At 47.4% G+C, this 72,089-nt stretch overlaps 1 protein-coding gene across 1 annotated transcript; it reads left to right on the forward strand.

Moving 5' to 3' along the window:
- Positions 1 to 15,486: 15,486 nt before the first annotated feature.
- Positions 15,487 to 43,832, forward strand: LOC142908053 (chitin synthase chs-2-like). Its single transcript, XM_076058223.1, has 16 exons — positions 15,487 to 16,831; positions 18,015 to 18,110; positions 19,479 to 19,925; positions 21,168 to 21,330; positions 22,460 to 22,546; positions 25,007 to 25,148; positions 28,808 to 29,008; positions 30,650 to 30,934; positions 31,775 to 31,890; positions 35,209 to 35,637; positions 36,470 to 36,606; positions 37,432 to 37,892; positions 38,456 to 38,559; positions 39,968 to 40,078; positions 40,471 to 40,673; positions 41,636 to 43,832. Exons 1-16 carry the CDS (start codon positions 15,717 to 15,719, stop codon positions 41,787 to 41,789), a joined length of 4,251 nt encoding a protein of 1,416 aa, XP_075914338.1. The 5' UTR covers positions 15,487 to 15,716; the 3' UTR covers positions 41,790 to 43,832.
- Positions 43,833 to 72,089: the final 28,257 nt, after the last annotated feature.

Raw genomic sequence — 72,089 nt, forward strand, 5'->3', positions numbered from 1 at the left:
ACAAATCTTTGAAGGTTGCCCGAAGGTTTGCAGAGTACCTTGGTCTCGGAAAAAACAATATTGTGCGAGCCCACTGCATTATACAATGATCAACCAGTGCAGAGGTATTGGTTTTTGCCGTGTTTCAAATCTGCCTTGTGTTCACGAACACGGTCCGAGGAATGTCGTTTCGTTTCCCTAATGTAACTGCTGCCGACTGCCGACATGTGACTTTACTGAAAGAACCAAAAAAATATGGATTCCTGCAGTCACGAAAACTTCAAATCAAGATTGAACCGCCTCTACAGGGAGGGTTTCCACAAATCTGTTAAAGCTTTTAACAGACTGCCAGACAAGAAAGCTCACCTGATTGAGTCGCTAACCTTTCTCAAGAGATGCCGCCATAACAAGGTAATGCCGATCACATTTTCACTCACATCTTTTGCTGTCGCTTCTTCTCACGCTAAACGGATCTTGTTCAAAGCTAGCCTATTGCTAATCTCAGAGAGGATAAAACTGCTCCGTTTTGAACTTGATAATTTAGACAAATGTCTCTTACAATCACACTTAGCATTAACAGATAAAATGTCCACATCTGATTGGGACCTTGTAGACAACATGACTGTTTCTACTGCCGCAACAATTGCAACCAAATGTAAATTTAACCTGATTGCTAAATTCAACATCCTGTCAAAAAATAAGCCAGATCCACACAATAAAAGTTAGATGTTAACAAGATTGTCATCAGAGTAACAGCCCAATTTCTGATAGCCAAACATCGGTACTAGCTAGAGGGCTGAACTTTGCAGTCACCCCCAAACACATCCCAGTGGATGATATAATTGCCCAGGTTGACGTAGCCCTCAAAGGTTTAGGTCACATCCCAGCAGACGTGGCAAGATCTGAAATCGCCGCCATCCTCAAAAACGCTAAGAAACCCATTAGTAACATCAGCAGGGACGAGCGCTCTGAACTCGCTCAATTGAAAAAGAGAGATGACATTGTCAACCTTTCAGCCGATAAGGGCAATGCCACGGTCATCATGGATAAAACCACATACAACTACAAAATCCAGGACCTTCTTAATGATGGCAGTTATACTAAAATCAACATAGATCCTACCAACCGCCTGGCTACAAAAAATAAAAATATCATCACTAATTCGACTTCTCTGATCGAAACGAACAAGCAGCTCTCTCTAAAACTTTCGGCTGCTAGACCACCCAGATTTGATGCTCTTCCAAAAATCCATAAGGAGATCCACTCCGTCCTATCGTTTATACCATTAACTCACTTACCTACAAACTGTCCCGATTTTTGCCTGAAACCCTGCTTCCATTCAAGGGAAAGACCACCTCAGCAGTACTTAATTCAGCTCACTTGGTTTCTCTAATCAAGGATATTTCATAGGCCTCCAAATGATTTGCTTGTCAGCTTCTATGTAGTCCCTCTGTTCACCAAGGTACCTGTACCTGACACCATAGCAATCATTGAAGACTTGGTCCAAAAGGGACTGAATCCTGATGTACCAACTTTGGTGAGGCACTGCCTTACATATATTATCATAGTATGTTTTTGTTTAATGCAGACATGAATCCTTGTAATAACGTTTCAGTTTTGTTGCCAGAAAAAAGGGGAAAAACCCTATTATTATATTTTGGTACTGGCAAATGAGGTCTAATGATGTAGATGCTCACCCGAGCCCTCATTACTTTGATAGTGCATTGTCTTTGAGCTGTACGCCTTCTGGCGTCCTCTGGTCGAGCACCAATTGGGTCGAGGCTCAAAAGAAAGCCGTTCCTTGGTGTGGACCAATCAGTTTCAAGGACAATGCATATATTATCATAATATGATTTTTGTTTGAATTTTGAATGCAAGTATTGTGGTTAATGCAGACATGAATCCTCAGTTTTATTGCCAGAAAAAAAGGGGAAAACCCCTATTATTATACCCTATTATTATATTTTGGTACTGGCAAAGGAGGCCAGCACTGAACCAGTTTTTCAACCACATCAATTCCATACACCCATACATCAAATTCACCATGGAAGTGAAAAATGAAGTCAAGCTACCATTCCTGGATGTTGTGATCGAGAAGAGGCCTGATGGGTCAGTTGGGACATTCCATCTACAGGAAAGCCACCCACACGGATTCCTATCTAAAGCCTGACTCCCACCACCATCCAGCACAGAAGAACTTCCTCATCAAAACACGACACCATAGGGCCCGCTGCATCTCCGACCAGCACCACCTAGCTAGTGAACTGGAGCACGTACACCAAGCCCTCAAGATGAATGGATACTCAGACCGTACAATCCGCAAAGCTGTATCCCCAACCATGGGGAGACAACCATCTGAGGACCCAATCAAAACCATCACGTTACCATACATAGCAGGTGTTACCAAAAAGATTTCCAAAATCTTAAACAAACACAAGATCCAGGTCCGATTCAATACAGTACACAAAATCCGTGATTTGATCCCCTCTGTGAAGGATGTCATTCCTGACATGCAATACCCTGGTGTCTACAAATTAAGTTGTGCCTGCGGCAGCAGTTACAATAGGGGAAACGAAACGACATGTCTCGGATCGTGTTCGCGAACACAAGGAATATTTGAAACATGGCAGAACCATAACCTCTGCAATGGCTGATCATTGTTATAACGCAGTGGGCTCACACGATTTTGTTTATTTTCCGAGACCAAGGTACTCTCCAAACCTTCGGGCTACCATCAAAGATTTCTCCATGAAGCCATCCAGATATATAAACACAGAGACAATATCAACCGAGAACATGGGTATAAGCTGATCAATCATTGGAAGGACGTTATTAACCAAGCAAAGTAGTAACTTGCTGTGGTGCTCCCATTCAACCCTGCCATTTGGCTGTTATCTACGACTCTCTGAGTTGCATTGCCCTGTTGGGTGCCTCTGCAGTAACGGGCTGGGATTTCACTAACATGGCCACCTCTGCTCCCTTAGCCTCAATGTATCGATGGTTCTGGCTAAGTGATGGGCTTTGTGTCTCACTGACGCGACCATCGTTGCGGTGGTTCTCTTGCGTGGATGCGCTTGCCTCACATTGCAGTTGGCAGCGCCGCAGCTTCTGTTACACATATACATGACATTAACTTGCTAATCCCCCTAATCTCCCTGCCTAATCTCTCCCATCAACATAGTGCTAATCTCCAATTAACTCTGCTGTGGTGCACATATGCGACGATACGCGGCGACGAAAGTTCATTTCATGCTAATCTCTCTCTCATCTATCTCTCCCTAATCTCCCCCATGAACATATCTGACGTGCTTGCGTCCTGGGATGAAATTCCTTTCCGACTCAGACCCCGCTTGCTTACCCATCGCCACATAAATAACCTCTTGTTGTAACAGCTCTCTCGCTGGTTCAGCAGTTCCACTGCTGGATTACATTTTTTCCACCTGAGGACGACCGCTTGTGTTGCGATCGAAACGTTGTGATATATTATTTTTGTATTATTTTATTTTTCTACCTACGTGACTTTACTGAAAGAACCAAAGAGTATAGGCTAAATACAATCTAGATGAGGATTTAAAAGTGCAAAGCTCCAGTGGCTTCCTAACATCAAAAGGAAGAGGGTTCCAGACGGCCGCAGAAGCGCACCTGAAAGTGCACGATGCAGTGACCAACTTTATTTGATGGTCAGCCAAAAAACCAATAGCTTCCTCTAAAGAGAGAAAGACTCACAGGTGCAAGGAACTACAGACATCTCGACACAGTGGCGATTTGTTATCTCCCTCGCATGGTCTTAGGTTGAAATCCCAACCATGATTCCTGTACATTTGGAGTTTGCATGTTCTCCCTGTTTGCACGTGGATTTTTCTCCAGGTCCTCCGGTTTACCCTCTGGGCCTTACCTGGCAAAACAGAAATATTTTATAGTTTAGAATTAAAAAAAATAGTTTGATAGTTTATAGAATGTAAGCCGGGACCAACAATCTGTGGGTTCTCAATTTACTGAGAAAATTTCAGCTACTTAATGAGTGCGAGGAACAAAGGATAATCTGTAGAAAACTCACGCTTGATGTACTTCTATGTCCTTGTATATATGTTGAATTTCCATCGCACCATCCGTAGCCAACCGTGCTAAACGGAGGTGCGGGTTAAGGACAACATCAAGCACCTAATGTGACAATCTCGTTTTTGAGGACAGACTTTGAGGACAGAAGTCGTCGATATCCTTGCGCTGCAGGATACTCCACTTGAGAAGTCAAGGTTCCTGCTGGACCATTAGTGGATAATGCCTCATGATAGCAAAGCCACCAAACCATTAACGCTTGCCATCCATGGTATGACGAATTCAACGCTCAAAGGCCACTGGAAGGGAGTTTCACGACAATTGTGTGATCCACCAACCCATGCCTCCATAGCATTGGATGACAGGCCATGTGCATAGCCACCACCGGTTCTGTTGCGTCCCTCTATGTTGAGCTACACTCTCTGTTGCTACTCAGAGCGATGCGCAAGCAAGACTGAAAGGTGCAGCCTCGATTCTGTCACTGAAGCCAATGTTAACAGAACGGGCTTCTTCTTCAGGAGGTTATGGAAATGTCTTCCCGAGAGAATAATTTACAAAGTTGGTAGACGTTGCGTCGTCTTTGCTAGGTACGCATCACATTACACCCTGGGCACTCTTGCAACGAGATCTTCTATCTCCAGGGATAATCCAGGTGAAATATTTAAACGAATAACATATAAATAGAGAGGTTTCATTCGGAGCCTACTCTTCCATACTGGCCAGACGTCTTGCATCATGGAAGATGCAAGACGTCTGGCCCACCACACGAACTTTGTCCCACCACACGTGACCTGCCGATCGACATAACTCTGCAGCACACAGTTGTATCGCTTAATGCATAGAGGCCAAGGGCGGGTTCATCAACTGCCGCAAAGGGAGATCGAATGAACCCGGTGATCTGTGGATTACGAGTCCAGTCTGAGAACCATTCCACTCCAGCAGCATCGCTCGAGTATACAGTGAGGGAAAACATTATTTGATCCCCTGCTGATATTGCACGTTTGCCCACTGACAAAGAAATGATCAGTCTATAATTTTAATGGTAGGTTTATTTAAACAGTGAGAGACAGAATAACAACAAAAAAATCCAGAAAAACACATGTCAAAATGTTATAAATTGATTTGCATTTTAATGAGGGAAATAAGTATTTGACCCCCTCTCAATCAGAAAGATTTCTGGCTCCCAGGTGTCTTTAATACAGGTAACGAGCTGAGATTAGGAGCACACTCTTAAAGCGAGTGCTCCTAATCTCAGCTTGTTACCTGTATAAAAGACACCTGTCCACAGAAGCAATCAATCAATCAATCAGATTCCAAACTCTCTACCATGGCCAAGACCAAAGAGCTCTCCAAGGATGTCAGGGACAAGAGTCTAGACCTACACAAGGCTGGAGTGGGCTACAAGACCATTGCCAAGCAGCTTGGTGAGAAGGTGACAACAGTTGGTGCGATTATTCGCAAATGGAAGAAACACAAAAGAACTGTCAATCTCCCTCGGCCTGGGGCTCCATGCAAGATCTCATCTCGTGGAGTTGCAATTATTATGAGAACGGTGAGGAATCAGCCCAGGACTACATGGGAGGATCTTGTCAATGATCTCAAGGCAGCTGGAACCATAGTCACCAAGAAAACAATTGGTAACACACTACGCCGTGAAGGACTGCAATCCTGCAGTGCCCGCAAGGTCCCCCTGCTCAAGAAAGCACATATACATGCCCGTCTAAAGTTTGCCAATGAACATCTGAATGATTCAGAGGACAACTGGCTGAAAGTGTTGTGGTCAGATGAGACCAAAATGGAGCTCTTTGGCATCAACTCAACTCGCCGTGTTTGGAGGAGGAATGCTGCCTATGACCCTAAGAACACCATCCCCCACCGCCAAACATGGAGGTGGACACATTATGCTTTGGGGGTGTTTTTTCTGCTAAGGGGACAGGACAACTTCACCGCATCAAAGGGACGATGGACGGGGCCATGTACCATCAAATCTTGGGTGAGAACCTCCTTCCCTCAGCCAGGGCATTGAAAATGGGTCGTGGATGGGTATTCCAGGATGACAATGACCCAAAACACACGGCCAAGGCAACAAAGGAGTGGCTCAAGAAGAAGCACATTAAGGTCCTGGAGTGGCCTCGCCAGTCTCCAGACCTTAATCCCATAGAAAATCTGTGGAGGGAGCTGAACGTTCGAGTTGCCATACGTCAGCCTCGAAACCTTAATTATTTGGAGATCTGCAAAGAGGAGTGGGACAAAATCTCTCCTGAGATGTGTGCAAACCTGGTGGCTAACTACAAGAAACGTCTGACCTCTGTGATTGCCAACAAGGGTTTTGCCACCAAGTACTAAGTCATGTTTTGCAGAGGGGTCAAATACTTATTTCCCTCATTAAAATGCCAATCAATTTATAATATTTTTGACATGCGTTTTTCTCGATTTTGTTGTTGTTATTCTGTCTCTCCCTGTTCAAATAAACCTACCATTAAAATTATAGACTGATCATTTCTTTGTCAGTCGGCAAACGTACAAAATCAGCAGGGGATCAAATACTTTTTCCCTCACTGTACCTTGTGGGGCCCATCGTAACAATCACTCAAACTTTTCCTATATCCATTGGCTGCATGCTTTTCCTTTCGATATTCGGAAGCCTCTGGAGAGATGCACTTTTAAATCACAGAGTTTGAAAACTGACTTTTAGAACTGCTTTTTGTGTATATTTCGTTTGCCCTTCGCCCGCACATCTGATTAGCATGGTTGGCTACGTACGATGCGAAAGAAGTCCAACATACATGCTGGACCAGTAGTAAAAATTACACATTTATATGGCAGGGACCAGTTTTTTCATCCAGTGGGCACTGCCTCCTCTGCAGGTGCCACTTATCCGTAGACGGGTCGAAAGGAGGGGAGCAGTGCTCAAGTGGATTGCGCACTGAGCAACGATACAGGAGTGAATACACATCATTGTTTGTAATATAATATTGTCATCGTTACCTTATGTTTACTTATTGATTTGTGACATTTGCTGCGTGTTTGTCTGCTGGCCGAGTCACCGTTGGCAACGAGCTGTAGAGCTCAATGTGTTATTGACTCGGCTAATCAACTTCTCATTCTATTTCTGAACCCCGGCCCCCCACATACGATTCCCGACCACGGCGAACATGACACGGCAAGAGGATTCAGAACTAATGCCCCCATCTTCCCTCCATCCCTCCTCCCACCCTTCCAAAGATAGAGATCCCCCGTGTAGCCTAAATAGACCTATAGGGGTAATCGCTGTTAGAGAATAGCACCTGAGAAGCCTTGCACGGCACATGAGAGGGTGGGTAGCTAGCACAATACCCGGCCGCATTTGTCTCTCTCGTGGCGATGTTTGCTACACATGGCACCAGATACTCATTTGAGGCCCAGAACCGGTTCTGGTGATCGTCACTGGTGTTGGCCGTGAGCAGGAATCAAGCTCGGGTGGCCGGGTTCGTAGCACAACGGGCTAACCGCTGCGCCAACGTTCCCCACCTTTTCAAACAAACAAACAAAGATACCCCGTATAGCCTGAACAGACTGTTGGGGCAATTGCTGTTAACAAGTACCTATGAAGGCCAGAACAGCACACGACAGGGTGAGTGGACAGCACAACGCCCAGCCTCCTTTGTCTCCCTAGTGGCAATGTTTTTATGCACCGCACCAGATACTCATTTGAGGCTTTGTCGACCTAGGGGAAGCCCATGACCGGTTCAGATAGGCGACGCTGATGTTGACCGTGAGCGGGAATCGAACTGGAGTATTTGGGTTCATAGCGCAACGCGCTAACCGCTGTGCCACCGCTTCCCACCCATCCACCCTACTCGTCACGAACACTGACCCAGCATGGTGGTCAAGTATGATTGAAACAGCTCCCACAACCTACGTGGTGTCGAGATTCCATCATCTATTGGTAGATTGAGAATGGTTTGGATATATATTTGTATTTGCGGATGCAATCAATGATGAATGTGGTGGTAATGATGCTGGTGGGTGATGTTGATGAATTATGCTAATGTACATTTATGATGATGATGGCAATGATGGTAATGCAATTAATGATGGCGATGGCGCTGCTGTTGATGTTTGATGACTCAATGTTAATGATGATGACGTGTTTGATGTGGTTGATGACAAACAATGATGACAATGATGACGACGGCCTCACGCTGCTTTGCATATGAACTCACGACATCGCAGCTTTGAACGTTAAGCCGCAGAGAATATCAGCTTCCTCGTTGTAAATTTATGCCACGTGTCTCAGCAGGTCTTTCCCTCCCTCAGCTTTGTCTTTGATCGCTTGCAAATTAGGGTGTCAAACTGAACCCGGAGTCATCCCTCCCTCTCGATATATATAATCAGTGGTGCTACCACTCTGTCTGAGACTAGTACCCCGCTCCCTAGAGGGCTCAGTGCTGATGCTTCTTTAGAAGTCTGTAGACAGTTCAAGTATCTGCATTCAGAGTCAGATGTTTTCTTTCCTCACCGTTGGAGTCTAATCTTGCCAATTTTATAATACTTATTATCTCTAGTTCGTGTGACAATTATAATACATTTTGAATTATAATACGCGTTGTAAGAGTGTAACATATCAACACAATCGCATCTCAAAGATAAAACTATCGGGCTGATTGCCATAACGACTCTCAGTTTAGCTCTACAGATGAGTTCTGTCCATTAACTACGCCACAGCTCATCGCGGACAGGTAGGGGTTTAATGCTTATTGAAGGGAGATCCTAGAGGCAGACTCTCTACCACCGCCGATATCTGAGCTCCCAAACGCGTAGACGGGCGATGACGAAGCCTCAAGCATCATCGAAGTCCTCAAAGCCGCCAGAGAAAGGAGAGGCGGGAGCTGTTGAATGGAAATGCGAGTGCCCGTGCGGGGACGAACGCAGGGACGTGCAGAGGAAAGCACAATCAGAAGAAGTGGAGCCCCAAAACGAATGCGAGAAGTAAGTTAATGTTTCACCACCACCACAATCACCATAACCAACAACAGCACCATAACCACCACCACAACACCACTACCAACAACACAGTACCAACAACACTACCACCATAACCACACAAAATAAAAAAAATATCCCCCTCATAGCTTAAACAGACTGTTGGCCCAAGTGCTGTTAACGAGCACCTATGAAGGTTGGAGCGGCACATCAGGGAGTGGGTGGCCAGATCCATGCTCGGCCGCTTTCGTCTCCCTAGTTGCGATGTTTACAAACATGGACTCATTTAAGGTTGAGTTGACCTAGGGGAGCCCTAGGACTGATATAGATAGTCGTCTGTACGAGTGGTAGTTAGCGTGGTAACTACCAGTCGTACAGACGACTATCTGTATATATATAGTCGTCTGTACGACTAACTACCATTCTATCACTCCCTACACCACAACCACCACCGCCATCAATTATCGTGAGCATCAGCCATGATCCATCCACTGCTGGATGTTCTCGCCCATCGGCGAGAACATTGCATTGCTCCGTATCCCAGACGGACATCCTCCCGGACGCGTTCCTTCCTTTGCTTCGTCAGTCCGTGACGATTTTTTTGACCGTCGGCCACCATCAACGATTCGCGACGGTGCACTCCCCAAACCCACGCACCACTCACGCACGTTTCGACGTGTAAGAGAGCGACGCTGGTTAATTTGCGCTGTGAAATGTGTGATTTGAATTCGTGCGTGCATTCTCTGATCTGCGTGCTCGTTTTTTTTGCTTTGGTCTCTCGATGAAATTCCAATTCAGAAAAACGAATGTCAAAAATGTTATAAATTGATTTGCATTTAATGAGGGAAATAAGTATTTAACCCCCTCTCAATCAGAAAGATTTCTGGCTCCCAGGTGTCTTTTATACAGGTAACGAGCTGAGATTAGGAGCACACTCTTAAAGGGTGTGCTCCAAATCTCAGGTTCTTACCGAAAGAACCAAAGAAGATAAAAGACACATGTCCACAGAAGCAATCAATCAATCAGATTCCAAACTCTCCACCATGGCCAAGACCAAAGAGCTCTCCAAGGATGTCAGGGAAAAGATTGTAGACCTACACAAGGCTGGAATGGGCTACAAGACCATTGCCAAGCAGCTTGGTGAAAAGGTGACAACAGTTGGTGCGATTATTCGCAAATGGAAGAAACACAAAAGAACTGTCAATCTCTCTCAGCCTGGGCCTCCATGCAAGATCTCGCCTCGTGGAGTTGCAATGATCATGAGAACGGTGAGGAATCAGCCCAGAACTACACGAGAGGATCTTGTCAATGACCATAGAAAACAATTGGTAACACACTACGCCGTGAAGGACTGAAATCCTGCAGCACCCGTAAGGTCCCCCTGCTCAAGAAAGCACATACACATGCCCGTCTGAAGATTGCCAATGAACATCTGAATGATTCAGAGGACAACTGGGTGAAAGTGTTGTGGTCAGATGAGACCAAAATGGAGCTCTTTGGCATCAACTCAACTCGCCGTGTTTGGAGGAGGATGAATGCTGCCTATGACCCCAAGAACACCATCCTCACGTCAAACATGGAGGTGGAAACATTATGCTTTGGGGGTGTTTTTCTGCTAAGGGGACAGGACAACTTCACCGCATCAAAGCGACGATGGACGGGGCTATGCACCGTCAAATCTTGGGTGAGAACCTCCTTCCCTCAGCCAGGGAATTGAACATGGGTCGTGGATGGGTATTCCAACACACGGCCAAGACAACAAAGGAGTGGCTCAAGTAGAAGCACATTTAGGTCCTGGAGTGGCCTAGCCAGTCTCCAGACCTTAATCCTCTAGAAAATCTGTGGAGGGAGCTGAAGGTTCGAGTTGCCAAACGTCAGCCTCGAAACCTTAATGACTTGGAGAAGATCTGCAAAGAGGAGTGGGACAAAATCCCTCCTGAGATGTGTGCAAACCTGGTGGCCAACTACAAGAAACGTCTAACCTCTGTGATTGCCAAAAAGGGTTTTGCCACCCAGTACTAAGTCATGTTTTGCAGAGGGGTCAAATACTTATTTCCCTCATTAAAATGCAAATCAATTTAAAACATTTTTGACATTTTTATGTTGTCATTCTGTCTCTCCCTGTTCAAATAAACCTACCATTAAAATTATGGACTGATCATTTCTTTGTCAGTGGGCAAACGTACAAAATCAGCAGGGGATCAAATACTTTTTTCCCTCACTGTATTTAGGTCCCGAAATCACGGGCTTACAATTTAACATTATCTTGGTCGGCGTTTTTGACAAGGACGCGAATATATTTCCACGACCGATTATTGGCCTACACGTGAACCATGCTGCCAGGTATGTTAAGTGAAGAATACTAAATCAGCTGATTAAAACCAATAACTCACCTATAAACTATTTATTTTACCAAGTAAGGCCCACTGTGCTGTATAGATATTTTCACAAGCGACCTGGCCACAATTTATAGCTCAAACAAATGGCTGATCATGTGGGTATTTATAGCGGCCAAATACTCTAAATGCGTGATATTGATTCTAAATGTGGAAGGAAAACTCGGAGGATCCATAGAAAAATCCATGCGACCACGGGGAAACAGCGAGAAAGGACATGCAAACTCCAAATATACAATAGGCGTCAGGATCGCGATCGAATCCACGACCTCCTACATACTTAGCGAGGGAGATTATATCTCGCCACCGTAGTGTTGCTGGAGGCAGAGCCTCCCTTTACCACGGAGAGTCCTATGGGCCCCCGCTATGGTTGTATGCGGCGCACTCTTCGACACGGGCCTACCTGATGTCCTGTCCTAACACATCAAATGCGACCAGTAGATCGACTTAAACTCCTGGTTGGACAGAGGCCAGGAGATAGATTACATACCTTGTAAAAAAAGATGTTGGTGTTCAGCTGCCGCAACGGAAGAATCACAATGACTGCAGCATGCCTCGATTATTTTAGATAATCTGGTAGTCTTCGTCAAAACATAAAACGGAGTTCCCGCGTGGGTGAGACGAATCACTGCCCCAGTGGTCAGCCAACTGCCCTGTGAACCTGGTGACCTCAGCAGCACCAGCATACAGGTTGAACCATGCTTAGCTTTCAGGATCAGGGTGATTCGATCGTAGGCGACGAACTAAAATTCATCTTTAAAAATAATTTCGTAATAAAAACCGAACCTCTTATATTGAGCATTGATAGCCAACCAGTTTCTGGCAAAGTGACGCAATGCCCAAGAATGCGTCGCTCAAGCTGCTTGAGCCACCGTCGTCTGTGATCAATGTCGCAGAGTTTGCCATAGCTCCGGACTCGGCGATAGGAGATGTCAAATTCTCTCTCGGCATGGGTGAGCATCGGTCACAAAATAGCATCTTCCCCAGCCCACGCTGACCAGAATGGTCACGCATGGTCTTCCTCTCCTTGCCTCTTTGTGCAATGCCCAGCGTCCACCGATCCAGTCTTCTTTGCGCAGTTATCAGAGGGGTTTTTTATCCCTCCTCTTCATTTGCTTCGTCAACGTCATTCGTTGCCAATAGGAATAACTATTGGCAACGAATGTCGTCGATAAAAGCTCAGAAGTTATTTGACTGAATCTCGCACGTGTAGACTTTTGCGACCACTTATCGTGCTTCGTAATAGATTTTCAGTAAAATGTCGTGTCGCAAAGCTTCCTCCACCTAATGCAACGGATTAATAAAGCTGTTACGTGAACAAAAGTTCCAATGCATTACTGCAGCTTCAGCAACAGCAGCAGCTGATGTCAAAGAGTAATCTCGCAACACAACATTTACTGTGACTCGACCGAACGTCTGTTTCCACCGTAGATCCTGGGACAGGTTCAACATTCGCCCAGACATCGATGAGGAGGAGTCCTCGACTCGGGGTCTTCGGGTCCTCAGGTTTATCCTCCTGACGCTGCTCTTCCTTGCCGTATTCGGAACGGCGGTGCTCAGCAAGGTGAGGAGAAAGGAGGAGGAACTCCCTCACCTCTCTCCCCAGCCTCACTTCACAGCTGCACCATCACCAGATTCCTTTCCCACACCTCCGATTAGCACGGTTGGCTACTAACAGTGGGAAAAAAGCTCAACATACATACACACATGCCCTCGATATAAAACAAACTATATCTTTTTTTTATTTTACCAGGTAAATCCCACTGAGTTACATAGAAAAATAAATGTCATGAGCGACCTGGCCACAAATTATAGCTCAACATAGTGATGTATCATCATCACTTGAAAATGTGTAGCAGTCAAATACTCTGAACGCATGATGTTGATTCTAAATGTGGAGATAAAAATCGGGGGACCAAGAGAAAAATCCACACGACCACGGGGAAAGAGAGACCACGCAGACTCTACATATTAAATAGGCATCGTCAGGGACAGGATCGAACCCACGAGCTCCTGTGTACCAGACGAGGGAGATAACATCTCGCCACCTCAACCCTCACATCGTGTTCATGTAGTTGGCATCTCAGTTGCTATTAATCTTAGTCTCATTGACGACAACCTGTGGGACGTCTCGGTCTGTGAGTTTTATTGTATGTTGTAAGCATATTTTTTTTTGTCATGCCATGAAATACTTTACACTGCCCTCACCATAACCGCTGACACAGCAATGCCTTTCAGATGTTGCGGATGCACACAGACACACCCGTGGACACAGACGAGATATATCTCACTTATGAGGTTGTCACTGAACAAACGTGCAGCCAATCAATGTGTGTTACTGTTTCAGCAGCAGTAGGAGCATTGATTTATTGATTAACATTGAGCACCATCAGTGTGGTTGTTGTTTAAGAGCGATCCACACACATTCAACAACTGGGTATGGACGTCTCGCTGGGAGCCACAGCCATTATCATCAGGCAGTTGCCAGAAATCTGAGGAGGGTTAACTGCACATTTATAGCGAGCAGTGTGCCGCACGCTAGATTCGCGTTATAGCTAGAAGTCTGTCACGTGCTAGACTCGCTTTGTAGCAAGCGCAGTGCGCGCTAGGTTCGCGTCATAGCAGGTGCGCGGTGCACGCATAACGAAAAACCTTCCATAAAATATAAATTGCGTGAAAGCGGAAGACGCGGGGAGTGAACGCCACTCATTCAAGGAGGATTCCCTACATGTATAGGATGCACAGAGTGTCTTGACGCTTTTTTCTGTCTCGCGTGTGCAATGTGGTGGAATGCAGCTGAGCCTGGTGTACTTGGCCGAGATGAAAAGGGTCGCCAGGCAGGCCGGCGAGCTCGACCAGAACCAGTTCTATTCCTGGGTCCTCGCCTTCGTTCTCGTCATCCCCAACATCTTTAGCTCCATCCGCTGCGGCCTCCGGCTCGCCTTTAAGAACTCCGATGTCTCCAATCGGAAGATGATCGCTCTGGTAAGATTCAGAGAGAGACAAAGACGGACAGAGGTCAAGGCAAAGGTGCAGTCTTGAAGTTGCTCTGTCAACGCCTCCAGCATTGGTGGCGTGACTCTTCTCATGGGTGTGTTGCCCTACTTGTCCACGCTGCAAGCCAATGTCTAATCTAAATTACATTTCCATAGAGCGCCTTCACCCAATGCGCTCTATGACGTAGCTTACATAACGATTACAAAATGGAATGATCTAGTGTACACGAGCGTGTTACAAGGATTGAGGAATGAGTGAGAGTGATAGAGGCGTACTTAGGGGTAATGGAAGAGCTATAAAAAAGAAAAGGATGGAGTAGAGGGACGAGTGAGAGGAAAGAGGAAGCGAATGGGCCACCACAATGGCGAGATGTTATATTCCTCGCTGAGTATATAGGAGGTCGTGAGTTCGATCTGGACTCTGACGCCTGTATATTTGGAGTGTGCATATTCTCCCTGTGCTCGAGTGGATTTTTTCTCCGGGTCCTTCGGTTTTTCCCTTCACATTTATAATGAACATGCGTTTAGATTATTTAGAGTATTTGGCTGCTATAAATGTCCAAGTGATACGCCACTACGTTGAGCTATCGTTTATGGATGTCGCTTCTGAAAAAATAAGCTAATAGCTCAGTGGACTTTACCTGCTAAAATAAAATAGTTCATTTTTATTTGTATAGATTTGTTTATCTTTACCATACTTTACACTTGTAACGTGTTTTTTGTATTGTTTTTTTGTTGTAACTATCTGACCCCCTCGACTGGACATCTTTGAAAAGGAGATGTATAGCTCATAGGATTCCTCAAGTATAAATGCAAATCATGATTCTGCCCCTGGACTCATCACGCTAGACCCCCCCCCCCGCACCCCCTTGGCTCTGAGGTCACAAACTCGCCCGTTTGTTTCAGCTGCCGCATTGGGAGATAGACCCGGCGGCCTGAGGAATTGCACGTCGACTGTGCTGACCATTACCTCGCAGCAGCATCGCGTCTATATCGTTAACAAAAATGAAACAATGAATATCATTCACGGAGTCATTTGACAATGCATTGCGGGCATATAAAATGTGGAAAGAGTATGTTGGGGATGCTGCAGCTGCGTTGGCAGTCGTGCCAAAGGCCAGTAAACAACAACTTCAAAACATTCGTCAAACTCTGCGTGGCCTTGATGTATGCATTCCTTTTTTTCCCATGCCTCGCCAACGTTGAACAGCACATGTCACCTGTTTGTATAAAGACGACAACGAGGCCTTTAAAAACCAAACCACGCTAACCCCTGTGTTTGTTTGGCGTGTGTTTCACGATTCCAACAATCCTCAATCTCTCTATGTCTCAATGTCCTTGCGTTTGTTTGGGCGTCACCCAGAACTGCCTGCTAGAAGGCTTCATCGGACTCGGCGCGGCGCTCATGGCCATCGTCGTCCTCCCGGCGGAGTCGGCGAACCTTCTCAGCAGCATCCTCCTCCTCAATGGTGTCACCCTGGTGCCGAGCGCGCTGCAGTTCGCCGGCAGGTGGACGGGACGCAGGAAGCCGCCCCGGACGTCCAAGCTCCTGAGTCTGGCCTCCCTCTGCTGCTGTCTCGTCGCCTTCGCCCTGTCGGTCGCCAAGGCGGTGTTGGTGGCGCCCGACGACGGCTCCACGGAGGAAAGGTTCGCTCATCTGGCGCTGCTGCTGCTGAGCCTGCTCCTCGTGTCCCTGTCGTGGTGGGAGAACTTCCTGCCGGCCGGCTGGCTCCAGGGATTCCGCGACGCCGTCGGCGAATCGCGGAACCTCGCCGAGTTCTATGGCTCGCTTGTGCGCACGCTCATCATCGTGGCGGTCGTGCTGCTGGGCGCGGGCGTCGAGGGCGAGTGGAGGAGCTTCAGCGCCATCGCCGGCATTGCGGAACACCGCGAGAGCATGACGCTCGCCCTGGCTCTGCTGGGCGTGCAGACGGGCGCCTCCATCCTCTGCAAGTGGCTCGCGAACGCCGCCTGCAAGATCCGCCAGCAGGGGAGCTGCTTTGCCGCGCCGCTCTGCCTCGCCACGCCCGCCGCCCTGGCGGTCGTCTTCGCCCTCCACCTCGCGCTCGACGCCTCGGGCGACTCTCGCTACGACTGCGAGTCGGTCCGACGGTGGAACGGCTCCGAGCGGACGACGCCCGCAACCGCCTCACTCTTCTACGACCGCACGGCCGCCGCCGTCTGCTCGTTCGTAGGCGCCGGCGAGGACTCCGCAGTGGACGCCGTGGCCACGTTCGGCGCCGGGGCTCTGTGGTTCGCGGCGCTGCTGCTGGCGGCGGCGCCCGCGTTGCGCCCAGATGACGCGACGCGCATGGAGCGCACACGCGAGCTCTTTGTGCGCCGCACCCCGCAGCCTGCGTGTCTCGTCGCGGGGCTGCTGCTCAACCGGCGGCAGCAGCAGCAGGAGGAGGAGGAGGTGGTGGTGCTGGAGGAGAGGAGGTCCGTCTGTTGGTGTTGGTGCGGTGTATTGTACTTGCGTGTGTGACTATGAGTAATTTGTGACTAGGTGCTAGGTGTGTGTGTGTGACTAGGTGTCTCTGTGAGTAGGTGGGTGTGTGTGACTAGGTGTATCTGTGAGTAGGTGTGTGTGTGTGACTAGGTGTCTCTGTGAGTAGGTGGGTGTGTGTGTGTGACTAGGTGTCTCTGTGAGTAGGTGTGTGTGTGTGTGTGACTAGGTGTCTCTGTGAGTAGGTGGGTGTGTGTGACTAGGTGTCTCTGTGAGTAGGTGTGTGTGTGTATGACTAGGTGTCTCTGTGAGTAGGTGTGTGTTTGTGACTAGGTGTCTCTGTGAGTAAGTGGGTGTGTGTGACTAGGTATCTCTGTGAGTAGGTGGGTGTGTCTGACTAGGTGTCTCTGTGAGTAGGTGTGTGTGTGACTAGGTGTCTCTGTGAGTAGGTGTGTGTGTGTGTGACTAGGTGTTTCTGTGAGTAGGTGTGTGTGTGACTGTGTTTCTGTGAGTAGGTGTGTGTGAATAGGTCATGGCCTCCCCTTGCTCAAATTAGTAACTGGTGTGGTGTGTAAACATTACCACTGGGGAGACAAAGGCGGCCGGGCGTGGTGTTGGCCACCCACCCGCTTGTGTGCAGTGTCGGCCTTCATAGGTGCTCGCTATCAGCACGTGCCCCAACAGTTTGTTCAGGCTACACAGGGGAACTTTTTTTGTTTGCTGTATTTATGTGACGAGGTGTAAGTGTGATTAGGTTTCTGTTTGACAAGGTGTGTGTCTGTGTGACTAGGTGTGTGTCTGTGTGACTGGCCATAAACTCCCTCAAGTCCTTTTTCTGGCTTCATCGGTGCTAGTCGCTAACAGCCCTTGCCCCAACAGTCTCTCAAGGCTCTATGGGCGATCTTTGTTTTTAGTTTGTGTTAGTCTGGTCGATGCTTTTGTCTATGTTTCGTGTTTTGGGTATCGGAGGTTAAGTATGGTCATATAATCAAAGCAGGATTTTTTTCTTTCTGTTTTATTTCATAATGATGACGATTTGTGACGTTTGCCCTTCTGTTCTACAGACTGAAATATGTCCATCCCACAATATGCCCAATGCATAAAACAGAGAACCCGCGCTCTGCGATTCCCTCTCTCAATCTGAACATGATTTAATGTTCTCGTTGTATCCTCTAGCAACCACAAGCAAGAGAGGGTGAAGATCTACTTGTGCGCAACCATGTGGCACGAGACCAAGGAGGAGATGACGAAGATCATCTCGTCCATCCTGAGGTGGTATATTCCCTATCGCCCAATTCCATCAAGCGGCCGGATCCCAAAGGCCAGTGGGGGTCCTTCGCGATTATGCAGATGGGGTGTGGTCACGGCACTGCGCACTTTCAAATGCCCTTCTGCGGCCGTCTGGAACACTCTTCCTTCCGATATTAGGAAGCAACTGGAGCTATGCACTTTTAAATAATATTGACAACTAATTTCTTCAGAATTGATTTTTGTGTTTAGATTGTTGTCCTTCCCCTGCACATTCGATTATCTTGATTGGGTACGTATGGTGTGAAATAAGTCCACCACACATACGTACATTCATTTCTGCAGGGCACCACACCAGTCAGGCTACCACGCTACCGCGTTCCTCCCTTCAGCTCAACGAGATTTGAGGATATGAATCTAAACTGCACGTTTAAAGTGTCCTGAAAAAAATATATCGTGATATATGCAGCAATGCATATGCCGGTGAAAAAATGTTAAACAAAATAGAACCATATTACTGTGGCTCTTATTTGGACAATCTACAGCAATGCCATATTACCATGTCGCAAATACGACCGTCATATTTCGACCTTGGACATTTAACCACCCACACGCAGTGTAGTATTTGTGGGCGGTGTATTTTCAATTTTCTTTGGATGCTGATGAATATGACATCTTCACATGGAGCAGCGCCTTCCTAACCTCGAGAACATTTGCCCTCCTTCGAACGTCGCAGCTAATCAGCCGATCGTGTTTAACGCAGACCGTTGTTTGTATGTGACCATTGAGCGATGTTTGTGAATAGTGCAAGCTGTAGACTTCTCTTGAGTTAACACGTCTAGGCTCCCGCATCCAATATTATTATGATAAATACTAATATTAAGAGTGTGGACAGGTAAAAGCCTGGATAGGTGAGAGCTTCAACCAGGTGAGAGCCTAGACAGATGAGAGCCTGGACTGGTGAAAGCCTGGATAGGTGAAAGCCTGAACCAGGTGAGAGCCTGGACAGGTGAGACCCAGGACAGATGAGAGCCTGGATTGGTGAGAGCCAGGATGGGTTAGAGTCTGCTTCTTGGTTGCTGCTGCGTGTGCACTAGTGGGAGGTACAGAGAGAGTTCCAGATGGCTGCTGACTGGTACAGCTACAGAGAAACGCACTCATCCAGAAGCCGGTGCCAGCGATGGGTAAAGTTTCGTTGTGAGTTGAACTCAGTAGGATGCGGTGGAAGTTTGCTGTGATCAGTGGGATGAGAAAGGTGGAGAGAATGTTTTGGCGGCAGAGCTTGGGAGAGCGCTCGATTGCAGAGGAGAGCGATGCTGTACCATGACCTTGACTCGATGGGGAGCGTGTTGCGAAATAACAATAACCACCCTTCCCCCTTGCCACTGCCAGGCTGGACAGGAGTCAGCCGAAGGATCTCAATGTCGGTTCCCACGGCGGAGGGAAGAAGAAGAATGAGAAAAAGGATGAAATGAAGGAGGAAAAGAAGATGGAGAAGAAGGAGAATAAGAGGGAGAAAGAACAGGGGAAGGAGGAGCAAGATGGGAAGAAGGAGGAGGAGAAGAAGAAAATGAAAGAAGAGAAGAAGAAAGAGAACGAGGGAAAGAAGCAGAAGAAGGAGGAAATGGAGGAGGAAGAGAAGGGGGAGAAGGAGACTAAACATAAGAAGGAGGAGAAGAAGGAGTATAATAAAGAGAAGGAGGAGAAGACGTTTAAGCGGGAACCGTACGACTTCTCTGCTCACATCTACTTCGACGACGCCTTCGAAAGGAAGGGAGATCGCATGGTGCTCAACCAGTTCGTGACCAGCCTCACGGACGTCATCGCCGAAGTGTGCCGGTCAGTGCACCAGATGTTATTTTGTGGTAGCGATGAGCTGGGTGTGTGGAGGGAGGGAGGGATGGATGGATAGAGACACGGGCCTTGTAATAACGAAGAAAGGGACGACACGGGGCGGTTAAGCTCAGCCCGTGGTGCGAGAGACCACAAAAAGGATGGCAACAGGTTGCGCCGATGCCTTCATTCAGAATTGAATAGATCATAGTGAACGATGATTGATGATGGTCACGGAGATGAACGGCGTGAGTGCGGACAATTGGCCAGCAAACAGAAACACTGTGGTGGGCGGTGTGATAGATGAGCGTTCACGCGTGTGTTGAATTGAGCAGGAAGCCTCATCTGTTGAACTTTTTTCACACCATACATCGCCAACCTTGCTATAGAGCGCTTTAGGCACTTAACATAATTTACACAAAACGGTGCAGCACTGGGGAGATAAAAGCAGGCGGGCGTGGTGCTGGTCACCCACCCCCTTGTGTGCCGGGCCGTCCTTCATGGGTGCTACTGGCTAACGGCCGTTGCCCCAACACTCTGTTGAAGGCTATATGGAGGGATCTTTGTCTTTTGTTCGTGCGTTGGTAAGAATTTAGGCAAGGAGACGACTCAGTCTGGGCGACTGAGGCCCTCGACGTGGGTGGAGGAATCGAGCAGCGAAGTTCGTGTGAACAGTAACAATGGTTGTACAAGTAGTAGCGATAGAAGTGAGATACGGAGGCGACTGACCGGCGGAGAGCGAGCAAACGATTCGGAGATTATCTTTGAGTGCTGAATCATCAGTCACCCACGACTGCTGCTGCTTTACTCAATTCAGAATCAGAATATGTATTTATACTGCAGGAGGAATTCGATGAGCTACAAAGCTCTATTTCAAAGATGTCCAGCAGGGGCCGGTCAGACCGTTACCTCAACAACAATAAAAAACACGATAGGAGTGCAAAGTATTGGACAGATTAGCAATCACAAAAACACAAATAAAACTAAAATATATTTTTTACCAGGTAAGACCCACTGAGGTATTAGCTTTTTTTTCAGAAGCACACTGGCTACAAATGGTAGCGCAACGAAGTGGCTTTTCATGTCGAAATTTATAGCAGCAAAATAATATAAATTATAAAAAAAATCCGGGTGCAGCAGTGAGGTGGTAACTGGGGACTTCATCCCAGATATGACAGCAGTAGCAGCAATGGAACATAGTAATTGGGCCATGTCTTTTCTGTCGCTTGCGCTGCTGCTGATGTGAAGGTATTTTGAGAAAAACTCGCAGAATTCACAAGAGGCGCCCTCAATGGAGAGGACTCAGACGCCGTACGGAGCGCGACTCTCCTACAAACTCCCGCACGGCAACTCGCTGTGCGTGCACCTCAAGGACAAGGAGATGATCCGCCACCGCAAGCGCTGGTCCCAGGTATTTGTTACATCCCTGTGCTTCAGATCTTCTGCCCCAAAGCTCATTGGGCCACAAAGCCTACAACTGCATCCACACACAGAGCATAGTAGCAACAGCAACAGATGATGTGCTTCTACATGACGATGACGATTATGCACAATTGGAATATATGTGTCCGGCGACGATACGTATGTATGTTCAACTTCTTTCGCACTGTACCTCACCAACCGTGCTAATCGGAGGTAGAGAGGATACAAAAAATAAACACAGAAAGCAGTTATAAATTAATTAGTATCCAATCTAGATTTAAAAGTGCATAGCTCTAGTGCATTCCTAATATCGACAATGTCACCACCTGGAACAGTGACGGAACACAAAACGACTCAACGTCTGATTCCCAACACGAACGAAGGGAGAGGCATCATCACAGCAGCGATGATTCGCCACTCCGCTACTCCTGACGCAATCATCTGACTCGTCAACCACCTCGATGTAAAGTTACAACTCTCGCTGTACGAGTCGACATCAGCATCAGTCATACGAAGGATAATGCAATAGCTCACGTCTATTGAAGCCATCTGTATGCTGCCTCGAGAGTCATGCCCTCATATTGAAATTAAATCACGTGATTCACAATTAGTTTCATGTGCGAATCAGTGCACACCATAGAGACAAAGATACTCCATATAGTTTCAGCAGGCTTTTTAGGGCAAGTACTGTCAACGATTTGAACAAAGCAGTATTGTCCGTGACCGAGTGTTCCCCGACTCGATTGATTTGGTGTTCCGTGGTGTTGCCAGTTGAGTGCTATGACGATGATGATGACTGCACCAGGGTTGTTATCGATGTATCACAGAAATCTCACGCCGATACTCATTTGCGTGTTGTTCTATTGCCTTCTATCCACGACTTGGGGGGGGGGGGGGGGGGAGGTTGGTGGCGCTGTTGAGTTACACTTGAGCAGCACGCGCTGTCATGGCCATTGGGTCGAGAATAATAACGGAGTGGCAGCTGGGTGGATAACGACTCAGGATCTCATGAAACATTGCGACGACTTGGGTAGGTCTTAATCCAGTAGTGGATCGATCACGGCTGCTGCTGCAGATGGTGATTGTTGTTATTTAACCCCTTGACGTGTTCTGTACAGGTGATGTACTTGTACTACCTACTTGGCTGGAAGATCTACCGCAAGATCCACACAGTTAATAAAGATGAACAAGAGGAATGGGTAGAGGTAAGGATTTTGTAAACTGCAAAGACAACGACGCCTCATATATCCATTAACAAACTGTTTAGGCAAGTGCTGTTAGCGAGCACCTGTTAAGGGTGGGATGGCACACGAGCGGGTCGTGTGTCCAACACCACGCCCATCTATCTTTGTCTCATGAGTGCTAATGTTTACTCATTTAAGGCTAAGCCGACCTAGGGGAGGCAACTTTCCTCTTCCACTTAGCAGTATAAATGGGTAGGCCCTGCACATTCCGTGGATGGGCAGTGAGTACTCACACTCTACGTGTGGTGGGGTAGAGTGTGACTTCACACTCTGCGTGCGGTGGGGTACACCCTGTTAGGGGGCCGCCGTGGCGAGATGTTAACTACCTCGCTTGGTATGCAGGAGGTACTGCGTTCGATCCCGACCCTGACACCTGCTATTTTAAGTTTACGTGTCTCTCTCCCCTTGGCCGCATGGAAATTTCTCTGCGTCCTCCGGTTTTTCGCTCCACATTTAGAATCAACATCACATCAACATCACGCATTTCGTGTATTTGGCTGCTATAAATATCCAAGTGATAATCCACTTTGTTGAGCTATCATTTGTGATAGCCAGGTCGCTTCTGAAAAGAGCTAATTGCTCAGTGGATCTTGCCTTATAAATTAAAATTGTTTAGTTTGTTAGAGGGTCTCTCTCTCTCGGACTCTCTCCCTCCGGGTCGAGGCCCAGTCATAGCGTGCACTATGCGTGTCTGTGCAAGCAGAGTCGGCACATTTCAAGTCTATCTTTGGTTGCCTTTCTGGCACAATCTGTCACTCAACGCGCCATCATCACGTTGATACTCAAAATAGTGCAGTGGGCTCCACGGAAGCACACACTTGGACTTGGAGGCAACACGTTTATTCTCAAACCCCAACAGGGTAACTACATAAACATACAGCAGGTGAACTAGACGACAACGGGTAACTAGACCACAACGTGGTAACTACATAACCGGGTAATATTCTTGGTTCTTTCGGTAAAGTCACGTAGAAGGGCTCACGACGTTTCGGCCACAACGCAAGCAGCCGAAATGCCGTGAGCCCTTCTACATGACTTTACCGAAAGAACCAAGAATATGCCCTGCAGTCACGAAAGCTTTAAATCGAAATATAACCGGGTCCGTCAGTAACACACTGCCTGACCCACGATGCCGAGCGTAAAGACCAACGACCGAGGACTAAGGATCGAAGAAGCGTAGCACCGACAGGTTCCATTCCAACAGACTGCCTGGATCGTCTCTAGGGACCTCCCCTTTATGCCGCTGAGCGTGGTCTGGCTCCGCCCTCGGCCACGCCCCCTTCTGGATATTACCAGAAGGTTCTGGGCCATATATCACGTGTCCCTCTCGCCACCTTTTGGCCCCCCTCAATATCCTGTCCTGGTCACGTGCCTTCTCAGGTTCACCTTGACTGTCACGTCCTCAACTGCCCTCTCTCTGACAGTCACCAGAAGCATGCCTTGCAGGGCCCCCTTCCATGCCACACATACTCTGGTGCCAGCGAGAGGCTCTAACACGCACAGTTCCCCTCTTCTGTCAGAAACTGGCGCTAAACACCGTAGTGACCCAATATACGTCACTACAATAGCAATATAACTTTATATACAAAAAGAAAAAAATATATACACTTATTACAGTTGTTTAATATATAAGTTTAAAATAGGTTTGCGGCTGAAATTTAGTTGTATTTATGTTTAACTTCTTTTACACCGTACGTAGCCAACCGTGCTAATTGGAGGTGCGGGGGCAGGACAACAAACCAAACACAAAAAGCAGTTCTAGAGAATGTAGTTTTCAATCTAATTGATTATTTAAAAGTGCAAACTTCCAGTTGCTTCCTAATATCGGAAGGAAGAGCATTCCAGACGACCGTAGAAGTGCATCTGAAAGCGCGAGAAGAAGTGCCCATCTTTGTTCAATGGCTCGCCCAAAGCCGCTGCTGCGAGGATGACCGGAGTTGTTGTACGCAAGCGAAAAGAGCCGCTTTGTTGCTGTTGAGTTGTCACTGTTAATGAAGTGACAATGGAGTCGAGTGTGCGCACCGCTTCGGGGAGGTTGTTTCCAGAGGTTGTAGGACTGCAGATAGCAACGATCTCTCCACCCGCGTGGTTATTATTAGGAATCCACTGGAGCTATGCACTTTTAAATCATCTATTTTGAACACTCATTTCTGTGAAATGCAGTTTGTGTTTAGTTTGTTGTCCTTTCCCGACGAACATGGTTGGCTACATATGGTGCGAAAGAAGTTCAACATACATACATACAATATGCATACAGCATACATACGTTGTGTGTTTGCTTGTTAGAGGTTGGAGAAGGAGTGTTGGGGTTGACGAGCTAAGTGAGCAGTTGCTTTGCTTGCTCTGTACGAGGGCACGGCTGTAATGCCACCGCTGTTGCTGATCTATCTCCGTGCCACTACTCCCCGTTCACCGCCACAGAGGAAGAAGCGCAACACCTACGTGCTGGCCTTAGATGGAGACACGGACTTCTACCCCTCGGCGCTCTCCATGCTGGTCGACCGACTCAGGAGGGACCCCACCGTTGGCGCCGCCTGCGGGAGAATTCACCCGACGGGCGTGGGTGCGTAGACAGCTGTGATGCGTGTGGTACAGGATGTGTGTGTGGTGCAGGATGTGTGTGGTGCAGGATGTGTGTGGTGCTAGACATGTGTAGTGCAGGGTGTGTGTGTGGTGCAGGATGTGTGTGGTACGGTATGTGTGTGTGTGTGGTGCAGGATGTGTGTAGTGCAGGATGTGTGTGTGTGTGTGGTGCAGGATGTGTGTGTGTGTGGTGCAGGATGTGTGTATGGTGCAGGATGTGTGTGTTTTGCAGGATGCTTGTGTGGTGCACGATGCTTGTGTGGTGCAGGGTGCTTGTGTGGTGCAGGATGTGCGTTTGGTGCAGGATGTGTGTGTGTGGTGTAGGATGTGTGTGTGTGTGTGTGGTGCAGAGTGGTAGTGCAGTGGTTAGCACAATGTGCTATGAACCTAGCGACCCAAGTTCGATTCCCGCTCAAGGTCAACACCAGTGACGATTGTCTGAACCCGTCCAGCGGCTCCCCTAGGTCAACTCAGCCTCAAATTATCACCTGATGTGATGTTTAAATATCGCCGCTGGGGAGACAAAGGCAGCCGTATGCCATGCTGGCCTTCATAGACGCTTCTCATGAACAGCACTTGCTCCAACAGTCTGTTAATGCTACACAGGGGATCTTTGGTGCGCGTTGTCACCAGATCTCAGCAGCGCCGAGCCTGGACAGCGCTTGAGAATGGTTGCGTGGGGATGGCAGATATGTACAGCGTGATTTTTATTGTTTACAGGTTATGGAAGTGGGGGGGGGGGGACATATCCTGAAAAGTGTTGCGTTTATTAATGAAATGTGAAACCCCCGACAGTGATTCTGCATTCTGGGTGGGGAAATCAATGCCCCCCCCCCACTTCCTGGTTGAGCCACACAATTTAACTGTGCAAACCGCATGCTTGCCACGCTCACTGCCCACCCCGCACGTTTTATTGCTCGGCTTTTTATTGCTCGGCGTATGAACTTCAGCACCGTGAACGCCTTCGCCTTATCGTTGAAGTAAATGGTAAACATGCAAATTGCAGTGGCCTAAGGTGTCCCTGATGCAATCCTCACACAAGATTCACCCTCAGTGCACAGGATCCAGTTGCCTCGCTGATGTTTCAGAACAATAACAAAACGCTAGTTTAACACATAGGTTTTGGAAAAATAATATTATTCATTGTAAATGTTGTGGATTTACTCTCCAACAAACCGGTGCGCTGAAGTAGTAACTAATTTGCACGTTTTGCTTAGGTGAAAAACCTTACTGGCTGTGTCGGATGGAGGAGGGTTACGATACCTTTACGCTTACATGATCTAACCCAAAAACCTTAATTTAGAATAACAGAACGCCGTTGCTATCACAACTACTCGGGATGTTTAAAGAAAGTTAAATGAACAAATACCCACACATGTAAGCACGGTGAAAGGATTGTAATTGAGTCAACACGCATCCACCACAGCAGTGCCGAGTGCACATGGAGAATAATTGTTATATCATGAAGTGGTCTGAGAAAGACCACCACCACCACTAGTAATGGAAGTTTAACTTTACATAACTCAAATGAAATACCAAGAAATTGCAAAGACTTCGGAGTAAATTGCACAAATCCTAGATAATTATTATTATTCTTGGTTCTTTCGGTAAGTCATGTAGATAGAAAATAAGACATAAGAATAATCAAATAAATGTTACATTTAAAATTTAAAATAAATTGACGTATTCATCAGGAGAGTTTTTTGCTTTTATTATTTTCTATTTATTTTTATTTTTTTATTTAACATTGTTATTTTCTATCTACGTGACTTTACCGAAAGAACCAAGAATATGAATTCCTGCAGTCACGAAACTTTTAAGTAAAAAATGTATATCATTATTATCAGCCGTGGTCAATCCACTGCGGGAAGAACGCCTCCCCAAGTTGTCGCCATCTCTCACGACTCTGCGATGTAATAATCCAACACATCACCAACCTTGGTAATCGTCCAACCTTCCTGACCAGCTGGCTCACAAACATAATAATCAAGTAGATGGCCAAAACCTGTACTATTCCCTTAGAGGTTAGGTGCCCAAATAAACAAGGGCTGTCACTGAAATCTGCCAGGAGAGGTATCAGTTGGCATGAGCTGGCACGCGCCATGCTGAGCAGGCTAACTAACCAAACATAAAATTTTGATTTAAAGCTTTCGTGGCTGCAGGGATTCATATTCGTGGTTCTTTCGGTAAAGTCACGTAGAAGGGAAACAATAAAACAATTTAAAAAAATATATAAAACAATAAAATTCTCACGACGTTTCGACTGCAACACAAGCAATTATCATCAGGTATGAAAACCACAGCAAGAAAATTTGAAAAAAGTGGCGTTTTTTAACGTTAGCACCACGGAGAGCGATTTGGCAGTTATTCAGATGGACGAGTCCATCTATGTTCGGAAAAGAGGAGGGGGGAGACGAAAAATGAATGTATGCTGTCTGAAAGCCACCATAAGCGTGAACAATCAATTAAGACCCGAAATGGTTTATCAAATCCTTCCAATGATTGCTAAGCAAGAATCCATCTTCTCGGTTGAAATTGTCTCTGTGTTTGTATATGTGAATAGCCTCATGAACGAATCTCTCATGGTATTATTGTTTCCCTTCTACGTGACTACCGAAAGAACCAAGAATATATAATCAAACATAGTTGCGATGAAATCAAACTACGTGGCACGCACTAATATCCAATATCGATGCTTTAACGGCACAATTCAAATGTCCTTCGTTTATTGAGTGGTCGAACCAGGCGGGACCGGCGTTGGGCTCGGACACAAACCCCACTTTTCACCCAGGAAACCCGAGAGCACAGATTTAGCCACTCATTGACTCATTGTTATAACAAAAATCGCATCTATTTATGAATGCACAATTTAAAATAAATGAATAACAAATGCGCAATTAAAAGAGGATAATAATTCAAAGATCTTTTTTTTTTACCCCACCCATCCCTCTACTCCCTGCCCTCCCGCTCTCCCACCGTGACCTCCCGGATCACTCTTCCCTGCTTGCTTCTCTTCCTCACCTCCTGCCCTCTTCATTACCCCCTCCTTCCATCTCCCCAGCCTGCCCTTCCCTACCCTCTAGCCGTCCACTCTTCATCCAAACCCTCCCTCCCTCTCTACCCCCCAAATGTATCCAATCCTCCCCTCCATTGCCCCACTGCCTATTCCCTCTCCCTCCTCCTGTACATTCTTACCACTCCTATTGACCCACCGTTGATCCCCCGTAGTCAGCAATTATTTCCTCCCAATATCGGAATTCAATGTTCTAACATCGCTCTCCATGTTTACAAAGAAAACTTCCTTTGGTTGTGGTTCCAATGCAAAACCCACAGTCCTTTTTTCAACATATATACACACAACGTACATACAACATGAATACAACACACAATACAACATACAACCCACATACAACATACATATATACAACATACGTTCAACATATTTGTCAAAACTTGATTTGAAGCTTTCGTGACTGCAGGAATTACTCTTGGATTATTTCTACGTGACTTTACTGAAAGAACCAAAGAGTGACATAGATGTAGCCAAGAAAGCCACACCTGAATTGTAGGATTGCTGCATTGTGTTTTCACTTTGAATTGCGTTCAGCCAATTAACCACAATTGTTTATACACCGACAGGGCCGCTCGTCTGGTACCAGAAGTTCGAGTATGCGGTAGGCCACTGGCTGCAGAAGACGGCCGAGCACGTGCTGGGCTGCGTTCTCTGCAGCCCTGGCTGCTTCAGCCTCTTCCGAGCCAAGGCCATCATGGATGACAACGTCCTCAAGACCTACACCACAGTGGCCACTGAGGCCCTGCAGTACATCCAGTATGACCAGGGTAAGCGTCGACGTGTGTCTGGATCTCGCACCTCTGATTAGAACGGTTGGCTCGTGTGGTGCGAAAGAAGTTCAACATGTATACATGTCACGGTGGCGAGATGTTAACTCCCTCGCCTGGTATACAGGAGGTCGTAAGTTCAATCCCGACCCTGAAGCATGTATATTGGAATTTGCGTCTCTCTCTCTCTCTCCCCCTCCCCGTGGTTGCGCAGACTTTCTTCGGGTCCTCTAGTTTTTCCCTACTCATTTAGATGCAACATCACGTGCTTACAACCTTTGGCTGATGTTAATTTCCACATGATAAGGCACTTCGATGACCTTTCATTTGTGGCCAGGTCGCTTCTGAAAAGAGCTGCATGGCACAAGTGGGCCTTACCTGGTAAAATAAAATTAAAAATAGTTTAGTATTATTATATATATTGTGGAAATAATTGCAACTCTTTCTTCAGTCACAATTCCATCAGTGGACTCTCCCATCTGATTGTTAATTTCCCACCCAACTCTTCTGGCTGATGTGATCAATGCGTATATTTGTCGCATTGGTTAAAAAAGACCTACAATTCTTTGGAAATCTCGTCTGCAAACGTGGACGTTGTATTATTTAGAATCTCTTTCGCACCATACATCACAGTAATAGTGGGCCGAGACCCCGCAACATCAATTTCATACATAGGCTTTCACGACCAATATTCATGAATCACAATTCGTTCATGCTGGGTTAGATTATCGTGTAGGTAGAGTGTTAATTTGTTTTAACTATAAGCATCCGCCATCCGACAGAGCCAATTGGGTAAGGTTGTTAGGTCATGGACAACTACATCGATGATTTTGGTTTAATTAGCAAAACCAGAATATTGAAAGGCAAGCAAAATATAAAAAAAATGTTACGTGAATATTAATATAATATATTATTTATTTACATTTAACTTTTTCTAATGAAAAATGTGTTGACATTCGCCCAATTGACAACTTGAATGACTGATATTATACCTGCACCATGATCGGACCCACAATGAACGAATCATTAATCATTACAACGTTGCTCTCTGCCTTCTCAGTCAGATTTGTATGCACCACTCCCCTCCCCACCATGCCCTCTGTATGAATGGGCTCACTACAAAGTTGATCGGGAGGTCGCGTGTGGTGACTCTAAGGTGTGGGTATTCAGATCTCTGTCCAAGACGTCTGGCAAGCTTGCAGAGAGGAGGCCAAAAATACCACGAGAGAGGGAATGTTGCCAAGCTCCTCTGCCAGCAGTGGAGTGAGCAAGCTGGGGAAGAGACGCACTTCCAGCAGCCTTCATGATTAATGCAACATGCACACTACGCAAACTGGTCAAAATCCCTCATACACCACTCTGAACCAGGTGAGAGCCTGGACGGTTGAGACCTTAGATAGGTGAGAGCATTAACAGGTGAGAGTACTTCTTGATGGTGGATGATGCTGGTTGGATGCTGTTGCTACTGCTCGTGCATGTGCATCAGTGGGAGATACAGAGAGAGAGAGAGCATTTCAGATGGTTACTGCCGGTGCAGCTACAGAGAAACGCCGCTCGGCCAGGAGCTGGTGCCGGCTGTGGGCACGATGAGCCGGTTACCCTCTAACTCGCGGACGTCCCCTCTCCCATTTGTCGGTGCAGGCGAGGACCGCTGGCTGTGCACGCTGATGCTGCAGCAGGGCTGGCGCGTCGAGTATTGCGCCGGATCGGACGCCTACACCAACGCCCCACAGGAATTCAAGGAGTTCTTCAACCAGCGGAGGCGTTGGGGCCCCTCCACGATGGCTAACACCTTCAGCATCCTGGAAAATGGCGTCCGCACGGCCACGAAGAACCCGTCCATCTCTCGGCTCTACATTGTCTATCAGATCATCTACATGGCCACCTCTATCATGGGTCCGGCCACCGTCTGTCTCATGATTGCAGGTGACTTTGGGTTGTCACATGTCCTGTGTTTTTATTTTATTTACCCGGGTTCATCCTTTTGATGCAGGGACTACATGAAAAGAGATGGCGCCATGGTGGAGCGGTGCTAACTCCCTCGCCTGGTATACAGGAGGTCGTGGGTTTGAACCCGACCCTGACGCCTGTATATTTGGAGTTCGCATGTCTTTTCTCGTGGTCATGTTGATTTTTAACTGGGTTCTCTGGTTTTTTTCTCCACGTTTAGAATCAAAATCACGCGTTTAGAGTATTTGGCTGCTATCCATTTCCACGTAATAAGCCACTTCGTTCAGCTGTTATTTTTGGCCAACTTGCTTCTGAAAAAAAAACTACATAGCTCAGTGGGCCTGATCTGGTATAATTCAAATAGTTTGGTTCATTATAAAAGTTAACTTGGAACACTTCTGCTCACAGTCGTGTGTGGCTTCATGTCGTCACTCACAGTTGTTCCTTCCACGAGATTTTTGATTGCCATATTTTATGATAACAAATGTCCATCGTTTGGTGTTTATCGCACACAACCTCAAAGTGAGTGGTCGTGTTAATCCTCTCATCATAACGTATGCGCACTGCTTGCGTGTTAATGATATTGTGAGGAGTATTGCTTGTGTGCCGGGGTATTCAAACTGCTGTATGTTTATTTCAGCCAAAAAGTGTTTTTATACACAGGCTGCACGACTGTTAATCTGAGTGCACTGTTTGCTTTACAGCTGATTGAACGGTTTTCGTTGTCAATCATGGTCGTGATGATGGTAATAGTGGTGGTGAGATGATAATGATGGTATTCAGCTCGTGTGGTATTTGTCTCGTGTCTGTCCTCAGGTTGCTTCACTTTCGTTTTCAAAATGGACCAAAACTGGGCACTCCTCATCGCCATCGTTCCGCCCGCTCTGTACATCGCCGTCTGCTTCAAAACGAAGCCCGACACGCAGATCAAGGTGGGTGCCCACGCTTCTTCTGCAGAAGCACGTGGCACTCATTACACACAACGTGCTTGCCACAAATGAACCGCAATGTACGTATATATGTTGAACTTCTTTGGCACCGTACGTAGCCAACCTTGCTCATCAGAGGTGCAGGGGACGTACAACAAACTAAACACAAAAAGCAGTCTTAAAGAAATTAGTTTTCAATCTATATGATTTAAAAGTGCAAACTACAGTGACTTCCTAACATCGGAAGGAATATCGTTCCAGACGGCCGCAGCAGCGCATCTGAAAGCGTACGATGCGTTAACTGTCTTTGTTCGATGGCTAGCCAAAAGCCGCTGCGAGGATAACTGGAGTTCGCGTGATTGTTTATGCTTCTTGATGTGATTAGGAAGGTACTGTAGTTCATTTGTGGCACGCTCTTTTTGTGTTATGAGTACGACCTTATACAGTAACAATGTATTTGGTCGGCAACTGGAAGCTAAAGCAGCTCGGCGAGCACTGGATGGACATGGTCGGATCTTGCAATGCCCGTTACAACACATGCGAACGTCCCATAGAGCGGTGTGTTGCAATAATTGTGCCTTATCGATACTATGCTACACGTCACCGCAGTGGTTACAGAAATTGACTACATTTTGCATGTGGTGATCACCTGACATATACTGGTCGAGTATGACGTCGAGGCTCTTTAGAGTCATTAAAAACTGAATCCTTGAGTCTGCAACTGCCACACCTGATCCTCGCACAATTTCGTTTCATGCAAACCACACGTGCACCGCTCGCTTGCAATCTTCGAGGCTGCCGAGGCGCTCCACATTTAACTTGGACTTCATTGCGGTGTACAATTGTGAGTCATCAGCATATATATTGAACTTGATATTACGTGATGTGATGACATCGGCGATTGGAGTGACATTTTGAAAATTGGAAGAGCCCTAGGATGGACCCCTGTGGTACGCTGACTAGGCACGGCACAGGCGATGACTGTTCGTCACTTGACGAACTGTAATCCACTATACAGGTATGACTGAATCCACTCTAGTGCCATACCCAATACACCAAACCTTGACCTCATCTGCTCAATGAGTTTCTCATGGTCAATGGTGTCGAAGGTGGCTGAAAGATCGAGGCCAACGAACGCTGCGACGCACCGGTCATCCATGATCTTGTTGAGGTCAACAGTGACCTCTAATAGAGTCTTCCCAGGGCTGTGGAATTGTCGGTACGCCAACTACAACGGGTTGAATTTGCCCATCGCAGTGACGTGGGGAAGTGACCACTTCAGACACAGGCGCTCAATGACCGCTGACATTGTACTCAGTTTTGAGATCGGGTGATAGTCTAGGTGGTCACTATGGCTCAAGCCATTTTGCAATGGTCTGGCAAACAGCCCTCAGTGAATGAAATATTTACCAGGTGGACAATCAGTGGCGCAAGTACGTCCGAGCATAATTTGAGAATTTAAATTTGGACTAAGTCTAGCGGCGATGTCTTATTTGGCAGCTGTGCAATGGACATTGACATCTCTGCTACCGACGGTGGTGCCAGGGTCTCGAGTTTTGCATTGGTTATCAGGTTGATCAAACTCACATGACAGACCGGGAGACTGCGTTGCCTGCAAGTTCGAAACTGCTGTCTTAATCGTCACTTTATTGGTGAAGAACGTCACAAGTACTGTACACAGACCGGGCTGACTGATGGGTTTGAAGTGCAACAGGCCCTTCACAACGCGGCACAGAGCACGGGGTCGCGAACCGACTCATTGATGCACAGACCATAGAACGATCTGCGAGACTCAATAATGAGCCAGTTTGCAATTCTGTAGGCGGCTCTGTAAGTGATTTGAACAGTCTGGAAACCAGTTTTATTTCAAAGACGCCCTAGCCTCCTCTGCATCTGCTTCGCAGTGATCGCCTCCAGTTACAATAAGTCACTTGATGCTAGCCCGTTCTCTGTGTGCCTGTTTGGATAGACATAAGTTCATCAAGAACAGCAATGATGTGATTTTTTAAATTGAGCTGCAAATGAATGGACCGTCGATGCAGTATTCAGACGCACCAATGATGACCAGATCTTCTGACGGAAAGCATCGTGGGTTAGTCGTTTTCAGTTTCTGTATGATTTCGTTGTGATGCGTGGGCGAATAATTGGTAATGCCACTTTGCACATCACAAGACTGTCATTTGAAATGCCCACGTCTTCGATAAGAACATCGTTCAAAGTTACAACGTCGCCGTATGTGAAGATATGATCCAGTATTCTTCCTGAGCGGCATGTTGCGCCGCTGACGTGCTGGGTTAAACTGACTGTCGAACGTTTCGGCGAGATCACTGTTGATTTTACCATAGTAACCAGTCGGTCCGGGACAGTTCAGGTCACCACAGATGATGTAGCGAGAGCCAAATGTCTCAGTCTCGCAGACCAGAAAGCTAGGAAAATAATTCTGACAGCTGTGAAGTCGACGGTCGATAGGCGACAGCGATCGTAAGCCCCCACATGCTGTTCGTTATTTTCACAAGCAGCAGCTTGAATTATGTGATTGTTAATGAGTCGCTCAGGACTTTCAAGCAGATTTCTCCACGGTGAATCAGTGCGACCCCATCACCATGCGAACTGCTGGTGCCAGGCTTCCCACGAAGCTGCTGATGTGCAATAGCATATCCATTAGGTGCAGCCTCACACTTAATTACGTCCGATGAGTCGTCATATATCGAGGTTTTGGTAGTGGCCAATATGTCGAGTCCACAATCGTTGATAAGATCCTGGATCAGCACTATCTTGTTAACTAAGAAGCGTGTGTTGATCAATCCAGCGCCAGTGTTCACACCCCGCCTGGATGCACGTTCATTATCTTCCTTTCACTTCTTTCAATGAGCTGCCAAAGCTCTTGGGTCTTCCTCCCCTTGACCAATGAGCTATCATTATTTTGTTGTTGTTTGTAAAGTGCAGGACCTTGAGGACCTTGTGGAAATGTGCGAATTGAATGCAAAGTAACTCCCAAGAAGTGGTGGTGGTGGTTGGACAAAAATCACGATGGCGACGCCGATCACTATTGTTTCCTCCATCGTTCTGCAGGGGCGCTGCGATAGCGAGATGTTAACTCCATCGCCAGGTATACAGGAGGTCGTGGGTTCGATCCCGACCCTGATGCCTGTTATATATTTGGAGTCCGCGTGTTCTCTCTCTATTTCCTCCACATTTAATCTGGCTGCTGCTATACATTTCCACGTGATGAGCCACTTCATTGAGGTATCATTTGTGGCCAGGTGTCTTCTGAAAAGAGCTTTATACCTCAGTGGGCCTTACCCGGTATTTTTTTTTAAGGTGGCCATGGTGCTCACCGTGGTCTACATGTTCCTCATGACGGGCACGCTGCTCGCTATGGTCGGCGACATTGTCAAGAATGGTATCCTCACGCCCAGCGGCATCTTCTTCATCACTCTCGTGGGCATCCATCTCATCGCCGCGGCGCTGCACCCGCGCGAGTTCTTCTGCATCGTGCACGGATTCTTGTACCTCATCTGCATTCCCACGGGATACCTACTGCTGCTCATCTACTCATTGGTCAACATGTACAACGTATCATGGGGCACGCGTGAGACCAAGGCGCCTTCTGAGCCCTCCCCCAAGGAGGTGAGTTACTTTGTATTATCGTTGTTGTCGTTGTTGTTTTTGTGTCGAACGTTATTTGGAGTGTCGCTCCATTCTCCTCTGTTGCTCCGTCCCGCACCTCCGATTCGCACGATTAGCTACGTATAGTGCAAAATAAGTGTAACATACGAACTGCCCCACTCCTGCCAACACGAAGGCCTAGATCCCGTGTAGTCTTTAACCGACTGTTGGGGCAAATGCTGTTAGCGAGTAGCGCCTGTGAAGTCCGGAATGACACACAAGGGGGTGGGTGGCCAGCACCATGCCCGGCCGCCTTTGTCTCTATTGTTGTGATGTTTACTACACACCACATTGGTTATTTATTTTTTAGGCTGATTCAATCTAGGGAAAGCCAAGGACCAGTTCAGATGTATGTATGTTGAACTTCTTTCACATCATGTGTAGGCAACTGTGCTAATTGGAGGTGCGAAGGAAGGAAAGCCTCTAAACACAAAAAGCAGTTTTGAACAAATTATTTAAAAGTACATCGCTCCAATGGCTTCCTCATATTTCAAGGAAGACGGTTCCAGATGGACGCAGAAGCGCAACCAAAAGCACGCGATGTGGTCACCGTCTTTGTTCAATGGTTAGCCAAAATCCTCTGGTGAGAGGATGGCCGGAGTTTGGCTGTTCCACTCGTGTCCACTGGCTTTCCAGGAGAATGCAGTATGACAATTGTGGACTATATCTGTTCCCTCAGAATAGAACGGAATGTTTCCCCCTCGCATTTGTGGGTTTTTTCCATGGTGTTCTGGTTTCTTCTTGGCCAATAAAATCTTCATACATTGAGGACCGCAGAGCTTGGACAGTTATTGGCGCCAGTTCACCGAGCAGCTGAAACTGCCTTCCAGCTTGTGTGCGCATCCCGCTGGTTTTATATAATTGAAGGACCCTGCCCTAATGCACCAACACAATGCTCATCCTCCTGACCCAGCAGAAGAAGAAACGCAAGCATATTTGCAATGGCACGAAATGCTGTGTGCTGCCACTCGAGTGGGACTGCTTCCAGTGGAGGATCAGCGTCTATCCAAAGAAATACTCGGCGCTGAGTCAGGAGAATGACAGTTCAAGGTACCACCACCTCACTCAGAGCCTGTAGCCATGCTTTTATCTTTGATCCTTACCTCTCGTGTATCGATAGTTCAATGTTTATGTGCCATGTTATTAAGGGACTGTGTGTTATCTTGGTGTGGTTTGGGACTGTTGTTTTGCTGCCTTGCCCAAGTTTGAATGTAGTATTGAAAAATAGGCAGTAACTGATGTACTGATGCAAATTGCACTCATATACTTTATTTATTTTCTTATCTTTCCTATACTTTGCACTGCTATCGTTTTATGTTGTAACTTTCGAACCCTCTACACCTACTGGATATCTCTGAAAAGAGCTTCATAGCTAATCGGACTCCTCCTGCAGTAGAAATACAGATTATGATTATTGATTGGCTGTGTCAGGTGGAGGAGGATCTACGACACAACATTTTACTCAGGTCAATACTGAGTCTTGTCCCAACTTATCCACTGTGATTATAGTTGTGCTTGTATCTTAGGCGCCGTGGTGGCGAGATGTTAACCACCTCGCCTGGTATGCAGGAGGTAGTGGCTTCGATCCCAGCCCTGACGATGCCTGTTGCCTATGTGGAGTCTGCGTCTATTCATTTCTCTCCCAGTGTTGGTGTGAAATTTTCTCCTGGTCCTTTGCTTTTTCCCTCCTCATTTAGAATCATCATGTGATTAGAGTATTTGGCTGCTGTAATTTTCCACGTGATAAGCGACTCATTGAGTTATAATTTGTGATAGCCAGGTCAATTCTGCAAAAGAGCTGTATAGCTCAGTGGGCCTTACCATGTAAAATAAAAATAATGGTTTAGTTTCACAGTTTATCATTGTCTCTCCCAGCCGAGTGGAGTCGTGTGCGGTGGAACTCGACGGAGAGATGATGCTGCGTCCACTTGAGGCGAGACAACAGGACACCACGAGCACTCAGACGGAGCATCCAGAAGGAACATATAGTGAGGCGAGGCCAGAGGACATCACGAACACTCAGACAGATCATCCAGAAGGAGTACAGAGTGAGGAGAGACGACAGGGCATCGCGAGCACTCAGACGGAGCATCCAGTAGGAGCAGAGATCGAGGCGAGAGGAGAGGACATCACAAACACTCAGATGGAGCATCCAGAAGGAGCAGAGACGATACAAGAGGATATTGCGAGCACTCAGACAGAGCATACAGAAGGAACAGAGAGTGAGGCGAGACGAGAGGACATCAAGAGCACTCAAACGGAGCATCCAGAAGGAGCAGAGATCGAAAGTCGACCTCCAGAGGAATCAGACTCAGACCTTGCCCTCCATGCCAAAGGTAATATTTTCATCAAACAAATGCGAAGTCATTGCTTGTCAGTTAAACAAGACTGCCTATCTGAAATTACGCGGTGTGGTGACCGTCTTTTTATGATGAATGGATGAACGAAGTTTGTGTGATGGTTAATGCTCCTAGACGAGATTAGCAAGCTTTTGTGATTCATTTGTGGCAAGCACTCTGTAATGAGGGCATGTTGCTGCTGCAGTAGAAGCGTGGGAGATTGTGTATTCTCTCCCCCTGTTCTGCATGGGCATCTTCTCCTCCTCCCATGTGTAATTGGTATTGGCCAAAATTGAACACTTCGGAAAAAATACCTACAAATCACTCAATTGGGACCACACTCACCAGTAACATCGCCCCTCTACTACTGTAACTTGCTAAGACCCTCACGAACACAGAGCCTTGCGACTCAGCCAGGCTTTCTTGCAGGCTAAACCAGCCTAACGATGAGAATAATCACTACCGTCAGCGCAGCTCTCTTCGCTGAGTCACGGTAAACTTTTTTCCCGAGCCTCTGTGGGAGCGCACCGCACATCGCTGTCCTCCTTTGTCCCTTGCAGGGAGCCATGACCTCGTGTGGCAGCGCCACCAGAAAATGCAGGTCATGTTTGAGAACGTCCTGCCTCAGGGTTACGCCATCACGCAGAGGTGCAGTCTCGATCAGGTGCGTCCTTGTGTCTGTGTCTTTATGTCTGTGTGTCGGTCTTTGTACGTGTGGGGAACCGTGGCGCAGTGGTTAACGCACTGCGCTTAGAACCTAGCGACCTGAGTTCGATTCCCGCTCCCAGCCACCAACACCAGTGACGATTATCTGAACTGGTCCTAGGTCTCTCCTAGGTCGACTCAGCCTCAAATGAGTACTTGGTGTGGTGAATAAATATCCCAAATGGAGAGACAAAGGTGGCCGGACGTGTTGCTGGCCACCCACCTCCTCGTATCCCGTGCTGGCCTTCAGAGGTGGTCGCTAACAGCACATGCCCCAGAAGTCTGTTAAGACTACACGGGGGATCTTTGATCTTTCTCCTAGTTCGTGTGTAAGTGCCTAGAAGATAACAACCAACTTTAATTAAGAAAATATATTGGGAAACAGCCTGACAGAGAGTTGGGCCCTTCCTGCTTTAATACAATAATCTATAAATATAATATCGAGATGTTTACGTTTAAGATCTTACATGAATGTTGGGGTTGTTGTCCTAAACAACGCAATTAATTTAGAAGTCATCATTCCCCTACCCTGGCTGCCTGTCTCTCTTAATTGTTCAACGCATTGCTCAGATGTCCAAATATTACCGTAAGTTGTCTGAGTGTCGTTTTCTGTGACGTTTAAACAAGTGGTGCGTTCCTCTAATGTGTGACTTTGAGACTTTGCAAAAAGGGACCTCAGCACTAGTTCTGTGATATCCGCTTCTGTTGGGCCATTCTTTATCGTGTAGGGCTTTACTGCATTGCTCTGGGAGAGTTCCACTCGCAGTAGTTATCTCGTGCGAGGACACAGTGCAATTTCGATAACAATTCTCGGCAGTGGAGAGGAAGTGATGTCATTATTCTCGGACTTGGTGGTGGCTACGCTGCTGCTACACGTGGTTGGTGGATCACACACTGAGATGATGTTGTAAATTTCCCTTCCAGTGGGCGTCAGAAAGGAGCCACACCCTGGCTCGCCAGGAGAGGGTGGTACAGCAAATGTAGACTCCACCTGTTCCATCTGTATGGAATAGAATGTTCCCCGCTCACACGCGTGCATTTTCTCCAGTTGCTCTGGTTTCCTGCCACATGTGAACCATAATTAATTGGCCGAGAACACGTTTATATGCAGAGGACTGCAGAGCTTGGACAATTGTTGGTAGCGCCGTCTCATGGTGTGCATTGTTGCTGCCTTCCCATCTATCTGTGATTCCTCCTCGTGTCTCTGAGTCGCTCCCTATGTCTCTCTTCGAAAGCGAGCAGATAACTGTGCAGTGATGGGGCATTACAAATTAACATTAATATTAATATCATTCATCAGAGTAAGTTGTTGTTATTTGGACAATCGCACAAAGTGAACCTTCTGTCCCGTGGATGGGAATGGATAGGAGGAAGACGAGTTCTGGAAGAGCATGATCAGTGACTACCTCAAGCCTCTGGAGGAAGACGACGATCACAGGAAGCGCGTGAAGCAGGAACTCTTCGAGATAAGAAACAAGGTACTGGCGATGCGTCATCGCGAGTACTGGAGATGCTTCAATAACAGAAGAATTGCGTTCCAGTGACAATGCGTTGTGTGAACACCAGGCGTTAAGCGAGTACTTACCGTACTTGGCATGTGGCAGAAGAATATTAAAACGACATTGTACTACGTATGCCTTATTATTCCTACTAATGTATTGTTAATTGTTCCAATAATCCACTAATCCTTTAACATATATTGACAATAAAACAATAACAGACGTGACCATTTGGCGTTAGGAGTGGACAGTGGGGGAGGAAATTGAACGCACAAAGAGGGGGTCCCAAAACAGCCCCGGATCACCCCCCCACCCCCTCCTCCGTCCAATGCAATGTAAATCAGGCCTGGTCTGTCTGTCCCAACGTGTAGGGCACCTTCGTCTACTTCATGATCAATGCACTGTGGCTGGTGGCGACCCTGGCACTGCAGTTCGTGGGAGCCGACCTCTACATCCAGATCCCGAGCACGAAGAACGAGGGGACAGTCATCGACGTGCCGCCCCTCGCCTTCATGTTCCTCATCACCTTCGCCAGCATGCTCATCGTCCAGTTCCTGGCCATGCTGTACCACAGGTGAGGAGTAGGGGAGGGTGTAGACCCACGCGTGGCCATAGGGGGTGTGTGTGCGTGTCGACTCAGTGCCGTACCTGCCACTCGCTGACAGCACTTGCCTCAACAGTATCTTAAGGCTTTACTGTAGATCTTTGTATTTGCCTTTGTGTGAGTGTGGGCAGTGTGCTTATGACCAGCCCCGGTTTGGCAGCCGAGGTCTCGCTCCGAAACAGTCGGGCAGCATTATCTTTTCATTGGCTGCGTAACACAGGGTGGAAGCTACTTGATCTGTCATTCCATATTAAGCTCTGGGTTTTCTTGGCCGCATTGATGCCCTCCCTTTGTTATTTCGAGAAGGATGTGGAGGCGTCTAAAGGAACATCTGCACCAGATAGAAACATTCAGGCTGACCCCATCTACAATGCATCTTGGGTTAAACCAGACTGGATTGTGTCAGGAGCTCACAGGTTCTTAAAATATCTGGACACATTCCCATTGGTGAGTTCCTCTGGCAAGCGTGGCTGTGTTGGCTGGGTCATGTAGCCCCCATTCTCAGCCACCGCATGGCAAAACAAATATTGTTTGGCAGGACAGAGCAGACTAAAAGCGCACGGAATGGGCTATGGAAGAAAGGAATTATACGGTTCAAGAGGATATTTAGCGATGACTGGACTTGCCAATAACTGCTACCAGCGGTGTTAAGATTGGCCTCTCTAGAGGAGGCTCCTGAAGAGACGCTACTTGGCAGTTGGAGGCAGTGGCCTACCAGCAATAATGGAGGGCAGAGGAGCGATGCTCACAACAATGGGCGGAGCGCCAGGCAGCTAAAAACAAGATGGCACAGTAGGGGGCACAGCTGGTGCATCTGCCAGTTATCTCAGTCGGTCAACCATTGGCCCCTTGGGTCTGTCCCGTTACCGTCTGACATTTCGCCATCGTGGTGCCCTGTGCCCCCCCCCCACCTCCTCTCTGCCCCCGTGCAGGTTGTTCACGCTGCTGCACGTGCTTTCCTACGTGGAGTCGTCGTCGTCATGCCAGCAGTCAAGGAGCAGTGCTGTTGGCCGAGACAATAAAGCATTTGTCAATGATGGAGACGACAATGACGCTCAGCAGTGCCATCTCAGAGAGATTGTCTAACAGATCCCTGGACGCCCTCCTCACACGTCGCACGTGGATCCCCTCCCTGCATGCAACACATGGACCCCTTCCACTCACGGCGCACCTGGACCCCCTCCTCGCACGCTGCACGGGGACCCCCTATTCGCACGCCGTATGTGGACCCATGCGCGTTGTGGTTTATCAATGATGGTGCGGTCAGTAAAGGTGCAGCCCTGCAAGATGCTTCCCTTGTTGCCACCACCAGCAGAAGGGCCTCTTGCTACACGGATTTCTAGAGAGCCCGTCTCGAGTGGTGTATTTGGCCTACTCTTCCATGCTGGCCAGATGTCTTGGAAGAGGTGGGAGTTACTCACGCTTTACCCCAACACCGCACGCGACCTGCCAATCGATCAACTGTGCTGTATCCATTTACGCAGCTGGGTGGACAGAGGCAGTGAGATTTAAGAAGCTTGCAGCGTCGCTCCAAATGCCAGGCCTAAGGATCGACCTCTAGATCGCAAGTGTGGTGATGTGTTAATTGCAGCAGGGCAGCCTCTCATTACAATGGAATGCAGTCAAAAGGGCTGCTGTACAACAACGGTGGACATCACTTGTGATATCATCGGCTAAAGTAAATGTATGAGCTTTGAAGCTGCTCCTGGCCACGGACAGAGAAGTCGCTTCTATGTAGCAGTGGTGAGATGAAGGAAACGCTGTTATTTGTATGTCGAATTTATTTTGCACTGCACTTAGCCAACCATGCTATCGGGGATGTAAAAAAACCCACACCTAGACTGCGCCGTTAACCATAGCAGTTTATCAAATCACTTTGTATGCCTGATTAATTGAGGGCGAGCAACCCACATGGAAAACCTTGGTTTTTAGAAAGGTTTCTCTACCAAAACACAGAAAACGATTCACCGTATAGCTTTGACGCATGGAGCACCAAGTCAAACTGCATTACCGCACCAGGTTCTCATTTGAGGCCGAGTCGACCTAGGGGAGACCCAGAACAGGTTCAGATAATCTCCACTATTGTTGGTGGCCATGAGTGGGAGTCGAACTAGCGTCCCAAGGTTCAAATACTTGTGCAGGGCTCGGAAGATAAGTTTTCTTCCATGTTCATTGATGGACAGATATATATGCCTACATATTTATATATATTTATAATGGTGTTTATTTACAGATATGAAGCTTTACATTGAGACTATGGATAAATAAAACAAGACGCAGAAAGGGACATTTCATCAACAATGCCATCTATTCAGAGCAACACTTTCAGAGAGTTTCCAAAATATTTTATTGGAGATGTGAATGCATCATTTTAATGTTAAGGCAATGATTCGCTGCTAATTACCGCTGAAAGATGTTCTCTGCCTCGCCCGGTACACAGGAGGCCATTGGTTCAATGCTGGACTCTGGCGGTGCATTCTTTTATACTTGGTGGTCGGAGCTTGGGTATTTATCTGGGTTCCTTGGTTCAGATGATTAGGCTGCTGCTATAAATTTCCACGTGTGGTAATATCGGCCACTGCGATCATGAGCAATCATCACGTGTGACCAGGTCGCGTATGAACAAGCGCTAAGAGCACAGTAGTTTAACTGGTAAATAAAACTGAATTCCCTTGCACCTTCTGAGGACGGTAGTGTCTTGGCCAACAGGTCACTTACCAAACGCTTAACGATCCAAACCTTTGAGGTCCACGCTTCGCTGGGCGCGTATAGTGGTTATGCACACGCCAAGCTCTGTCTTTCTGGTGGATGCGTTATCGGGCTGGTCCCATGGTGTCCAAAACGTGGAACAGCACGAAGGCGGTGGTGAGCGGCTAAACGTGCACCCCCCCTCTCCCCCAGATGAATGTAGGTTACACTCCTGCCTGATAATACATCCTACAGCCTCTTTTTAGTTTACGTCGCGATTTATAGCTTTTGTTAAACTTGACAAGATTACGTTTTAGTTCATGGCAATGAGAAAAGAGTTCGTTTGTTGTAAAACATGTTTGCACAATGCTATTTAAGTACTGATTATACACTTTATTGCCTATTTTTTTTACTTTGCACAAATAAAGTTTACTGAACCTCTGCTGTGCCGTTATCAGTCATGTATTCTCGACTCCTTGCATGGAGATAATTGCGCAGCCCTGCAATGAATCACCCCTCCGGGCGATCGAAACAGCCTGCCACCTACAGATTGCTCAATAGCGCCCCACACAACTTACAGCGGCGTTTGCACTCTGCCGTTGGTGTAATTTGCATTGTTATCTGGAGTAAACCAACCTCAATCTACAAATTGCTGGGTTCACATCTTAGCGCGCTAATCAATACCGCACCACTCACTTTAGCATTGCCACATCCAAATAAATGAATGCGTATGCATCAGCCGCTTGAAATAATGCCACATCGCGTAGTCATGTCGACATTTAGAGAGGCAGCCAGGTTGCTCAGAGATCAGCGCTGGACTGGTACCATTGAGAAGCTTGGTTCAACCCCCGGCTACCGAAACTAAACTTTTTATTTTACCAGGTAAGGCTCACTAAGCTACACAGCTTTTTTTTAAATAAGCGACCTGGCCACAAATAATAGCGCAACGAAGTGGATACTTTATCACGTAAATGTATAGCTGCAGCCAAATACCCCGAACGCACGTCGATTCCAAATATGGAGAACAATCCCAGCGACCACGAAGAGAGGCATACAATCTCAAAATATACAACTGGCATAGCAGGCGAGGTAGTTAACATCTCCTAGTAACCGTGGCACCCTGCCTGTGACTGGCATGGCTCTCCCGGTGTAGTTAACCGATGGCCTCAGTTCGGTCACCAACGATTCACAGACGGATTGCTAAAAAAAAAGAATTAATTGGTATTGGTTCCGACGTGACCACTGATTTGATTTGCTCTGACGGATGGTGGTGAGTTTATCTGAATATTGCCTTTATACTCAAACCATCTAACCCAATGTAAACAGTCCTCGACTTACTCTTTGGTTCTATTGGGTAAAGTCACGTATGTGACTTTACCCAATAGAACCAAAGAGTATGGATCCTAGCAGGCACGAAAGCTTTAAATCTATAAGTCCTCGACTTACGAACGCCCGCTTCCATGAAATATAAAAAAGAAAAACATTGATTAAAAACGCGAATTCGCAATTGCAAACCGAACTGCCGGCTTACGAACCGTTCGACTTTCTAACAGGTCTCAGGAACGAACTAGGTTCGTAACCCGAATACTGCCCGTAAATAACTTTTGCTCAATAGGATTGGGGTCATATATAATTACTAATTATTGTTAACATAGGGATAGTAAACGCGTGTCATGTAGGTGCTGGATGTGGTCATATCTGGGATTCTATCTTTATATTTATAGAGCGCCTTTGGTCAAGGCACGCTTTTGCTAAATTTTTAAGCTGTGCATATAAATCACTTTTTTTGTTAAAGGGCAGTGCAAGGGCCCAGGAATGAGTGACCCTAACAGACGGCATGTGGCTTCATTCAAGGGGTATAGGGAAGGCACGGAAGAAAATTGAAGGGTGTGGGGAGGGAAGAGGATGAACGGTGGAGAAGAGGTGAGGCCTTTAGGAGAGGAACAGAAGGAGGTTATGGAGGTAGCCTGCTTCATGTATCTATTTACGAACGTTCGATTTTACAAAATGTCACGTTCATGCAATTGACAAATTATGGACACCTTTAGATGAACAAAATCGAATTTCCGCGTGAACGAAATTCCATACGGCACGCGCCAGATCAAACGAGAAGCACCGTGGAGGTTGCATCATCCGTCCACTACAGCGTCACGGTGTCCCTGCAGGGCAACAGCAAAGCCTCCACATCACCTCCAGTTAATTCAACATGCAAATCTTTTGGTGAATTCCCTGCAAAGATAAAAAAATATATTAAATCTTTTAGATTCCTTACGGGTACTTTTGCATTGTGAAAAGTAATATAGGTGTATATTTTTAGATAAGGAGTGGAGTTGGAATGTCCGAAACGCATCCCGATTTTGTTTGCATTAAATTAATGGGAAAATTCATTTGATATTTAGTTGTTCGCGCGTTTTATAAAAGCATCGCTTTCGTAAATGGAGGAACACCAGTGAGTGTCCCTGTTGGTGAGCGTGACGCTAGCAATGATGGTTGAGTGAGAGGCGCGACTGTGGCCCAGGGCAGACACGCGGACGGGCGGGCGTGACAGTGGGGAACAACGGAGTCATGATTCCAGTCGTATGAGTGCAGGGCTAGTTTCAAGTTTAATGTATTATAGATATATCCCTGTGAGCCATGCGGGTCTTGAGTCGGGTGCAACCACAAACAATATGAACAGAGAACATCTTAAAGCAACGACACGAAACAGAAACATCCTGGATAAAACAGCAAATCTTCCAGAAAAAAAAACCGTATTACAACGCTGTGTGCAAAAATCCCAGTGTAATGCAAGTCAAAGAATAACAACCATAAGACAATTTAGATTAAAGCTATCAAGCCAACTCCACACTTCCACAAGAAACATGGCTTAAACCATATGTTTTCGAAATCAAAATAAAGCTATAAAAACAATGTAAGAACATTAATCATAGGAACTAATTCAAATTAAACAAAACACATTGCAGCAGATGGAGCTGGTAGGAACGTTGGGTTGCTCGGTCAATGGCCAGGGTCAACGGCGGCGTGGTGTATTCCGCAAATATGCCCGACTATGAGGGCGGGCACAAGTCGGCGTGAGTAAGTTAAACATTGAGTTTTATAAGGGCACCACGGGGTGACCAGCCCCTCCCCACCCAGCCCCTCCAATTTTTGTATGCACGACGGACGGACACAATAATCCCCTGTGGGCTGGTGTAACCAGGAGGTTCCTACTAGTATTAACGATATACATTTCAGTTTATTTATTTATTTGGTATAGCCCTGTGAGCCATTTGGCTCTCGAATCGGGTGCAACCGCAACAAACAAAAAACACGAACAAGAAAACATCTTAAAGTGACTGTGCAAACAGAAAATCCAGGAAAAACAGCAAAATATTCTTGAAAAAGCACCATACACCAACGCTGTATGCAAAAATCCCAGTGGGATGCAAGTCAAACAACAAGAAAACTTAGATTAAGGCCACCAGTCTAACTCCGTACTACAAACATGTCCAAACCAAAAAACTTTTCGAAATAACCAAAAAATAAAGCCATAATTGCAATGTAACAGTGATCATAGGGACTGAACGAATTTTTTACAATAAACTACATGAATAACATGTAACACCAAACCCTAGAGCCACAGCTGGCTGCACGAGTTACTCCACAACAGAAGCATCAGTCGGAGTATTTATTTTTTCAATGCACCTTTAAGATCAGCACGTTAAATCAAAATACAGATAATACTTTGCAGTAGTCATCTGGAGCAAAACAATTTATTTTACGCCAATGAATAGTAGTGGCAGCTAGGGGTGTACAACTCCTCTAGAGCAGTGTTGAGAGAAGATCTCATTGGTAGCGATTCAAGTTGCAGTTTATTGGCAATAGCATTCCAGACCCTGGGGGCATCAATAGCAAAGGCCCTTCCTCCAGTTTTTGTACGGCAATAGGGAATGTGAAGCTGGTAAATGAGCGAAGACCTGAGGTCAAATTTGTTCTTTGAAACAGAGGAGATCCAGGAGGCAGTCTGCGGATTTTTTTGTAAGTACATCGTGAATAAATAAGATCTGTTGCACAAGCCGTCGAACATTAAGATATGTTAACTTTGACCCAATGTAGAGATCAGTGGTGAGTCCTAAATGGGCAGTTCAATGTAAAGCTTAAGGCCGAGTGATAGATGGAATCAAGCTTCAGTACTTGGGGCTGATTTTTACACGATGTCACAGTAATCAAGTAGAGGCAGTATGGTAGCTTTTATCAATGCAACACGGAACATTGGGGGAGAAGCAGTGCTTGTGTCGATACAGAAAACACATTTTTATTTTTGTCTTTTTACCAATATAATCAATGCGATCTTCAAAATTCAGTTTTGAATCCAGGATGACCAAGATACTTATAGATCTCGACTTGCTCTATTTGATAATTATTTAAAGTGTGAAATTGGGGAAAAATAAAATTCCAGCTTTAGTCCTGGTGAGACGCATAGCACCTTGGTTTTGGAGGTATTCAGGTCTAGTTTAAGAGCAACTAGCTGATGCTGTAGTTTGTTGAAATCACCCTGTAGCTTAGCAATCACGTCATCCGGAGAGCGGCCAGCAGTAATTAGTATCGTGTCATTTGCAAAAAGATTTACCCTGGAATGATCCAGGTCAGTGCCCAAGTCACTGACATAAAGAGAGAACAAAAGGGGGCCAAGGATGGTACCCTGTGGAACCCCTTTTGTTATATTAAGGCCGATTGACCTCCAACCATCTGTGAATACAGTTTGGGTGCGAGAAGAGGTAATTTTGTAACCATTTTACTGCGTTTTCGGAAAAACAGAGGCAACTTAGTTTACTAAGCAGGGTGTTGTGGTCTACTGTATCAAAAGCTTTGGACAGGTCAAGAAAAAGACAGGCACAGTACTGCTTAGTATCAAGGCTACTGTAAACGTGATTCCGAGAGTCTAATGGAGCAGCTGTGGTGCTGTATTTTTTTCAGAACCCAGATTTTTTAAATGTAGTACATTAGTGGACAGGACACTGCTAATTTGGTAGTTCAATAATTTTTCAAAAATTTTCATCAACGGGGACAAAATTGAGATGGGTCGTTCGTTATTTGGATCATCTTTAGGGCCCTCTTTGTGAAGTGGACAGACATAGGAATGTTTCCATTCTAGAGCAACTGATGCTTATTTGATGGACAGGTTGAAAATATGGGCTATAGGTTTGTATATTAGGTGACCAACAGTTAGTAGAGCAAAGATGGGAATACTATCTGCTCCGGTAGAGGACGACCCTTTGAGGTAGGACAGTTGTTTCAGAACATTACTTTCTTGGATTTGCTGGAAACTAAATTCGTTTAATGTTTGGACAAGAGTGTATGAATTTGCATGAGCAGGGGTGACTCCGAATACATTATCAAAAAGATTACCAGCTTCAGAAAAATGAAGGTTAAAATTGTCCACTATTTTTTTGGGATCTGAAAAATATTCCCCATTTCGGTTAAGCTCAACGGGCAGATTATGTGTTTTGGATGCCTTTTAGATACATTTGATTGTTTTCCAGAAAATCCTGGCATTTCCATGTGATTCCAGGAGGAAAAGTAGGCATGTTTTCGACGCATCTATTCCTTACAATCCTGTATTCTAGCCAGTCATTGACCAAATTCCTTTTCTGAGCACATGTCCAAGCCTTGTCCCTAGTTTTCATGAGCTTTGTAATCAAAGGATCAAACCATGGTGGGTGGTTGCTTTTAGTTTTAAATCTAACCAACGGAGCATGTTTGTTAAGAATTTGGAGACACGTGTACCTGAAGGTCTTCCAAGCCGTAGTTAGGTTGGGGATATCACAGACCATGTCAATATCCGAGTGAAGCACATCATCAGTAAATGCCCGAGTGCTGAAGTGTCCGAGTGCTTCCGGTCTGACTGATGATATCACCCCAAAAATGGAGTGATCACTAAGGTTTTTACCCAGAACACCAGTCAGTGTGAAATTGTGAGGGGCATGTGTCAATAAGACGTCAAGCAGAGATGACCGTCCCAGATTTTTTAGGTTGGGTCTTGTGGGGATACTTATTAAATGAAATAGGTTAAATTCATCTGCAAAATTTGTGGCCACGGCCAGCGGGTTTAGCAAATTCCAATTTAGATCACCCACTAAAACTATTTCACCTTTAGGGAAGCCTCCAAAAAGCTCTGCAGATGCAGCTTCAACAACCTTCCCACTAGGCAGTCTATATAAGCACACTACCAATGTTGATTATTTGGGAGAGTTTATCTGAGAGCCAGACCTTCAAAGCAACATTTTTTTAAACAAGGAGTGAGCTGGTGAACATGCAATAGTATTACGATACTATAACATGTACGACCAAAGTTGCAGCCATAGCTGGCAGCATGACACTCCCAGTGTATGTGTGCGAGTCAGTGGTAGTGTGAGTGAGTGTATGATGTCCGAGTCAGTGTATGATGAGTGAATGGGTCTGTGGTTGTGTGAGTGAATGATGTGCGAGTGAGTCAGTGTAAGATGAGTTAGTTTATCACGGCATCCTTCCCGCCACCACGGCCTTCACGCCATCACGGCCTCCGTGACGTGGCGAGTGAAAACTCAAGTCAAGAAGTGCCGAAAATAAATGTCATTATACTCTTGGTAGGTAAGAGGCCAATGTTCAGTATAACCCTCCACCAACCGACAGAGCCAATCACTTCAAGTCGTCACTTGGGAAAACATGCCAATTGATTTTGCACTTCAGCAATAGCCGAAATGTTGAAAAGCGAGCAAAATTTCCAATTTTCTATTCGACGTTTTGCTGCAGATACCATTGTCGGCGTTAACAGAAACTTCCTGACCCGGGTTATTAAGACGATGTGCGTCACGTTATCAGCACACGTATGCACGTGACCCAATTTAGTAATTAGAGTTGATGTCTGGTCGTTGCTTAGTTGTGAATAGAAGGTTAGAATAATAAGGTGAATGTATATATAAGTTTGTAAAAATGGGATATTCTTGACGATTTAGGTGCATTGTGTTGGTATGAAGCTTTTATTTTGTGATTTTAGTTAACACTTAAGTTGTATTCATATAAAATTTCTCAGTATCTCAAATAGCAATATAACTTTGATTTAAAGCTTTCGTGACTGCAGGGATTCATATTCTTGGTTCTTACGGTAAAGTCACGTATAAGGGACACAATAAAATAATTAAAAATATGAAACAATAAAATTCACGACGTTTCGACTGCAACACAACAATCATCAGGCATGAAAGCCACGTGACTTTACCGAAAGAAGCAAGAATATAACAATACAACTGTTAAACTTTTTTTTGGTAAACGGTATTCAATTGACACCCTTTATTGCCTCCATACGCAATAATATAATCGTGATTGAGTGAACCAGTGAGTGAGTGTTGTTGAGACGTGTAGTGTGGTGGTTGATCACAGCTTAACATGTTAATACAGGTTTTAGGATTAGATCCCATAAGTATAGATGTGTCGCAACCCTCCATCACCTGACAGTAAGGTATGTCACGTAAACAACGTGCCCAATAGTTAATTAAAATACAATATATTGCGAACAGCCTACTGTAGCCAGCACCTATGAAGGCTGGTACGATACACAATGGGGTGTGTGGCCAGCACCATGCTTGGCCGCCTTTGTCTCCCCAGTGGCGTTGTTTACACATTGTAATTGATACTCATTAGAGGTTGAGTTAATCTAGGGGAGGCCCAGGACCGGCTCAGATAATTGTCACTGGTGTTGGACAATCGAACCCTGGTCGCCATGTTCATTACAGTGTGCTAACCGCTGCGCCACCGCCCTCCACACTAGGTCTGATGCCCTATAAAAATTTGCCCACGAACTGCTCTATTTGAAGGGGTTAGAAGAACCTCACCCCCAGTGATTTTCTGGTCGAGCCGTTTCCGCAGCTCAAGGTTATGAGCATCTGTGCACCCGGGGGAACCCTAACAGTTTCACACACCAGGGCCTGAACCACAGTGTTAGCGATACACCATTCAGTAGGGGACTCCAAAATTCTCAACCGATGCCCCGACGGTAACTCCACACAACCCTGGTCAAATAAAATCCAGAGGGGCATCCTCTTTCAAAAATCCTTCCACAATAAACAAGGCACCGCTAACGAACTTGAAACCAACACCAGGCCCGTCCTTTCAATATCGCTAATCCGTATCGATGCCTTGATTTAGCCCACAATGCCTAAACTCCCACCATTAGCGGCAACACAGATTATCTACCAGACCCAGGCAACCCACATCTATGGCAGAGTCCTAAAAATAAACTCGGAACCCATGGTGGCGGATGACCCCGTATCTATGAGTATTCGCACCTCAACAGCCTGCACAAATCCACATACCGTGGATGATCCCGCTGCCATGACACAGTGTGCCAGTGCGGTCCATTGCCAACCATCATGCACCGAAGCACCACCTTCATACCCCGTATTCCTATGAGGGGCGATGGCGTGTGCACCTGACACGGACTGCAATGGGGATGCATGAGGTGGCTGTGTCGGCCGGGTGTGTGACGTATTGCAACCTGCCTTTGGACCCAGAGGAGCGGAGGCTGCCCCAAATCAGCACGGTAGCCCCTGGAGATGTGGCCCGGTAGGCCACAAATGAAAGAGGTAACGGGGCCCCGCCTAGGCAGAGGAAAGACCGCCCCCCCCCCCCCTCGCCGCTGGTCCCATCGTTGTCCCACTCCGAATCTCCTCCGCAGGCTCCAACCACCTGACACGCAGACCCAGGGAGACTCTCGGAGCACCTGGTTGCCCTTTTCTCCCGGAAATCCAGCCCCTGCCGTCACCCCAGCACGTCGTCGCAGGTTACAATGGGCATGGATGCAATGGGCTACCTGAATCGAGGACAGGTCATCCTCCTCTGTGGCCGGCAAATAAATGTTAATTTCCTGAGCCAGCGTCAACATTTTCTCAAGCACAAGAGAATCCAGTCCTGCCCGCTCCATCTTTGGGGACGCATCCTTGGCCAGCGACAGCAGTGCACTGCAGAAAGCGCGGGGTGTCTGTCTCCCTCCCCCCCCCCCCCCCCCCGACTCTGTCTTACGAATGTCTGCCGTGCGTTGGACGGCAGATCAAAAATTGCCGCCAACTGAGAGTACGCTTGACGCAGCTTCGTTCTGTCCACCTCCGGAATGTAAAAAAAACGCCGCCAAGGCTGTCATCCAGTGCGGTGGGAAGAATAAGTAGCGCTTCCGCATCGGACCACCCGGCGAGCTCGTAAGTGGTGGAGAACCGCCGCTGGAAGGCCGCCCAATCACCCCCCGCAGCCGAAAATTAATTGAGAAGCGGCAGCTGCTGCACAAGGGAAGGTCCCCCCGGATGAGCTGTCGGCGGCAGGTTAAAGGGACCCAATTCCTGCCCTCGGTCGGCAGTGATGGCGGAGTCGCCCGCTCGCCACCCCCGAGCCACAGCCCCTTCCTTCGGCTGTTCCCTGCCCAGCTGCCCCACCAGGGTCGACACTGTGGAAAGTAGCCCCACGATGCGCTTGCTGATTGCCCGCAGTCCCCCTTCAGCCGGCGGCAGCGCAGAGCCGTCGCCCTTTGCTCGCTGTCCCGCCGGGATCACCACTCCGGGGCCCCCCCACAAGGGGTCCCGGTTGCCAGCCCTGCCCGGGAATCCTCCTTGCCCGAGGGTATACGGGTGAGAGCCTTCCTCTTCACGTGTTTCAGCATAGTCTATTTCCCCCTCAAGGATTCGAAGAAAAAAAAATCATAACAACCCTAAAACATAAAAAAAATTCGTTAACACGCCTGACACCAAATGTCGTGTTCTAGTTCACAGACACTAATAGGAGGTACTTTATCTCTTTTATTCCGAACTTCAGTGCCTTAGGGGATAACCACACACCGGGTCGGGACAGCCAACATGCTGCCAAACCCACAGCTTGAAGAGGGTGAAGATCACAATTACGACAGCACGACGAATTCCATTCCAGATCGTCAGCTGCCCCGACTGTGAGTTGGAGCTCGCCTTATATCCTGAAAAGCGTGGCCAGGCTCCACCCTCGGCCCTGCACCCCTCTGGATCCTTCAGATGGCTTCATGCTTTGCCCACAGCTGCAGCTGGTAGAACGGGCTGATAGTCCTAATGCCATTGTCTACCAATCTCCCACCGGCACGCGCTCCAGTGACTCATTCCACGTCACCACACACGTGTGTGAGCATTAGCTGGTAATTCAATCGGTATTCATCGAGCAGTGGATTAAACATGTCCGATGATGATGAAGAATTTAAACTGAAAGCATACACTTATATTTTATTAACGAAGAGCGTACATACATTAAATGGCTCAATCGTGGCATGATGCCTCAATCTTCCACCGATCTAAATATGGCGACATAACTGACGTGCATAATTTCACACATTAAACTCATATTGCACACGTGTATATATTCTTCGTGAAGATGACTGAACAAAATATAATATATAATGCCAACCAACCGTATAAATGTTCTGTGTAGTTAACTGGTTCACAGTGGGTGTCTATTACATGTGTAGTGACATATAATGGGTCACTACGGCGCCTAGTGCCAACTACCGACAGAGAGAAGAATAGTGGGTATAGTAGCCCTCTGCCAGCAGAGTATATGCCATGGTAGACGTCTCTGGGGCTGGCAGAGTAGGGGGCAGTTGAGGATGTAGCAGCCCGATTGGCCGCAGAATTTTCGGAACAAAATGTATCCATCAGAAACCTGTTGCGGCTTCGTATTTGAAACGGCCCCCTTACCGCCATCGATGTTTCCCTCATGAAGCGCGGGTGATGTGTGGGCTAGCACGGTGCCCTCCTGAATGACAGACGTGTCCAACCCTGCATTCAAGACTTGAATGAACGGTTCCTGGTCATTGGATAACCAGAATCTGGGCGCCTACCAACGTCAACTTCCGAATGGCTTTGTTTGAGGGTCCTAGGAGAATTCCTCCCGCAGTCGCCTCCTGGTCTAGCAGCTTGCGCAATCATAAAGGAACTAACATTTTCACGCCGGGGGGAATCTTTACGGTCTTACTCGCAAGCGCTTGTACAGTAGTGTGGCCATGCACATTCGAATGGGAGAAAGCAAAAAGGCCATTTGACGGCCCGATGGCAACTCAAGGCAACCTTGATCGATCAAAATTATTAGGGGCATCTTCCCCAAGATGTCAGTCTCGAGCAAGCAAAGCACGGCCAGGGACTTGATACATGAATTGGTCCCGTCATTTTCTGGGTTGGAATCATTCTCAGGTGGTGCAATATATTTGGGAAGGTCAACATTGTAATCAAGTGCACCCTGTTAGGAAGAGACAATGGGATATCATTCCACACTGCCAGGGAAGTTTGGATCTATTGGGGTAGATGGGAGAAGTTCACCTTAAAAAGCTCACTCAGCCGACTCGGAATAATGACTCCGAGATATTTAATCCTCTGAAGGCACCATTTGAAGGGGCAGAATTTAATTGGGAGGCCTTGAGAGTCTGGGAGATGGTAATTAGTTATGATTTGTTTACATTTAGCTTATATCCTGCCATTTCTCCATATTCCTTAATCTCCTTCAGGAGAGCCAGGATTGAGGTTACAGGCTCGTTGATGGTTAATATTATATTGTCTGCATAGAGATGTATTTGATTTACTCAATCCCCACAGGACAGCACTTTTATCTCTATGCTTTTTCTAATCTTCTCAGCCAGGGCCTCTATGGATAGCACGCACAGGAGGGAGAATTCCACGTGTGAGTGTGAACCTTCTTTAAATGATTCCGTTGGTGGAGACCGTTGTGCAGGGGTGGCGAGTACAATATATGGCACCAATTGACGAATCGGGTCAGTATCCCTATTTCTTCCATGGTACTGAACAGGAACTTCTATTTTGTATTTTGTGGTGTATTGTATATATAGGCCTTTTTTCCAAATATTACATTAAGAATAATTCTGCCAATATTTGTTTTTATATAATAATAGATCGGGGTGTCGCTTGGGGCAAAAAGGTGGCGACACAAACACCCTCCCCTCAAACAGCAGCTGCCTCCCACAAGCTACACCAGGCAAGGAAGTAGCCATAAAATGTAATAAAAAAATAAAAACCGGTGCAAAAGGGGGAGAGGGGGGGTTGCTAATGAGATTATGGGGAAATCTCTACACGGCTTCAAAGACCGCCACAAAGCACGTACAAACAATAGGCGCCAGAATTCTTCCCGAGCGGCGAGAACCGAACAGACAACGTTTTTTGTAGTTTATTTTAGTTAACGGTAAAGTTCAAAACTTCGCGACAAGAATAAGTCTACATCATAGACTACCAACACACTCACCCAGATTAAGAACCAGACTAAGGTCTACATTAGTGGCTTTTATTTATTACTTACCTTATTTTAATCTTATTCACCTATATATTGTTTTTATTGTATCTTTCTATCTATGTGACTTTACCGAAAGAACCAAGGAATATGAGTTCTAGCAATCACGAAAGCTTAAGTCAAAACTTAGTTATATCTCCAACCTCAGGATATTAAAATATAACTCGAGAATAAGAAGCACAGATCCCTGGCGACATGGACAAAGAACAAAGCTTAATACAACCATCAGAATACCTGAGGTAACAACTATGGTAGATCACAAATCTTGGTTTAACATAAATCAATTGATAATTATAAAGTATTAGACAGAGGGTCATCCAGAAGAAAAACAATGCGAAACAGGTCAATAACACACGACCAAGATAATATGTATTCCATAGAATCAGAGCCTCCCATCCGCATTTGTCTTCCAGAAGGACATGGAAGCAATAAATCACACATGCAGGGAGGGCGCCTCCCCTTGAGATATCAAACACCATGAAGAAATTCTAAACCAGGCGTACTGTAAACACTGCTCAAAATATACCTTGAGTCACTTAAAGAGTCAACACCGCCAAAAGGGATACACACTAAGATAAGGGGTGGAAAATAATGTTTCTTTTTCTCTCAACTCACAACCCATAAGAGTGAACAGAAAACATGGTAACGGGAGGTCACACTTCAAGAGACAGCGCCCCTCTTTGTGAGAGACAAGAAAATGTAACACCTCCAATGGCGAGGGAAGAGGGGGGGAGAACGCAACCGGGCAAAATGAACCCCTCCCTCCTTCCAGATTAATCATTGCAGAAGTTGGTAAACTAGAAAAACACACTTAGGGACAATTGAAAGCATCTGTTTCCACAGTTGGCGAGATGGCTTGAGGAGGGGGAAAGGAACCAGGCCTTGATGAGACTTAACAGATTGCATAATAAATCAGAACACACACACACACACAACGTACACCGGACAAACAACTGCTCCCACAAGCTGAGAGTGAAATCAAAGGAATTCCGGTCATTTGTGAGAAGGCAAGCCGAGGGGAGAGAATTTAAGATATAAGCAGGGACACAACACACACAATTCAGTTCTGCAAGTGGCACGCTCCGGGAATCTTCCCCCGATAGGGAGCTGCATCGGCAGAAGCCACGAGTCTACGAAGTCAACGGAAATTGAGTCTTGCTGCAGTAAGCTCCGGGGGTGGGCCCCGCAATCGACACAGGATGGCGAGGCTTGCAGAGTGGCGATGTGTCACCGAGTACGTTTGGCGCTAACAGACAAAGTATCGCTGAAAGTTTTATTCTACATTGAATGCCAGCTCCCACTAGCAGCTGCAGCAAGAGAGAAAGAGTGACGAGCAACGACAAGCAATCAACCTGGAGAAAGGGCGGAAAAGCGCCAAGCATCGACTAAGTGAGCATCGCATAGGACCAGCAGCAGTAGCCGAACTGCGAGCGCAATCGTGGACCGCCAGAGAGCACGGAGCAGGAGAGAGCGCGCAACCAGCGCAACCGGGCAAGAGTGTCGGCCCGTCGACCTGCCGACGAGCTGCGAGTGCAACCGTGCATCGCCAGACAGCATAGAGCAGGAGAGAGCGCTCAACCAGCACAACCGAGCAAGAGTGTCGGCACTAGCAACCAGCGGACGAGCTGCGAGCGCAATCGGGCACCTTCAAAGAAAAGCGTCGTGCCGACTCAGCTCATCCAGCAGAAGACAGGCCTGCAGCATCGCCAAGAGAGAGCGAGAGCGCCGTGTGTATGACACGCCCACACACACGACTCATCGCTCAGCAGGGAACCAACTAATTTTGGTACAAGAAACGCCCCTCCTTGGCGTCTACTTAACACAAAGAGATGAGCAAGGAGACAATACACCAACACACACATATCGGGACTAGAATAAGATTACTCCAAAGTTCTCCAACCATGGAAAAACAACCCCCTGAGAAGCCTATCAAAACCATCACGTTACGATACAAAGCAGGTGTTACCAAAAAGATTTCCAAAATCCTAAACAAACACAAGATCCAGGTCCGATTCAATACAGTACACAAAATCCGTGATCTAATCCCATCTGTGAAGGATGTCACTCCTGAGATGCAATATCCTGGAGTCTACAAACTGAGTTGTACCTGCGGGAGCAGTTACATTGTGAAAACGAAACGACATGTCTCGGACCGTGTTCGAGAACACAAGGCAGAACCAATACCTCTGCCGTGACTGACCATTGTTATAACGCTGTGAGCTCGCATGCTATTGTTTTTTCCGAGATCAAGGTACTCTGTAAACCTTCGGGCTAACTATCAAAGGTTTTTTCATGAAGCCATCCAGATATATAAACATAGACATAACTTTAACCGAGAAGATGGATACAAATTGATCAATCATTGAAAGGATGTTATTAACCAGGTAAAACCTTAACTGTTTATGGTTGTTCCATAATATCTTCCGGGTACGAGTCTATTTTCCCGAGTTAATTTCCCCCCGCAACCCTAGCGTTCCCAGCCTCCCACTTCCAGCTCCGCCCACTCCCCCCCCCCCTCCCAGCTTCACGTCCTCTCTCTCCCTAGAGTTCACGCAGCCCCCCCATCCCCCCCCCCTATTTCTCTCTCCCCCCTTGCTCCTCCCCCTCTTTCTTACCTATATAACCTCTTGCCACAGCAGCTCTCTCGCCCACTGCATTGGCATTGTTGCTACATTGGCATTGTTGCTACAATGGCATTGTTGCTGCATTGGCATTGTTGCTACATTGGCATTGTTGCTACAATGGCATTGTTGCTGCATTGGCATTGTTGCTACATTGGCATTGTTGCTGCATTGGCATTTTTGCTGCATTTGCATTGTTGCTGCATTGGCATTGTTGCTGCATTGGAATTGTTACTGCATTGGCACTCGTGCACCGCCCATGCTCCTGATGCTGTTGATACACTTGGGCTACACCCATCCCCAAACCTTTATAAACAGTTTGCCTTTAGAGGCTGACTCCTTTGCCTGATGACGACCGCTTGTGTTGCGATCGAAACGTCGTGATTTTTTATTTTATTGTATTTCTAACTACGTGACTTTACCAAAAGAACCAAACAGTAGGATTCCTGCAGTCACGAAAGCTTCAAATCAAGAGGGAGACTATTGTGTTAAAATCACAAAATCTTGTCTGCGAATTTATTGAAGCCTTAGCCAATTGATAAGCATTCGCTAGACAAGCAGGCACACTGCTGCACACCATTGTTCCAAGACATTTCGTTAATTGCATAATCTTACCAATTAATTCATTGAGGTCTACTATTGCTTTCCGGACATGTTTCTTTATTGCTGTTTGTATGAATATTGTCACAAATTTTTAAGGACTTTTCCCATCGCCGTGTATGCTCGCTTTACTCTGAGGAATTAACCGATTGTTCTGTTACCCAGTTTAACAAACGTTATCATTGAGGGTTAAATGTACGGATCAATGAGGAGGACATCTCCAGGAGTACTGTGTTGACATGCCTAGCATAAGAGTTCGCATATTAGAGTGTTGTGTTTAGAGACACAGAAGAGTCTGAGTGGTGCCGTCCTAAGTTCATGCGTAATAATCTTAATTATAAGAAGTGTATCCTGCGGTGAGATCTGAATCTTGAGACCTGACGTAAACACTAAAACATAATCAGTAAAAGTTAAAGCGAGAATCATTGTATTATCCTGATTGATAAGACAACCCTAGACAACGAAGCCGAGCTTAATCAGCATACTTACATCACACTTGCATAACTTCATACAATTCAGTGTATTATCCCGATTGATAATACAACCCTATACAACGAGGCAGGGCCTAATTATCATAATTGCATACATTAGCATACTTACATACACTTGCATAACTTAACACAATTACACCTTCCAAATTAGCATACAGTTATTTGCATAATTACATACCTTGTTGGATAATTACACGTTTTTTTATTTTCATTTTTTTGTTATAATTTTTATAACAGGTGACATCAACCGCATTGATTAGGGTCCTTATGTTATCTGCGGAGTCTCTCCCCCTGATGACTATATATGGTGAAGTTACTTTTAAATTTCCATACGATTTTTGTTTACATATGTAGGGGTGCTATGGGGAATAAACACATGGCACGGGAAGGTGTGGTTCACCCACACCTTGGTGGCTACAACAACGTCCGCTAAGGCTCCAGTGGGTATAAAGTGCGGGGAGCCAGGGAGCTCGGGGCAGAGTGTGGGGCCCGAGGCTGAAGCAACCAGTGAAGAAAGAAGGCCAGCTAGGTGAGACCCTGGAACTCCTGTGACCGCTGCCCTTTTCAGGGCCGGCACAGCAAGCCAGTGGTGCGGCCCCAGAGCCCCAGAGTCAGAGTCCTTCTAAGGGCCGGTCTGGTCGGCGGGGTGCCGAGATCTGTGCCTAACCAGGGCCGGATCTGATAGCCTCCCTTAGAGCCCTACCAGGAGGAACTGGGAGCCTAGAGCTTAGGCTAGAGAGCCTGGGGTGTGTTCCTGACTTATACGGGTGGAGGGGCCGCTACCCCTTCTAGCGTAACCCTTGTTAAGGTTTAAATAAATAGTGCTGCTTCTATTCTGCCGTCTCCGTGTCCTGGAACCCACTACAACTGGTGTCAGAAGTGGTCTTAAAATGGACACAAGGAGTACAAACCGATCACAGGAACCCCAGGAGGAGGACGGCTCGCCTGGGATTGCACCAGAGGCTGCGGCCGACGATCCTGGGATGCCCCAGACGCCCCAACAGCAGCCGCCGCTGGAGGAATGGCCGCCGATGGAGGACGGGTTGCAGGCGGCTCACTCTCGACTGGCTGAGCTGCTGTATGCCGCGGCTTCCACGCTGGAGGAAATCAATCGCGCGGGGCTGCGGGCGCAAAGGCGGCAGAGAGACGAACGCCGGTCAACGGCCATTCCCGCCGAAACACAGCCACCTGATTTCTTATTTGCTGCCATGACAGTGTCCGCCACGGCGATTGGAGGGTCGCAGCCCCACGTGGACGCTGTGGGCCAATCAGCGGTGTTGACGTCATCACCAACGGACGCCCGCTGTCAGGACCAATCGGCGGGCGCATCGTCATCACCTGCGCGACCGCCGATGGGTGTCCCCAGCCCCTCCGACACCGGCGGAGAGGCCGGTGATGGTGCGCGGCACCTCTCAGAGACGAAGCCATCGTTTCAACAACGCCTGCCGGTGTTGAAGGAGTTCGTTTCAGACGGCGGCGACTGGGGGGCCTTTCAACGCCGCTTTCTCGCTAATCAAGAGATGGCCGGCTGGACGGACAACGAGGCGTTGAGTGTGCTACCGGCCATGCTGGACGATGACGCCCTTGCTATGCTCATCACAGCTCCCAGATCAACTCGATCTACGCTACAGTCGGCGCTCCAGGTCCTCACCATAGTCTACGGGCCATCGTCGGACTGCCGCAAACTCTTCCACGAGCGGTGCAGGGGCCAGAAGGAGCCACCGCTGGCGTATTGCACGGCTCTCCTGGCCCTCGCAAAAGCGGTTTTCCTGCGGAATGACGGCGAAGGGGTGGACGCGATGGTGACGGAGAAGCTCCTGGCGTTGGCCCAGGAGCTACAGATCGTCATCGTCGCAGAGGACGACGCGGACATGTGCTCCTTGCGGGCAGCAAGACACATCCACGCGCACCTGATAGCGCAGCGTCGATCACCTCTCGTCCCCAAGGGTGCAGCTGCGGTGTACGCTGGGACGCCGACCATCCTCCCCTCCGAGGAGGTCTTCGCGGCGGGTCGCCCGGTGGAGTGGAGATCCGGAGGGAGGCCGGCTCGGACAACACTGGATCGCCAGGAGCACCCCAAGGCGCTCATCACGTGCTACAACTGTGGCCGCAAGGGCCACGTGGCTGCGGAATGCCGGGCGCCTCGTCAACGACAGCCGGGACGGTCGGATGGCGCTCCAGCCTACAGGCCTCCGCATCGCAACCCGGCAAGTCACGGCACCCCACATGCTCGGCCTGTGCACACACCTGTCCCCACCTCGCGCGTTTCGGTGTACGGGCCTCGGGGTACGCCCATTGGTTTGTTGGGTGGCAGCGGGGTCAAGAGGGTGCTCGGGCCGGGGCAGTGGACAGAATTGGCCCACCGCATTGTTGCTGCGTCAGCAGGCTCGTCCGTGGTCGCGGGTCGCATTGACGGGGTCGAGGTGCGTATCCTCGTCGATACGGGAGCTTCGGCGACCATTGTGTCAGACTTGATTTATAATTTTCTTCCCGTTCAAAGCTGCCCCTTGCTCCCAGTCACCGTTCCGTGTTACGCAGCGAACGGGGGTTCGCTGGGTATCATAGGCCAAATTCGAGCACAAATTTGCATTGGCGATATCAAACTCTCCGGGCCGATATTAGTCTCGTCCTCGCTGGCGGTTCCGTGCTTGATGGGGACGGACTTTTTGGCCAAAATGCCGATTAAAATTCTAATTGATCAGGGTTGCATCGAGCTTCCCTCGGGCCGACGGGTAACATTCCTGCCTTCCCCTGTCACCTCAAGGGCAGCGTGCGCGTCGATACAAGCGTTCGTCACTCGGACGGTGCGTGTACCTCCCGGGGCGCAAATGCTCGTGCCCCTTCGCTTGCGTCGGCCTGTCGTGCCCGGTGTTCTGGACCAGGGAATTCTGTTAGGGCCCTCGAGGGCTGGGGAAAACGGGCTGGATCTGGTGGCCGCTCAAACGCTCGTTAAGGGGAGCGATGACCCGTTTATCCTTGTCCTTAACGTTGGCGTACAGACGGCCGTCGTTCCTCAGGGAACTGTGCTCGCGCACGCGACGCCGGTCCCCGTGGTAGACACGGTTATGGGTAATGTGGGGACCGATCCTCTGGCTCAACCGCATTCTGAGGGGGACGATAGTTGGATGGACGCACTATGTTCAGGCACGAGTGATCTGTCCGACTCCCAGCGTGCCGGCCTATGCACCCTTCTGACGGAATTTTCCGATGTCTTTAGTAAACACAAATATGACATTGGGTGCACGAAATTGTTGCGTCACCACATTGACACGGGTGACAATGCCCCGGTACGCCAGAATCCTTTTCGGTTAAGTCCGGCCAAAAAAGATCATGTCAAATCGGCAGTGGATGACATGCTGGCTGCAGACATTATAGCCCCTTCCACCAGTCCATGGGGAGCACCCATAGTGCTTGTCAAAAAGCACGATGGGTCCTTGCGATTCTGTGTGGATTTTCGCCGCCTTAATAAGATCTCCGTGGCCGACGCGTATCCACTTCCCCGGATGGACGAATCTCTGGATGCTCTGGCTGGTGCACGTTTTTTTTCTACGTTGGACTTGTTATCCGGATTCTGGCAACTCCCATTGGATGATGAGTCCAAGCCAAAGACTGCGTTTCGCACACCACACGGCCTATTCCAATTTAACTGGTTACCTATGGGATTACACTCCGCTCCGGCGACATTTCAGCGCCTTATGGAACAGGTTTTGGCTGGCTTACAGTGGAACGTCTGTTTGATCTATCTGGATGACGTCATCGTGTTCAGCAGGACATTTGACGAACACCTTTTGCGCTTGCGCGCCGTGTTCCTCAAAATGCGTGCTGCGAATTTGAAATTTAAGCCGCAAAAGTGCCACCTGCTACGGGAATCCGTACGCTATTTGGGGCACATCGTCAGCCATTCGGGCATATCCACCGATCCCGCAAAGACGCAGTGTATCAGCTCCTGGCCAACCCCCACCTCGGTGGCTGAGGTCAGGAGTTTCATTGGATTTGCGTCTTATTACCGGCGGTTCGTCGCGGATTTCGCGACCATTGCTAAGCCCTTACACGCTCTGACGGCGAAGGGAGTGAAATTTCACTGGGGCCAGGAGGAGGAGGTCGCTTTTTGTTCCCTTCGCGACGCTCTCGTGCGGGCCCTTCCATTGAGCTACCCCGATTTTTCGGATCCCTTCCTGCTCGATACAGACGCCAGCAATACAGGCATTGGGGGTGTGCTTTCACATGTGATCTGTGGTGTGGAACGCGTCGTGGCTTATGGCAGTAGGGTTTTGTCTCCGGCGGAACAGAGATACCGCGTCACGCGTTGGGAACTCTTGGCTATTGTATTTTTTATGCAACAGTATCGCCCATACCTGTACGGTCGGCATTTCACTGTCCGTACGGACCATGCGGCATTACTATATTCCTTGCGGGTGACGCAACCTTCGGGGCAATTGTCCCAATGGCTCGAAATCCTTCAGGATTATGATTTCACGACCACATATCGGAAGGGTGCTCGGCACACTAATGCGGGTGCGCTGTCTCGCCTGCCGCCCGCCTCAGATTGCGCTTGTCTCAGGGGATCGGGGCGTTGTAAGCCGCCAGAGGATAGCCCCCCCTTAGATATCCCGGTTCTCGCTGCTGCCACTGAGGACCCCTTGCCTGAGGGTCCTGTCGGGGAGGGAGGTGCGGACTCCTTGCTGGGGTTGTCTGTTGCGGAATGGGGGCACCTCCAGATGGAGGACGCATCCCTCCTCGCGTTGCGTCGTTGCGCAGGGGGTTCCGTGCGGGGGGTCGCGGGGATTGATTCGTACGGGCTGCTCCAGGGGCTCCTAATGCATTGGGATGGGAGGGCCCGCCGTCACAGGCTTGTGGTGCCATCCGCTTTGCGGGGTAAGGCCGTTTGGGCCGCACACGAGCGGCTTTTGCACCTGGGGACCCACAAGACCCTTGCCGTGCTCCAGCTGGATTTCTTCTGGCCGGGTATGGCAAGGGATGATGTGGATGACCTCCTGGGTGCATGCACTCAGTGCGCCCAGCGAAAACCACCAGCAAAAGGCGCCTGCCCACCGCTACAATCTATCACGGTCTCTCGGGTTAACGAACTCGTCGCACTCGATATATTGGGGCCCTTCCCTGCGACTCCTAGGGGTGACAAGTACCTGCTGGTTGGTGTGGAATATTTCACCCGGTGGCCTATGGCATGCATGCCTCTCGCTAACCAGTCAGCAGCAGCCGTTGCCGAGGCCTTTGTCCAGGGCTATGTCCTCGACAAGGGTGCTCCCGAACGGCTGCTGACTGACCAAGGGAAGAACTTCTCTGGCGTCCTTCTGCACGAGGTGTGTGCGCTTCTTGGTACGAAAAAGATTCGCACTTCCCCCTATCACCCACAAACCGATGGCATGGTGGAGCGGCTGCATAGGACGCTCACATCTATGTTGTGTCACCAGGTGTGTGACTCCCAGACCGATTGGGACCTTCACATTGCGGGGGTTTTGGCCGCCTATAGAATGGGTCCTCACGCCGCAACCGGCTTCTCGCCGTTCTTTTTGATGTACGGTCACGACGTTGACCCACCAATTGCGACTCAGCTCCACATCTCGGAAACCAGCAGAAAATCGAAATTTGCCGACCACGTTAAATTTAATATCCTGAGGTTGACCGAGGCGCGGAAGGCAGCGGCCCAAAACTCTTCCTCTCGACAGAAGGCCAACGAGAGGTTGCGATCGCGCCAATCACGCACACATGCGTGGAAGCCAGGCGATCAAGCCTGGCTGCACTGCCCTCAGGTGCCATTGGCGACCTCGGCGAAATTGTTGCGGCCTTGGAGGGGCCCTGTGGTTATTGTGAAGGTTATGCGGCCGCGGTGCGTTCGTATCCAGTGGGGGAAACGCCGCTGGTATGTACACCCCTCGCGTCTGAAGCCGTTTGTGGCGCCGCGCGTCCCTCCACCACATTACACGGGCCGAGCATGTGATGTGTCCGCTGACTCCCGGACGGCGTCTACGTCACCTGCCCTCGATGCTTCGCTAACTGTTCCACCTTCAGGCGCCTCAAGAGTGATGGCTTCCAGCGCGCCTGCGCCACCCGGTGGGGACGGAGTTTGCCCTTCCGGGGTGACGGAAGACGGTGCACCTGCATAGCCGGTGCCCACTGCCGAGCCGACCGGACCCTCCCTCTACGATGGACCCGCAAAACGGACTCGTGCCAAAACGCGCCGCTTGTTGTAATAAGGGTTCTTGTTACTCTTGTTGTTCACTGTTAAGTTTTCTTGCTGCGTTGATGGGAGGGGGGGGGGGGGTACAATGTATATGTGTATATAGTGTAATTTTGTATAGGTAGGTTGGGTTATTTATTGGGGTGTTCGTTCTTATGAGGCACGCACGGGTGGGGGTTTGTTGTGTTTATTGTTCGAGTATTGTTGCAGCCGGGATGGCTGCGGGTTACACGGGAGGGGGTGATGTAGGGGTGCTATGGGGAATAAACACATGGCACGGGAAGGTGTGGTTCACCCACACCTTGGTGGCTACAACAACGTCCGCTAAGGCTCCAGTGGGTATGAAGTGCGGGGAGCCAGGGAGCTCGGGGCAGAGTGTGGGGCCCGAGGCTGAAGCAACCAGTGAAGAAAGAAGGCCAGCTAGGTGAGACCCTGGAACTCCTGTGACCGCTGCCCTTTTCAGGGCCGGCACAGCAAGCCAGTGGTGCGGCCCCAGAGCCCCAGAGTCAGAGTCCTTCTAAGGGCCGGTCTGGTCGGCGGGGTGCCGAGATCTGTGCCTAACCAGGGCCGGATCTGATAGCCTCCCTTAGAGCCCTACCAGGAGGAACTGGGAGCCTAGAGCTTAGGCTAGAGAGCCTGGGGTGTGTTCCTGACTTATACGGGTGGAGGGGCCGCTACCCCTTCTAGCGTAACCCTTGTTAAGGTTTAAATAAATAGTGCTGCTTCTATTCTGCCGTCTCCGTGTCCTGGAACCCACTACACATATATTATCATTGACAGCTCTCGTTTAATCTATTGCTGGATGAGTGTCTTTCCATGGCTTGTCGATCGTGGGGTTTATTTAACCGTACATGATCACCCTCGTCAGTGCGGGTTGATAAATTTGTATGTATTTGTGTTACGTAATAAACCGTGCTAATCGGAGGTGGGGATGACTGATTTAAGGGAACACCACCCTGTTTATATACCAGGTTTTTATTTGATCAAAACATTCATCATCTGAAAGGTAATAAAGTATTGGCTGCCATCAATTTTCGCGATAAGCCACTTCGTTGAGCTACCATTTATGGCCAGGTCGCTTCTGAAAGGGAACAATACGGCTGAGTGGACCTTGCATGGTAAAATAAACATAGTTGTCTAGAAACATTGGCATTCAACTCACAGCTTTTAAGTTGGTGCTTGCGGTGTTTTAAATTAAATACCAAAAGCAGCCTGGCTGGGCACTGGAATAAGTGTCCCGAATAGTTTGAGGACCATTTGTGAAATTTTAAGAATTTTTAATTATTATGAATTTAATCAATATTTTAATGTTGCTTGTTGTTTTACTGTGAGTCTTAAATGTTAATGTCAATGTTACTTCACTAAATCTTGGTCTGTGCGGCTTTTCAGTTTCCTGGGTGTTAAGTGGGCTAGGTTTTTTTTTCTTTCCAATCCTGGCCAGCTGGCTCAAAACAGTGATGTTGGCCGTAACCAAAATAGTTCTGAGATTATCGGGTTCATAGAGCAGTTAAATAAGCGCTGTTCTACATCCACCTCTACAAATCTGTACATTATCTTTCAAATTGTATCAATATTGATTTGAAATTGTATCATTTCGATGTTTTCTGCAATCATGTATTTTTTTACGTCGTGGTCCTAAAAATCTGAAACGTTAATATTTTACAGATTATGCTTTGTTGTTTGTTTTTGGCAATAGAGATAAAAATGTGATTAAAAGTAATGTGCTAATACATTAATACATAAATATATCGGGCCCTGGTCTACAGAATACCTATTACTGTTTACGGTGATTTGGTCCAGTTATAATGAATGCGTGCTATCTGAAGCAGTTTAATGTCAGATTGATCATAGCCAAGACAACCAAGTAATTGATCTCTATTTTATTTATAGTGTGCTTTAACTTGGTGAGGCAGGTTTGCGTTTAGAATATCACATAGCTCAAAATCAGAACGTTTTAATTTCCAGTTAGGGAGTAGTTTCATTTTTCTACGGTTGATCAAACGAGAACCACTTAGATGAGATTTCGAGTCACACAAACACTGCCAACTATGTTAAGAGGCCACCTTTATGTGTTCCGCAGTACACAGCTTCATGTGAAGCAACAGCAATGGTAGTATGTCCGACATCCTTCCATGTGTAATGAGCGACTTCTGCGACACGTCGTTTAGAGGGTACTCTTCTTTATTTCACACATGGGCACAACACAGGCCAACGTTATCTTCTCTTCTCCCGAGTACACACGTAGATATTAACGCCTCACAGACGACACACACGGGTGATCTCCCAGCGGGTCCCGCCCGTCCACTCCCGGCCTCGCCGCTGACTGATGGCGTGCTGGTGAAGGCGGTGGAGCTCCGCGTGGCCGGACGACGGAGAGAGATGACGGCGAGCAGCGACGCAGTCCAGACCCAAGACTCCACACACCGACCACGAGTCCGCCTCCGCTTATATTACTGCAGGCGCGGCTAGGCTCCGCCTCCGGCCACGCTCTCTCGTGTAACTTTCTAGCCGGTTCTCGGAGTTTCTCGGCCAGCCCCACCCTTCACCTTTGGCCCAGATACCTCTCCCTTTTGGGATTGGATAATGTTTATAGTGGTGCCTGTACCCGTGCTTCCTTTTACTAACCAGTAGATGTCACTATCTGATTACACATGTAATTAGGGAAGATGCAACACGTGTTACCTTCACACATCAGCCGATGACCTTTATACGTTTTTCCCTGGCGAATAAGCCGATGGCAGCAAAGCAAATGGACCACCCCTGAAGGACACGGCAGCCTTCCGATTAGTCCATCGCCGTGAATCGTGCAGCTCAACGTGGACGGATTGTGAAGCATCAAATGCGACTATGTTGTGAATGTTTTGAGGACAGAAGACATCATGTCCTGGCGCTGCATGATAGTGCACTTGAGAAGTCAAGGCTCCTGCTGGAAGATTTGCGGATACTGCCTTGTGACAGTGAGCCACAAACCCTGAAACGCTGACTGGCATCCTTTGTTACAGAAGACATCAGAGACACCATTCAAGTGCTGGACATCCCCGCTTTCCTGAACTATCACCATCAAGATCAGCGAACTTGCTGTCGTGAACTCGTATCAATCACGACCCACAGAATGGTCACAGCCAACGCTACCAACAGTGAATGAACACCTCAATACCACACTCAAAATATATTTGTATTGTTAAATGCTATACAGAGCATTTACTCATTTTAAGTTAATACATAGTTTACTGCATATCAGAATGCACATTTTGTTTTATTTAAGACATTAGATACCAAAGGCAAAGATAAAACTTGCTTGAAATATTCAGGAACCAAAATCATTAGCCAATCCCATATCATAGGTTTGGTCTGTACACTCCTTGAGAGCATCTCTAATGCTTTTGAAATGATCATGAAGCCCAGGCGATCATCACTAAGTGCATTGTGCTCATTCTAATCCTGCGGTCGGGGCCGTGCCGGGACTCAGCCGCGATTGAACGTGGAGGTCACGTAAAGAGCGAAATACCATGCTCAGAGAAATTGTTCAAGAAAGGTACGGGCAAGAAGACGTGACAAGGGGATGTGGGATTTTAAACCATTAAATAAACTTTTCTTCATTTTTCCAGATAAAGACAACTCAGCTATATAGTTTTTTTCAGTAGCGACCTGGCAGCAAATAATAGCCCCATGAAGTGGCTTATCATTTTGAAATTTATAGCAGCCAAATACTCTAAACGCACATTTAGAAATGTGTAGGGAAACCCCATCTACCTGACCAAGAGGAGAGAGACATGTAAACTCCAAATATACAGGCATCCGAGTCGGAATCGAACCTACGAACTCCTGCATAATGGCGAGGGAGATAACATTTCGCCTCTGCAAATTGGTGGCAAATGTTAAAGGATGCCACCAATGCATTATTTGGGCTAAAATCCAAAGAATACATTGGCTGGAAGAGAGAGGAGAGGAAGAGAGAGTTTATAAACAGGTGTGAGACAGGCTGGGGGCTCGGGGTGAAGAAAAGGGTGGATGTCATTAATGAGTGTTGATGCCCTGCCCAACGCGCGGTCGTGTTCGTGTTGAAGGGAACAATAGAAATTCCGTGATCAAGACGATTTTTGTGGATTTCCTTTCACGATTGAAATTAGATTTGAAGTCAGAAATCCCTCACTCAGTGCTTTATGTATAGACTATTAATGGTAAACACTTTTTGCTTTATAATGTAATTAGCAGCCCGCGCGTCCTGTCGACGTCACCCTTCCTCCAGTCAGATAACCAGCAAAATATTTGTCTTCATATTATCGTGTATTGGTGGATGGTTGGTGGATGGTTGGGGGATGGGGGGGAGGTGTGATGACGTCACCACGTACAAACCCAGCTCAATGCCGTGGGATGATTTTAAACTACTGACTGCAACTCTCATCCACTTATATGGCCAAAACGTCAGCTATTGTCTGTTTCATTTTAAGGAAGCGTTATTGACCAATCCGATTGGTTTGTTGTTGTTTGTGCTTGCGCACCACTACCAACATAGTAATACTAAAGACACTGATGAAACAATACGAATCGGTTTTACCCTTTCTGGCAAAAAAAACAGGCGGTGTGCATTAACCACACGTACTTGTGGCAAAGCATGCTAAGAAACTTGCTTTGATAATATATGCATTGTCTTTAAAACTGATTTGCCTACAGCAGAGATTCTTCTTTATGGCATTGTTTCACCATTGTTAGACTAGAGAACGCCAAAAGGTCAACGCATTTGGGGGAAATTCTTTCATTTTCCCCTGCCACAGAAAGTAACATTTGTAAAATAATAAAAACCACGTTGGTTTTTTGTATTCCTATACAACAGAAATTTTGAAAAATTAAGTCGAGAAGTAAACTTAATGGGTCCGTTTAACACGTAGGCTTTCGTGACCTATATTATTCATAATAAACATAATATACGTTTTTGGGTGAGATCGCGTTATTTATAAATGTGTCGTAACCCTCCACCACCCGACACGGCCAAACAGTAGAAAATGTGTCACGTTCACAGAAGACAAATAGTTCTCTTCTTTAGCCCACCGGTGTGTTGAAGAGTGATTCAGCATCATTTACAATTTTTGAGTACGACGTTTCGCTGGTAATTACATCCAGCATCATCGGGCAATTTGCCAGAATAGTGAAGCCCTCCACTCCCGGTCTTAAATAGAGCAGCACGGTGACGTCATCATATAACCTAATCTGGTGCAGTGATTTGAGGCGGAGAGGGGGAGGGTATTGTAATTATATAATAGATTGGTAATCATTCAATTGTTATTAATTAGTATTTCATTCCCCTATAAGGAATTGGAATTGGAATCTATTTTTTTTAAAATAATACGCTTCCAGGCCGCACTAAGCCTGTAGCTGTCATAGCAATTAAAGTATTTATCTCAATTTCAATGGATTCTCTAATTAGTTTTGGCCAGTAATAATTAGTTTTACACAACACTTCAACGTTATCAAAATCAATTGAGTGTCCTTGTTGACAAGCATGTTCTGCCACTGCCGATAGTTGTGTTTGAGATAATTTTACATTTCTTTGGTGTTCTTTTATGTGGCAGATGCTATATTGGTCAGACGGGATGTAACATCAGAGTAAGATGGTTAGGACACATTTATAAATTACGCGATCTAACCCAAGAACGTTTATTAATGGGTCCGATTGTTTCGTAGAGTCATTAGCGACTTGGCTAAAACTCTCGAGTCCTTACACTTCAGAACTCAGCTTCATCACAAGTGGCTCTTTCGATTCGAACCCAGGATCTGAGCGGTGCAACACCTTGACCTCTGCTCAACCCGACCACCTCGAGTTCAAACATATTCAACATGAAAGCTATATTTGGTCGTGCTATCAATGATGACCATGGCGACACAATCAACTTCCTGATCTCTCGGTCGTTTTTAGATGTGGGGATTCACTGAGCTCACGGCGTCATCGTGACAGGTAACATGCATTACACGGAAGTGTCAAAGTGCCATGAGACTATTTTAGGAAACTGCTGGTGTTTTGATGTTAGTGATGTATATATGTTGTTTACTTCTTGATTTGTTTGCTTATTGATTTGTAACACTTGCTGCGTGTTTGTCTGCTGGCCGATTCACCGTTGGTAACGAGCTGTAGAGTTCAATGTGTTATTGACTTGGCTAATCAAGTTCTTATTCTATTTCTGAACCCCGGCCCCCCAAATAGATTCCCGACCACGGCGAACATCAAACGGCAAGAGGATTCAGAACTAATTCCCCCACCCTCCCGCCGCCCCTCCTCCCACCCCTCTAAAGATAGAGGTCCCCCGTGTAGCCTAAATAGACCTGTTGGGGTAATTGCTGTTAGAGAATAGCACCTGAGAAGTCTTGCACGGCACACGAGGAGGTGGGTAGCTATCACAATGCCCGGCCGCATTTTTCTCTCTCGTGGCGATGTTTGCTACACACGACACCAGGTACTCATTTGAGGCCCAGAACC

The sequence above is a fragment of the Petromyzon marinus genome (assembly GCF_048934315.1).
Source record: "Petromyzon marinus isolate PM22_M1 ecotype Great Lakes invasive population chromosome 68 unlocalized genomic scaffold, UKy_Petmar_22M1.pri1.0 chr68_unloc.1, whole genome shotgun sequence".
Lineage (NCBI taxonomy): Eukaryota > Metazoa > Chordata > Hyperoartia > Petromyzontiformes > Petromyzontidae > Petromyzon > Petromyzon marinus.

Excerpts from the sequence above, each read along its gene's own strand:
- LOC142908053 (XM_076058223.1), top strand. The coding sequence starts at position 15,717 with ATGTCTCAATGTCCTTGCGTTTGTTTGGGCGTCACCCAGAACTGCCTG. Across the intron at positions 30,935-31,774 it reads CGTCTGTCTCATGATTGCAG|GTTGCTTCACTTTCGTTTTC; the intron begins GTGACTTTGGGT and ends GTCTGTCCTCAG. Across the intron at positions 40,674-41,635 it reads CTGGCCATGCTGTACCACAG|GTTGTTCACGCTGCTGCACG; the intron begins GTGAGGAGTAGG and ends GCCCCCGTGCAG.